This window comes from Callospermophilus lateralis, chromosome 10 (genome assembly GCF_048772815.1).
Source record: "Callospermophilus lateralis isolate mCalLat2 chromosome 10, mCalLat2.hap1, whole genome shotgun sequence".
Classification (NCBI taxonomy): Eukaryota; Metazoa; Chordata; class Mammalia; order Rodentia; family Sciuridae; genus Callospermophilus; species Callospermophilus lateralis.
The window spans coordinates 38,342,917-38,415,005 of NC_135314.1; positions in this window are offsets into that span (position 1 = coordinate 38,342,917).

Here is a 72,089-nt window from a genome sequence, read left to right on the forward strand (position 1 = left end):
CCCAAATAGCTCAGGAGAGAATTTGATTCTAGGGAGTTTTCATTCTGTCCAAGCTCATCTCAGTGTGAACAGTAACTGAGAAGATTTTTCCAATGGACTCTAGGTACAAATCACTGCTAGCAGTGAACTGAACAGTACAAAAAAGAAAGAAGGTCATGAATTACCCCCACTTGTGTTTTTTCCAAAGAGCACTCAGCCTAAGAAGACATGGAGAGAACCATTGATCAGCCTAGACTGAGAGTTCAACTCTTGCCTGCTCATGGAGGCTCCTCCGTTCAGAGAAAAACTTTAGTTTTTATTAGAACTTTTTGCTATGGCTGTTTCATTTTTTTCCTACTCTTTTAAAATGTTTACTATTTCATATTCCTTTTTTTTTCTCTTTTCTCTTCCTCCCATTTTTCATTTTTCTTCTGCTGAATTTTTCCCTTTGATTAATTTATCCTTATAGTTTTTTAAATTTTATTCTATATTATTCTTCCCCTTTCAGTTGCTGATGGTGTTGCTGCTGTTATTATGGTTTTTTTTTTTTTTTTTTTTTGGTTTTCACTTCATTCTTTATGTGTCTCCCCCCTCCCCGGTCTTTATGGTGCTAGGGATCAAGCCTGGCATGTTGAATGTGCTGGTGGGGGCTCTGCTGCTGAGATAAACTCCCAGCCTTGTTTGAAAGGAACTCTTGCTCTAGCCAGGACCTAGTCCTGCTAGAACTTTGGCAGATAGTTAAAGAATGGGGTGGAGGGATAAAATCCCAGAGCTGATGACCTATCCCCAAGCAAATAAACTAAGGGGGACTCTGAAATCCTATGCCTAGATGCTCATCCCATAGCTATAGCAGAAGGAAATAACACAGCTGTCATGGATATCACACTTATGAGGGATCTCAAGATCAGTCACTCCCATGCACATTGTTGATACAACAAAAATTTATTGGCACAGAGGAGAAGCTATGAGCTGAACCTCTAACTCTCCCCATGTAACTAGTGTTGCATCAGTGTCTATACACATGGTAAAAACTTCATGCCCATCACTGTGATTAGAACAGTTAATAGAAATATTGCTTTCAAGCTAATACCCAATGGGGGCTAAAATTTCCATGTAGAAGTAACCACAAATAATAAATCTTACATATTCTGCTGTCCATACCATACCTGCCTGAACCCCACTCTTCTGAGACTTAACATAGAAAGTGTAATCTCTCAGGCTCTGATATGGTACATTGTGTCAGAATCCAAAGAAACAATAGGTAAACTACACTACAACATTGTGTCAGAATCCAAAGAAACAATAGGTAAACTACACTACAAATTATAATTATAATTAAACTCAACATAAAAAAATATCCCATGACATATCATCAAAAGAAGGCTGCTTATTAAGAAACTGTCACATAAAAATGGAAGAAATACTCATTCCAACAGATGTCTAAATCTCAACATGGGAACAAAAGAAATATAAAAAAGGGAATATGACACTTCCCAAAGTACATAATTCTCTAGAAACAGTGAATGAAATGCCAAGAATTCAGAAGAAATGTGTTTAAAAATTCAGTGAAATCCAAGATAATACAAATGAACAGTTTAATGAATTAAGGAAGACAATGCAAATATGAATGAATAGTTTAGTAAAGATGCAGAGTTTCAAAAACAACAAACAAACAAAAACCCCCAGTAATCTTGGAAATGAAAAATCCAAAATGTCACATAAAAACTTTATTTAAAAACCTGAAGATTCGAGACCAAGTAGAAGAAAGGCTATCAGAACTTGAAGACAAATTTGCCAAAATTTGATAGCCATAAAGAAAACAATAAGAAGGAACAACAACAACAACAACAAAAAAAAAACCACATAAGATTTCTGTGACATTATTAAAATATTTCTTGTGTCTGAAAAATTAGCATTTCAGAGGGAAAGGAGCTACATGCTGAGTGCATAGAAAACCTATTAAGTGAAATAACAGAAGAAAATTCCCAAATCCTGGGAAAGACATGACCTTAGGCACAGAAGGCATTTAGAACTCCAAACAGACATTACTAGAAAAGAATTTCTTTAGGAAAAAATATAATTAAATTTCCCAAAGTACAGAATAAATAACAAATAAAAGCTGCAAAAGAGAAATGCTAAGTCACATTTAAAGGAAAACTCATTAGATTAACAGCAGATTTCTCAGTAACACTCTATAGGCCAGCAGGGCATTGAATGATATATTACAAGTCCTGAAAGAAAAAAAAAAAAAAAAAAAAACCTACTAACTCATATTACTATACCCATCAAGGCTATCCTTAAGAATTGAATTGGAAAATAAAGTTCTTTCAAGATAAGCACACATTTAAGGAAGTCATGACCACTGGACCTATGTTGCAAGAAGATGTGAAAGCAAATCCTTCACCCAACAGTGTAAAAAGAATTAGCATAATTATGAAATCATGGGAAAAAATAAATCTCAGAAGAATACATATGCAAGTGAGAAATCAGAACAAACAAACAAACAAACATTATCAATATAGTAATCCAACAAAAATATCTAAGGGAAGACACCAAAAGAAAGAATATTCTAAACAATCCAAAGAAAATCTATAAAATGATAGGATAGCTACATACCTTTCAATAATAATTCTGAATGTCAATGGTCTTAATTTCCCAATTAAAAGACTCAGACTAGTTGATTGGATTAAAAAACAAGACTTACTGTTGCCTTCAAGAAACTTACTTTGTTTACAAAGACATATGCAGATAAAGGATGGAAAATAAAAATCCAAGCAAATGGAAACTAAAATGAAGCAGGAGTAGCTACACTTATATCCAACAAAATGTACTTGAAATCAATTAGAAAAGACAAAGAAATCTACTAAACATTTATCAAATAAACAATTCACCAAGAAGATAAAATGACTATAAATTTATGTGCTCTGAACGTCAGGGAATCCAATTTTATAAAACACATACTTCTATAATGAGATTAAAGCAGTAATAAAAAGTATCACTGTAGAGAAAAGCCTAAGTCCTGATGGACTCAAGTTTAGCAGACTTTGAAAAAAACACTAATGTCCTTGCTCCTTAAAGTGCTTCATGAAACAGAAGGAGAAGGAACACTTCCAAACACATTATATGAAGCTCATATTACTCTGCTTCTGAAACCATTGAAAGGCACAAGGAGAAGTCTATAGATCAAGATCTCTGATGAACATAGATAAACCAACAAAACACTTGCAAACTAAACTCAACTGCACATTAAGATCATATACGTTGATCAATTATGTTTCATTACAGGGATGAAAGGATGGTTTAATATACAGAATCAACAAATGTAATATAGCAGAATTAAAAATAAAAATCACATGATCACCTCAACAGATTCAGAAAAAGCCTTTGATAAAATTTAACAATTTCTTCATAATAAATGTCCTGAATAATTAGTTATAAAAGGATCATAACTTAATATTAAAAAGTTTGAATATGATAACACAAAGGCAACAATATACTGAATGAAAAAAAGAAAGCATTTTATATAAAATCAGGAAAAAGACAAGGGTGTCTGTTCTAACCAATGTTACTGAATATAGTATTAGAAAGCTCGATCAGGTCAACCATGTAAGTGAAAAAAGTAAAAGCGATACAAATATAAAGGGGGGAAGTTAATTTATCCCTTTTTCCTGATGTTATGATTCTAAACCTAGAAAACACTAAAGAATTCATCAAAAGACTCTTAAGCTGATAAAAGTTCATCAAATTGGCAGGATACAAAATCAATATACAAATAATCAGTAGTTTTTCTTTATACTGAAATAAACTAATTAAGAAATCACAAAAGCAATCCCAATCACAATATTCTTAAGAAAAAAAATAAATAAATAAAACTCAAGAAATAAACCTATCTAAGATTGTGGAATATCTCCAATATGAAACTTCAAAATATGGAACTAAGAAATAGGGGGAAAAAGAATGATAGAAGAGAGAATATCTACCATGTTCTTTGATTGGAAAAATTACTAGTTAAAAATGATCATACTAACCAAAGTGATCTACAAATTCAATGTGATCCACATTAAATGTCATTTGTTAAAAATGCTGAAATTCATATGAAGCAAAATGCCTGAATAGCCAAAGCAATTCTGAGCAAAAGCAGAAATAATAGAGACATCACACTACCTCATTTCAAAAGACACCAAAAAGTCATAGAAACAAAAAAACAGTAGGGTATTGGCATGAAAATAGATACACAGACAAATGGAACAGAACACAGGATTCAGAAATAAACTTATCCATTTAGAGCCAGCTGATTCTCAACAATATTGTCAAAAAATACATTGGAGAATTGACAGCCATGTCATCAAATGGTGCTGGTAAAACTGGATATCCACATGTAAAAGACTCCTCTCACCCTGTCCAAAAATCAACTCAAACGAACCAAATATAAGCATTGAAATGCTAAAACTACTAGAAGAAAACAAAGGGAAACACTCCAAGATAATTGCAAAGTCAACAGTTTCTTGAATAGTACGTCAATAGCTAAGGAAACCAAAGCAAGAATTAACAAATGTGATTAGATCAAATTAGAAAGCTCAGTGCAGCCCAGGAAACAATCAGCAGAGTGAGACAACTTACAGAACAGAAGGAAGCTTTTGCCAGCTATTCATCTGGCAGAGGATTAATATCCAGAGTATATAAGAAAAACTCAAAGAACAACCAAAGAGCAAGTAATCCAATAAAAAATTGGCAAATGATATGAACAGACATGTCTCGAAAGAACTGCAAATGACTCAATATCTTTAGGTATCACGGAAATGCAATCACAATTACATTGGGATTCCATCTCACTCCAGTCAGAATAGCTTTTTAAATGAATGAATGAATGAATAAATAAGTAAAAAATGCTGAACAGGATGTGCATAAAATGCAACCCTTATACACTGTTAGGGAAACAAGTAGTAGAGCTACTGTGACAAACAGTATGGAGATTCTTCAAACAACTAAAAGTAGAGCAACATTTGATCCAGCTATCACATTCCTGGGTGTATACCTGAAGAAAATGAAGTCATTGTACAAAAAAAATGACACCTGAATATAAATGTTTATCACAGTAGTTAAGATATGGAACTGGTATAGGTGTCCATCAAGAAAGGAAAGGATAAGGAAAATATGGTATCTATACCCAATAAATGGAGTATTTTAAGGCTATCAAGAAGAATAAAATCATGTAATTTGCCAGAAATGGTTGGAATGGAAGGATACCATATAAAGCAAAGTAAATAAAATATAAAAAATTATCTAAGAGTAGAAGAGGGACATTTAGGGAGGTAAATGTAAGGGGGAAAGGATTAGGGAAAGGGAAAAGATAACAGAAGGGAAGGTGGATATGATGAAAGCATGACACATACATGTATGTTAATCTCACACTGAAACCCATTTATTTGTACTAGTAATTCATGTTAATAGTACAATATTAATATTGATAATTGTACTAATAAAAAGAGTAAGTCACCCAAAGGTTTGTATATGTGTATTGTTGTGTATGAATCTTTGTGTGTACACATTTATGTGTGAATGTGTGAGTGTGTGTTAGGGCGAAAGGTAGTAGGGAGATAGGAAAAGTGGATTGATTTTCTAACATAGTAACCTGTGTTAGAAGGCAACACCATATGTTTAGAAATTTACTGAATTTTGAAAAGCAAGGGTGAAAAGGTTGTGAGAAAAGTTCACCATAGGAAATCAAGCAGACAACCTTGCAGAATACTACAGATCCTATTTATACTTTTGACTTTTCCTTTATGGATTATTTGAAGGGTTGAAAATGAAAATGTAAACTTTTCAAATATACAGATTTAGAAGAGAGTTTTGAGCTGAATGTGCACATTAGAAGTCATTAGTGGATAGAAAACAAAGGAAGCCTCATGTGTTGATGAGATGCCACAGGAGTGTTAGAAGTAAAAAGAGGTGCCAATTCTAAGACTTCAGAATCTCCCAAAATAACCTTTTGCACATTTAAATGTATTGTTTACATTTGTAATAATATCTCATTACCTCTTAAAATTTAAGACTATGTGACAGAATTTAAATAATAAAAATTGCAAGGCTTTAAATCCTCACAATATTGGATTCAATGAGGAATTATCCTTTTATATGTGACCCATCAATTTGCTCAATTCCTATGCTTCTATGTGTTTTCTTCTTTGAAAGTAAGATGATAGTTCTATTGTGAGGTTCATAAGAATCAAATAAGTCTTACATAGAATAAAAAGAATAAGACCAGTTATATCATATGCACTTAATACTTTTTTTTCCTATTTTCTACTTTTTTCAAACAGAATACGTTGGTTCTTAGAAGTAAATATTTGATAATAAATATGTATTGGACAGTGTTGAGTAGGTAAGACCCATAAAGTGATTGTAGTGATTGTAACCCATAAAGTTACAAAATTAGTGCATAAATTCAGGACTTTAAATTTTAATTACCATATGCTATTTGTTATCACAACATGATTAGAAGTTAAAGTTAACTGCATTGGTCTAAGTTTATGCACAAACCTGATTCCTCAACGCCTTGATTCCTTTGTTCATTCCTGTTGAATCAGAAATTGTTAAGGGTCTGAGATATTTACAAACTCTAGGTTGGTTTGCAAACTAATAGGTAACCCTGCTATAGTTTCATATTGTATATTATATCTGTTGCCCTGGTTTGAATGTTAGTTCTTTCCCAAACTCATGTTGAAATTTATTTTCTTCAATAAACAGTATTAAGAGGTAGGACCTTTAGGAGATGATTAGGACAGGGGTATTCCACCCACAGGGGTGGGGTTGGTGCCATTTTAAAAGAGTAAATTTGGTCTTCTTTCATTATTTGTCACCCACTCCCTTCCACCATGGATTGACACAGCAAGAAAACCCTCGCCAGACACTGGCATCTGATCTGGGACTTTCCGTTGTTAGAACTACAAGCTAATTAGTTCTGTTCATTATTAACTACCCAGTCTTAAATGTTCTGTCATAGCAGCACAAAAATAGACTGAGACAGTCACTGACAAAATAACATAAAATCAGTGCCAGAGGCACAGACAATTTCTTCACAACAGAAAGTTTCCACCAGAGCAAAACATTGCATCAGTTTCTCATACCCATATCCCACAGGGCTATGCTAGCAGAGCCAGGGGGTTAGGTGCACATGTGGGAGTTTACACCGTGGGAAACTCCATAGTCAGAGTTGTTAAACTTTTATATGACTGTTAGTACTTCCACTCATCCTCTTCTCTAGAGAAATAGATTACTTCTTACCCTGAAATGCGCCAATGTTTCCAAAGTGGAGATGGGAAACTCAATATCTTAGCATGCATATCCTGGGATCTCTTTTGGGAAATACTTTTTTTTTAGCTTCCCAGGCATGTTTATTCACTACATGTGTTTGATCTGAAGGCCTAGACCAGGTAGAAACAGGAAAAATTCACACAGAAATTTTGACCAATGTTTCTTTGGCCAGAGACATACTATATACCAACATCATTCTTCTCGTGGTTTGAACATTTTAACCGCCACGAAGGTCACCTTGTTTTCCAGTATAACTATTGAATTTTCCTTTCCAAAGCAGGAGGGTGACTCTTCTTCCTCTGCTTCCAGATGGATGGGTGATAGCTTCCAGATAAATTGCCAGATATATACCAGATCTGGCTACCTTAGCAATAACAGAAATCAGAAATGTAGCACATTTCAAACCAATCAGAGAATTAAACATGAAGCAGTCAGCAGGTTATTAATTAATTAATTTATTTTAACTTTCCCCTTTATGGATGGACTTTTTCTGGAGGCAAAATTCTCAAGGAGAAATCCTTAGTGATTAAATAAACACCTGTGTTTCTCAATAAAGAAGCATTTTTCATTCTTTACCCCACTCTCCTCACTAAAACTCTAGTGAGCAGATTTGGGCTTTGTTTTCTCATCTTAACTATTTATACAATAATTTGGGCTTTGTTTTCTCAGGAACCTATCCTAGCATCCTAATAGGGTGGAGTTGTTGCTGTTTGTGTAATGTATCTACATTCTTTTACAGAAAAATGGAAATATGTACAGAAAAATAAAGGAAAAACTAAAGCAATCATTAATTTAATATACACATTATGAATCTATTCATATCAAAAACTTTTAACTAAATTAAATATCTTTGTATGCACATCTTCACTTTCATATCTTCCTGGACCAAGTGTGTGCACCCTCAAGCCTGAATGTCCAGCAGCCCCCAGGATGAACACCTATTTTTTTGTTGTTGTTATGTACTCTGTAGTTTTCTTGTCTTCATTGATCAATACCACTCCATGATATTTTTGTGCATCATGATAATTTAAACATGAGCAATAATGAATTAATGCACTGACTTTCCAAAAGAAAAATTTTTTTATTTTGAAAAAAATTCTTATTACATTACATATATTTTAGTGATAAGATTTAGAAATCAATTCAGACATAAAAATATTTTATCACACAGAAGGGATAATTACATCTCAAATCAAATAACATAGGCAACATCCTACTTTTGTCTATTTGCCTTTTGTTCTAACTTGGCCTGAAACATTCAGAAAATTAAGAAATGAGCATTGTTCCAGTTACGTGGAGGACCTAGGAAGTAGAATGGCAAGTTTGAACTCAGCCAGGGCAGCTTATTGAGAACTTGTCTCAATATGAAATGAAAAAAGCTGAGAATATGCTCAATGGTCAACTACTTGCAGATCATGTTCAAGACCCTGAGTTGAATCCTTATTACCACAAAAATAAAAAGTATTGTTATATTTTCAGTAGTCTTAATAGTGATATCTTTCTGAGCATTAAGTTAGGTGGGGACATATTTATTTTTGAAATAATTATTGGTGTATTTACCACCTGTTTTAACAATTAAATATGTATACATATATTTATGCAGATCTGATACATATATAGAATTTACTTTCATTTTAACTACATATTGCCATAATTATAATAACATCTAAATTATTTGCATATGCATTAATATCAATTGAATGTAGCAGTTAAAGTAGGCCAAAATGATCTGTTTTATTGTATGTATTGTATAGATAGTTAAGATAATCAGGAAAAAAATGGAATGTGGAAATAAATTACTATGGAAAGATTCAAAAATAAGTGGTTAATTTAAAGAATAAAATCCACTACAATAGCGCCATAGTAACCAGGAAGTAATAAATATTTCTGAGGGTAATGTGTCCAAAAAAATGGCTTGTATTCAGTAAACTTGCTTTCTAGTCCTGTATCTATTGGTCAATAAGCTACAATTTCCCATGCATAATTTCCATTATTTTGGATTATGTGACATATTTGTGGACAGTAATATTTAGCACAAGTGAAGACATGATTTTCAGCCTGGAACATAAAATGGATGGCTATATGAAGTGAATGAAGTGATCATTCACTTTTTCTCTTTTTCATCAACATAATAGTTTTTGAAAGTCTCTCAATAAAAGAGCCATAAAACAATATGAGCTTTATTTCTCATATAACCCTATAAAGAATAACTTCCCAGAGGAGCCTCCCATCTACTGCCATGAACAAGAAATAAATAAACTTTTATTTTGTTAAGTCACAGAAATGTTAAGAGTGTTTTGATGGAGCCAAATTGCTTGTCCTGGTGTAAGTAGGGACTCTGAGATTAGAGAGAAATCATTGAACTTGGATGGTGAAGACACTTCATTTGATGGAATGAATGGAAGTGAAGAAGAAGAAATCAAAGACAACTTCCACTTCTGAGATACCAGCAGAGTAACAAATTCTGTAACAGACCTGGGAATTTGTTACTGGAGATTGTTTTTAAAATATGTCAGTTTCTGTTTTCTACAGGGAATAACTTTCAAAGAGAATTAGAAATTCCCATCTCTGTTCATGAGAATAAATAGTCAATGTAGACTCTTTAAACAAAAATAACCAATTGATTTAATTCTGGCAAATATAATTTTAAATAAGTATATCTCATATGTTTGGGGAAGGGGATTATTTTATTTTTTATAAAATAAAAATGTAGTAATATGTTTACAGAATTCAATTTCTATTTTCAACTCATAAATTCTATTACCAAAATGCATATTGAAAAGGAATTTAGGGTAATTTGTAAATTAAATAGACCATGTTTTCAGACTGAATAAACCCAGTTTCATGTCAATTATTAATTTAGAGGTAAAGATTTCCATCATTTAGAAATTTGCTTAACTCTATAATCAAGCATTTATTTTCTGTTTTGTCTATGTAGAGTTAAAATATGTGCTGGAAAGATAAGTTCACAAACAGAAAGATTAGTTAGAAAATCAAATTCAACCATTGTGTGAAATTGAGAACTTTGATAACTCTGAAGTTCAATTCACTCTTCTGTAAAAGAGATAAAATCTGTATCACAGTATAAAAACAGAAATTAGCATTCCTTGCACTTAAAAAAAAAGTGCATGTGTTTCTGTAATAACAATGCAAGGGCTGGGGTTGTGGCTCAGTGGTAGAGCACTTGCCTAACATGTGTGAGGCACTGGGTTCAATCCTCAGCACTACATAAAAGTAAATAACAAAATAAATGTCTATCAACAACTAAAAAAGTTTAAAAAATAGCAATGCAAAATTAAAATACAACATGAACATTGTATTACCTTGATCAGTCTGTCTAGCAACATTAATAAAAAGAAAATAAATGTATTTTAGAATAATGTGTTCCTAGGAAATCTACTCTTTTGTTGATAAGGCTCATGTATTTTAAAAATATTATTATGTCTAAAATATCTCATTCATCATATACTTACATGTATTCATCTTTTTAATAATTGTGACACATATCTGTTTGGGGTCATAGTTCTAAATATTTAATATTTCAAGAGTTCACAAAAGAAGAAATTATGAAGAAAGTTCTCCTCAGAAAAAATGCCCAATGTTTATTTCTATTTGGGTCTTTGATTCCAAAACTGTAGGAATAAATTTTTATTTTGCCATACCACATATCTATTTCTGGGTATTCTACATGTGAATTTCATTCTAGAAAACAAATAGGTAGAGCAGTCTCAACCTGAGAGATTGAGAGGATTGTTTGAGAGGATTGTAGCAAATAAAAAGAATACATGTCAAGCCGCATGCTAAATTTAAAAGCTATTTATCAGAAGTGATACTCATATTTTATTTTGTTTTTACTCCTCAGTGCACTTAAATGCAAATATATAAATCTACTATAAGATGAATTGTTCCAGATAAGGATACTTGCATTCAGAAAAAGAGGTAACACAATCCACTACGGAAACCTAATATATTTATGAAGGAATTTAATTGAATTTTGGAAATATGATGGGGACAAGAAAAGAATAGTAAAGAAATATTAAATCCTAATTAAGTCATCTTAGCCATTTTATTTACTCTCAATGAATCTCAGTTTACTTGTCTATGAAAGATGGAATTTCAATTCTAGCTTATAATATCATAATGAAAATAAAATATTTTAGTATAATTAGAATACCTAGCACAATAAGTAGAGATTGAATGGGACTCAGTAATTGTTAGCTAATATTGTCTTTAGTTTTTACTTCACTATTTTAATGTAAGAATACCAAGACATATTTAAATTAGGGAATTTTTGCAAACATGTAAACCCCCCTTTGGTTGTATATATGTGCTATTTTTTCTTCTGCATTAATCTCTCTCTCTGTAACTGGCCTCAATTTCCCCCTGGGGAACCATTGTGCCTTATTTCAGTCTATGCCTTTGGATGGTGATGTCAATTCTCACACCACAGGCTAGTAGCTCTGAAGGTAAATATAAGATCTAGTTGGTCCTAAATGTCATCCTGCTATGTGAAATGATGGGTTTTACAATGGGCATGTGGCCCAAGAGAAGCTCTGAACATCACTCCTTGGGTTTTATTTGAAGTACTGTGAAAAAGATGCTGTCATTGATGAATTTGAAGTTAGGAAAGTAAAAATCTAGAGCTCTACTGCAGGTGATAATACATAAAGCAGTCTTTGATCAGTGAAATGTGTTTGGTAAGTTTTATTTGGGACTGCCTGGGGATCAATAATTGAAAGAGAAAAAAAGAATTAGAATAAGACAGAGGAAGAATTGAGTGGGAGTCACAAAGGCCTAGGCTAATCCTCCAAAACTCTTGAACTTGGTGAACCTATAGAAATGGCCACTTGTGGTGTGGAGATAGGGTCTATATATTTCCCTTTGAGCAGTCACGGATGCAATCTGCTCCCAGAACATTTGCGTGACCTTGAGGGGTGGATCTCCTCACTTGAACACAGTTCTACAAAGATATGCAGCTTCCACAATCACAGCTTCTCACTGAGCTGTCATAAAAACTACTTCAATAGGTTTTTAAGTTTGCCTGCCAGTCAAAGTATCATAGAGAAATATACAGTTTGAGAGATTAAAATGAGAGAGGACAGAATATTTGTGCTTCTGGATCCAGCCATAAATTTCCATGTTGTCAATTTAAAAATCTCTCACCTGCCTTTTTGGTTGTGGTTTGTTTTTAATGAGTTTTTCTGTAATCAATTTATACCATACGGTTTCATATTATCTACTCTCTCTCAAGGACTTACCTCCTTCATTACCTTATATTAACACATTATATTTTACGTAAGAGGAAGATGCTGGTGGAAACCAAATATTAAGAAGAGTATCAGAAAGCTTGTGTTCTGTAATCTTCTGAAAATGAGACGCTAATAAACTTAAAATGGTTAATGGTTTGAGCAAGGTTGTAAAACTGAAAACTATTTTTCACAGATGAGCATTGTTAGATCTGTTACTCTTGATGAGATGAAATAATGATGACAATGAACTTTTTTGAGAATCAAATGAATTTAGGATGAGGTATTGACCTGACTTTAATGGCAAAGTTTCTCTATTCATGTGCTAAACAATGCTGCTTCTTCATGTCTGAAAGAAAACTTTCACATGATTCAAAAGAAAATCCCAAAAATTACTTTAAAAATTTTTTTTCACTAAAGATAGTATATCTCAGAAAGAAGAATAGGAACTTGATACTTAGAACAGTCTCTCTACTGTGGGCCAAGTTTTGCCAATAAAAGGAATTTAGATTTTATTTTAGTTATTATAATTTTTTATGTTTCAAAACAAGAAAGAACCATGAGCAAAAAAAATATTTCTTCTAGTATTTTTTTGAAAAAAAAACTAAAGTAAAAATATCACCTTAGTATAAGAAATAAATGCAAAGGAGTAAATTTCAGTTATACATATTGCTTAGCAATGGTTGAGAAAAGCATTATGATGTCAAATTGTGACTACAGAGGTAAAATTTCAGTTTAATCTTTTATTTTTGATCCAGTTGATACTATCTTCTTTAGAAATCTATTAAAACAAAGGAATGTAGTTATATGAGACCTGAATAAAGGAGAATATTATTATCAGAAAGTATAATTATAGACATCATTTACATTTAGCCTGCTGATCAACAGTGACCTTAATTTTTAATATGTATAATATAAATGTTAATAGTTTCAAAGGAAAAAAAGAAAACAAATAAATACATAAGTACCATATAGCTGGGTTAATTTCTTAAGCTCCGAACTAAAGTATTGTCAAGGTTTTAACTAAACAGTGCACCTAATTTTATTCTTTGATTAAATAATTTGAATTATTTTCCTGGATATGACATTTTAGGGTACAGTAGGGGAAATATGTGTCATAAAAGAGAAATTCATATTTGTGTTCTTGGCCAAATAGTTTAGCTAAGAAAGTATCTGTTTTTTCTTAAAGAAAAGCATTAAAAATGGTAAATTTAAAAAAAAAATGATAATAATAGAAACTTATTAATGTGTGGCAGAAACTGAGCTTAGTTTTATGCTTAGAAGAGTTCTACAACATTGGTGCTATAATTATCTACAATTAAAAATTAGGTATCTGTGTTACAGAGAGTTTACATAACCTGGCTACAATCTCCAAGACTAACAGGAAAAAACACAATTTGAACCCAATGCAGTCTGTAATGAATCCAACAGAGTTTAGGTTTCTAATGACTATACTATAAAAGGTAACATTTGTTCTCTTACACCAAAATATGAATATTATTTGTCCTTTCATTTCCCCACCCCCAACTCTAAATAGAAATTACTTGTAATAGTCAACTTTCTATTAATATAAAAAATACCCGAGATAATCAACTTATGAGGACAAAAGGACAATGTTGACTCTTAGTTTAAGAGAATCTAGTCCATAGGAAATTAGTCCCCTTGTTTTGGGTGAAGCAGCACATTACAGTGGCGGTATGTGATAGAACTCCATTGTGGCCACAGAGCAAAAGAGAGAGAAGGAGAAAGGGACTCGAATCCCACAATGCCCCTCAAGTGCACACCCCCAGCAACCTAAAGTGCTTCTACAAGGACCCACGTCCTGGAGTTTCCACCACCTCCCAGCCATGCTACTGGGGAAACAAGCCTTTAATACATGAGCTTAAGGGGAATATTTATAGCATTACTGGAAAGAATATATTAGTTATATTTTTACTTTTAAAAAATTTCACATAAAATTACACTGAGGCTATCTCTAGTGATTTTTCTCAATTTCAAACTAAAACATTTAAAAAATTTTTTCACATCCCATGAATGAGATGTTAAAATAATTTTATAATAAGTATTTTTGTCTAATATAGGGTTCTTGACTTAGAGGGTAACATAGTGCCTATAAACTCATTTGAAAGGAAAGATAACGTTTAGTGGTCTAAGAATTAATTTTTTAGAAATATGAAATAATTTTTCCATCGTAGCCATAACTCATTTTTAAAGACTTTTTCTCCATGGGTACATGTTTCTGTGAAACAACCGAGTATTAGTCAAATGGTATATATTTAGTTGAAGAACATATATTGTTCCTGTTTAATTATATAATATTTTCAGGCTGCTTTTAGATATCCTAATTATTTGAGACAACCTAGTATGTCATTTTGTCATTTAGTACTTTTTCCTTTAATTTTTGTTCAGAAATCCTGCAAACTAAAATTACAGCTAATGCAAAGTCTCTATGACAAGCACAATTACCAGCCTGTGGTGGTCAATAGTTGATTCCTGAGGGCCTTGACGAAGCCTTTCCCTATGCAATGTTTTCCTTCTTCTGAGTTCAATAGCTCCCATTATTTGCTAATAGCAATTCAGTACACAGATGTAGTGCTTTATGTTTTTGATATTTTAAAAATATTTTCTTTATTTTCCCTTAAGTTTGAAACATAGTCATCGATTTCAAGGCAAAATAATGTGTCTATTGCATTAATTACATTTTGAAACACGTTCCCTTACTTTTAGTCATTATTTACTTTTAAAGTATAACTTTAGGAAACATACCTTAAGTCACCATACCACTCTAAACTTATTTCATTAATAAAATTATTTGATTTGTCTTGTTCTCTCGGTCTCATTTTTAATGGCACTCTTCTTTTTATTTGGCCCACCAGTTATTTTTCTTCTTTTCAATTTAATTCTCTTTGTACAACTCAGTGACAGTATACTGTCTCAATTTGGCCCCCCTTCTTTTAAACATATAAAACCACAGTGTCAGAAAAACATTACACAAACCTGCCAAAAGGTTTGGTGAAAAACAGTAATAATTAATTATTTTTGTTTGTTTCCTAGATTGCAAGGCATTCAGCCTCAGAGACAATGGTCTCATTCCTCTCCTAGTACAACTCTCACATTCTCTCTCTCTCTCTCTCTCTCTCTCTCTCTTTCTCTCTCTCTCATTATTCCCCACTCACTTAGATGTTCTCTCACATAAATAGAGAAAATGAATGCTCCCTAAATTTACCTCTGAACAAGTATCATGAACCTTTATTACAATTTCCCATTGGGATGGCTGTTGCCTAAAATGTACACAACCACAGAAACACATTTTGAAAAGAATCTAGAGATATATATTCTGAATGTCTAAACTACTTGGTAGTGTAATGTTCTGAAAGGATGTGATTCCGTAAAGCATTCAGCAGTGACCAATTTTGCAGATCTTGAGGCTTCCTCTTGCCTCTTGTTTAAAGTGTCCATATTCCTATATTTCTAAGAGTTTGCCTGAAGCAACCAGCACACTCTGAATTTAAGAAGCTATTGTAGAGGATGTTTAACTTTTAACTCAATTCCAGAGTTTAACTGTCATTTATATGATTACTTATAGTGACATTCCTGAACAGTGAGCACTCAGGATCATTAAAATTTAATTTTCTTTAGGGATAGAATACAGGAGATTATGTTCAGTTTATTAGAGCTGACCCTTTACACTTAGACAGTTTTCCGGTATAATTTAGCTAATAATTCATGTGGCCGTGGTTACTATGTACTTTTATTCTTACAGAAGCTACTTGAAATGCCTGAATTAGAGATTCTTACTTCCTTCAGTCTGGTAGAAAGCAGCATTCTGGACAGGAAGGAAAAGAGAAACAGAGAAGCAAGGCAATTTTATTTTTAGACAAAGAAAAAAAGTTCAGAGAAAAAAGTTGAAGCATAGAAACATAAAATGATAGTCATATTTTCTTTTAAATCACATACTGAATTTTTGTTTCAATTCTTACCTCTGGAAGACAGCGCAACACTTTAACAAGTCTTTTAAAACTTTAAAAAGAAGTTTATTATTGTAAAACCATCTTGCATGGAACTTTTAAGTCCTGGATGGTAGTGATAGTCACATATGACTATCTAATTAAAGCATTAATACATTAAAATTAAATAAAACTTAGAATTTAGTTTTGGGGTGCACTAGTGCATTTCAAGTACTTTAATAGCCATGGTCGTCAAACTGAACATTGCAGGTATAGTGTACTTCCATACGTATTGACTGGCAAGGGCTGACTTATAATGGAGGCACAGTACTTCCCATAAACCTGAGTTCTTCTGTTACTTGTGGTAGTGCTTCTGACTAAGCAGAGCATCTTGCTTACTACTGCCTCTACCATTTGTGAGCCTGAAAGTGATGCCTTAACCTATCTGTTCAGTTGGTCTTGTTATAACATTGCAAAATTAATCTGAATGGCAAGCTTGATGGACAAGCTGAAAGTTCCTGATCACAATTTTAGAAAATTACTAAAATGAGGGCTTGACTGAGAAGCAGACTATTGTTCAGATGGACTGAGAATCAATGATGAAGACTGGAACACATGGAAGAAAAAGAGAAAGAAGCTTTATTAGGCTTAGATATCAAAAATTACATACATAAAAGTAGATTAGGGTCTGATGGTTTAAATCTATAGAGTTGAAACAATAATCAGCACAATATTTGCAGATTATAATAGAAATAGATTTTCATACAAGCAGAGTATCCTTCATCTGATTTGTTTAATTGTATCATATGATATAGGTATTAGGATAGGCAAATTACAAGTATTTCATGATTCTTTACAGCTACTCTGATAATTTATGCTGTCTTTTGGTAGAGAAAGAAATTTAAAATCAGTAAGATAAAGTAACTTTCTCAAAACCTCTCTTAGTGTACACCAACATTTATATCTGAAACTCAGGGTTATTTGGTTCTGAAACCCATTGTTTTGACACTATATATATTAGGGTTTTCAAAGTATAGAAAGAAATTTGCTCATACCTTTACATATGGATTAATCCCCAAATTGAGAACCAGAAATGCTCCAACAATTGAAATGTTTTGAACACTAATATGACATTAGAGATGGAAAATTCTGATGTCACATAATAGATGCAGTCAACATGCTGCTGGACTAAAACTATCACACAACTTTTACCTTCAGGCTGGTGCATGAGCTACATATGAAGCACAGTAGATGCCATGTCTGGACTTGGGTACATTAATGTAAATATTTCACAATAAAAAGAAAAAGGTCAACTATGAAACACTTCTGGTCTCAAGTACTTCGGATGAGATACTCAACCTGTAATCCATACTTTACACAAATCATTCTTGTAACTTAAAATTCATAATGTATCCAAGTTCTGAATTAGATGCTAAGGTTGACTTAATTGCACCTGGTCCAAGAGGTAAGTTTCATTTATGCCCATCACTGACAAACTTCAAGCCTTTTGAAAATCTGTGATGACCGGTGTGTTTCCAGTGGACTAGATGCTTTCTAGATCTGATGCCTCAAGTGCACTTCCAAATATTTTGGACATTTCAACATTCAAAATACAGGTTTGGGGCTGTGGAAATTAAGAAAGTTAAAATTGAAAAATGCAGGGGAAATTTTATTTAGGATTTTCTTCTCCAGAGGAAAACAGAACTAGAATTAATAGGCATAATTATCAGAATATGTATAATCTCAAAAGAGTGTTCAGTTCTTTGATAGTGCTATATCTCACTATAATGAAAATGTTTGCTGGAATTAATTTTCTATTATATCTGTTTAGATATTAGGTGTCCCCAAAAAACTCATGTGTGAGAAAATGCATGGCATTTATAAGGTGAAATAATTGGGTTATGAGAGATTTATCCTAATCAGTGCATAAATCCTCTGATAAAGATTAACTGTGTGGTAATTGAAGGCGTAGGCTGTGGCTAGAAGAGGTGGGTCACTGGGAGGCATGCTCTCTCTCCCTGTGCTTCCAGGGCTCCAAGATCTCACTTCTTTCTTCTGCGGTCTTCTACTGTGATGTTCTGCCTCATCTTAAGGCCCAAAGACCTCTGAAACTGTTGGCCCCTAAAAAAAATGTTTCCTCCTCAAATTTTTCTTGTCAAGTAATTTGTTACAACAATGAAAACAATTCAATAAAATAATATCTTTTCAACATATTTTAGTGTTTTCTTAATTTTTAAATTAAATAAAATTTTTGAAAAATGATTTTTTTTCAAAACATGGAAAAATAAAAAATAAGTCTTAAGATGAAAAATTTTCCTTCTCTCTCTCTCTTTCCTGAGCTGCCGGGGCTTGCATGTACTGGGAATGTACTCTATCTCTGAGCTATGGCCCTAGCCCTAAATTTTTTTAAAGAAAATAATATGAACATCCATGTACAGTTTTTCTTTCTTTCTTTCTTTCTTTTTTTTTTTGTTTCCAAGTAGTACTTTCAAGTGAAAAATATTAAGAGTATAACAATAAGATTTCTAAGAGTCCATAGACCCAAAGATAGTAATGTTTGGTATTTATCATTCCTAAATACTTTCTTTAGCAGAGGATTTCATTGATGGCCAGGGATGACAAACAGGTGAAACCTCAAGTATTTGATGTGAACAAAACAACAACAACAACAGGAGAGTGGTGGGAGCTTCCAGGGAACCTGTTCATCACAAAAATGCACCAGAAACCAGTAACCAGAATTTCTAATTTGAAGTCTTATAAAGATTAGCTGCATGAGTTTGTATAAAATTTCTTTACATTTGGGGGTTTAATTCCCTCAGCTGTAAAATGAGCAGCTCAGAACAGATGCTTCCCATGGTTCTCTGACTAGTGCATTCTGAAAAGTGAAATGAACAAGTGGAAAATCATAGCTCCTAAAGCACACAAGACTTGCACTAAAGAATGTTGCAGCAATTCCACTTAGCAAAATAGTGGTTTATGTTGCACTGATACAGGAATGAAGCTTGGGAAACGTTCCATCAATACAGACTGATTAAAAATATTGAAGCAATGAGCATATAATGAATAGAGCTTGTCCAGGAAAAGGGAACTATTTACATCATGTGCTACAGAATTCTATCTCTGGCAGAATAATCTTTCCTGTTCCTGTTATCTAATAAAGAAAAGGAGACTGAGAATTTAAGTAAATAAAGCTGAAATTAAGTGAATGCCTGTCCAGAGGCAGAAGGAGATTAAGGGCTCTTTTTCATCAATATTTAATTTACTAAGACACTCTTTAGTTTAAGTAACTTTCCTTTACTGCTTGACAGCTTGGTTCACTCTACAATGAGCCAAGACAATTCTTAAAATAACCACACTTATGCTTCAGCATCTCATCAAGGTTTTGCCAACATGTTCTGTGTGACGTGGGAAAAGATAGAGCCCTCTGTGCAAGTCGTGAACCTAAATAAAGATAAAAACATCCTTGACTTCAAAGTTCAGGCTGTGTTCATGACTCAGCCTGTTAGTGCCACAGCTTGCCAACACTTCAACTACTTTTTTTTTTTTTTTAAATTATGTGTATTTCTTTGCATTCTCTTTTAGGAATTTATTTAATTTCAGTGAAGAAAAGTTGGAATCCCTTCTAATCATAAAACCTAGCATTGAAAATTCAAAGCCAGAATTGCTAACATATAGGACATCATTATCAGACTCTCCTATATATATGGTTGGACTCAATTGCCTCCAAGGAAAATGAAAATGGTCTAGAGAGAAAATAAAGCAGAGTAATTTGTTTATCTTTCCAAATTTTCAGGAATATCTTAATTTGTATATATTTTTCTTTTACAGGCTGTTGTAAAGCAACCTCAATCTATGATACCTGATGAGGTGATGGAGTCTGATCCTTTCTCTCCTTGATCTTGAGACTATTTCTTCTCAGGAATAACTCTTTCATTTTACACAGGAAAAGTTAAATTTAGCAAAAGGAGACTTTCAGAGCTTGGAGTTCTTGCTGATCTGGGAGCCTTTCAAGGTGGTTCTATGCCAACTTGGACCTGCCCAAATTGGAAGTCTCCAGTCTTGCCAAATGTTGTGCTTATTTTGTGACAAAGATGAAAGTCACAGTTGGACTTAAAAGGAGGCCATCCAGTTTATTTTATTCTTGTCTCAACTCTCTGAATCTGTGTCTCCGTGACTGAAGGCTTTGTAAATAAACAGGTGTCCACATGTCCCAGTATGAATTAAAATTTTATGGTGTCAAAGAGGAGCTTGATGTATTTTAAAAAGAAAACTTATTCTAATACTTTTCCTTGATATGTAGAAGTAATAGTTCTATACTTTTTTACACATGTATTACTATCTATACACTTATGAAATTTACATCATGGGATTTGGGGTAGGAGTGTAACATAAAAGGACATGGATTTGATGTTGGGAACTAGACAAGATCTAGTCATTGCAGGAAATGATTATGGACTGCTAAGTTTTTCAGCCCTATTAAAAAGAGGCCATCTCAAATAATTATGGCTTCATGTATAAGATCTGTACACTAAAATTGATATGTATATAAACAAAATAAATATTCTCAACTATTTATTATAATATCTGCTATGTTACTGCATAATACACATGCACAAATATTTATTTAAAAAATGTATTTTCTTATAATTAACTGAATTCTCTGAGCACCTAAGTATTCCCTGTTTAAACATTAGACTTGTCAAATACCCACATTTACTTGCTTCAACAAACAAAATGCCCAGTGTGCCTAATTTACAACAGCAAAATAATTTAGGTATTGAGGGATGAATTCAATGGGATTACAGTATTTTTACTCTAAATTTAGGTGTTTGCAATGATATACTATTAACTGTAAGGACAATTTTGAGAATTTTGATTATATATATGCATGTTTCAAAATATTTATATGGTACAGAAAATATCCTATCTTGAATTATTGTAGTAATTATATCCTTTAACACATTTAAGAAACTTTATTAATGTACTCATTTCATGAAGTATACATAAACTATCTATGTAGTTATTTAAGGAAACAGACCTTAGTAGACATTTTTGTCATATATACCTTTTGTTTAATATTTATATATAAATTTATATATAAATATAAAATATTTATATTTATATTCATATTCCCTGGTTGGAGATTTAGGAATTTTGCCACAGAATGAACAATTATTTAATTTAAATGTATAAATTATTGAATTAAAAATATAATCTCAGCAGGTTTTCAAAACACTTAACAAACAGAAGCCAAAAGAAAACCAGTTTCCTTATTTTTTGAAAATACCTCAATAATTTGCCTAATGCAATGTTGAATATTCAATATCTTAATTATTTAAATCTATATATGAATAATCTAGTGTCATAGTACTAAAATTTCGCCCTAAATATACAAAGCAGTTTTGTTCATGGATATTCTTGTGGCTGGGTGTCCTAAAATGGCCTTCTTCCCATGTGTGTCATTTGCAAGCTACCCTGTGGAGTAAGGATGATTGAGTCACAGATCTCTCACTCCACAGTTGTTTGTCTTGGGTATTATACATGTTGGTCATTAAATTCCAATAGCAGCAGGGTATAAGCATTTTTCAAATCCTTGTTTATATCACATTTGCTACTGAACCACACACTAAAGCTAATCTGGATTCAGAATGGGAAGCACTAGAATGGGCATCATACAAAAAGCTTTATGTCCTTCTGAAGGGACAAGCTTTCCTAGCCTCAATTTTTCTTTGTTTTGTTAAATTTCATTTTATTATGATAATTACACTTAGTAAGAGATCCACCTTTAATATTTAAGTATGTAATACATTATTTATTATAGAGACAAGAGGGAGGGGAAAATGGTCAGTTACTAGTCAATACACATAATATTTCAGTTAAGCAAGATAAATAAACTCTAGAGATCAGCTGCACCCATGTGCACGCCCACACACACACACACGCGCGCGCGCACACACACACACACACACACACATATAAGGTAACTATGTAAAGAGATGGATATGTTAATTAGCTTGTTGGAAATCATTTCAGAATGTATACATATGTCAAAGTATCACATTGTACACCTTGAATATATACTATTTTAAAAATTTTTCAATTATACCTTAATAAAGCTGGAGAGAAAGTAGAAATAAGCTCCCATGTTTTGAGGAGGGGGAAAATGAGCTTAAGTGGCAGTTTGATAGATTTAACCAAAGTGTAAATGTCAGGAAGCACAATTAGTAGATAGAAATGTCAGGGATGAGATATCACAGAAGGGCAAAGCAGCATGAGGGATCTTCAGGTGATGACTAAGTTCCATAAATTCATTCCTTGTCTTTTATATACTTTCTGTGTTAACTGCCAAAGACTAACATCTCTTTCTTTCTCATGCTATCCACTTACGACATTTTCTAATTGTGGTTCCTGAACCAACTACAATGGTACAACCTGCCACATGTATGACAAATGTAGGTTCTCAAATCCCATCCCAGAGGTTTTTGACTCAAATGGAGGATGGTACTTATCGATACAGTCTGCAACAAGCATTTTACCCAATTCTGTGAACAAAACACACAGCTAAATCTTCAAAGCACTAAATCAGCAATAAGGGTTCTAGTGTTCTAATTCTTAATAATTACAAAGGGTCAATTCATTTTTCTTGAAGAAATTCTTTTTTTTTTTTTTTTGCTATTTCTGGAAAAATTAAACACCAATAATAATTTGTATTTGTTGGTTTCTTTCTCCTAAAAATTGCAAGGTATTGCACCTTCTTCTAGATGTCCAGATGCATAATGAATTCCCTAATAAAGACAATAGAAATATTCTTTTCTATTAGTTTTCAAACTTAGAATCCATAATAGCATAAAAAAATTTAAAAACTTTGATTATCAATATTAATAAGGATTATTAAAAATTAAATCAGTGAATTATTACTGTATCCTATTTAAGTGATCTACTATTTGTAGTTTATATTTTTCAGAGTTGTTTTTCACAAAGACCCAAAGTAATGCCAGTTTTCCAAGCTCAGCTTTCCTCAAGGGAACTTTTCACAAGCTTTATTCTGCCACTGTCATCACAGAGATAAAAATACAAATACAAGTAAGTTCTGTAATCATAACATCATAGAACAAATAGCTGTGATAAAAATTGAAGTCAGTTTTTGTGACTTCCTGTAGAAGCTTCTTTAACAACACAACATTTCAAGGCACTAAACTAGGTATGGAAATGATCTGTGGAGCCGTCTTTCCTAAGGCTATCCATATGTTGGGGTAGGCTTGGATCCAGTCCTGCCTAGAATTTGGGGAACTAACTAATGAGTCCTGGTGTTTCTTCCTGCTGACAATTGTATATGCCATTATAAATCTTTCAAGTTATGCAGTCTTCTAAACAGATTTTGAACAATTAAACATTAAATTTGTTACAGAAGCAGACGGTGAGCCTTCATTATCATGATTTTCAAAATTAAAAGCTTTCCTGTCACCTTATTTACTTATTGAAATGTGAGGTTTTTGGATTTGAAGTAACTCAAATAGAAACTTAGGGGTACATGAGCTCTAATCAAAATGGGGAGACAGCAGAAACAGATTGTCTTTAACATCAGGCAAGTGTGTTATCTTGGACTGTCTGCTCAGCCTGAGGAGCTTTGACACTTCTTCCTAGCACACCCCAAATTACTCTTTCCCCCTGCTGTTGCAATGACAAATATTAAATCAATCAGGGAACATATAATCTATTTCCTGATTATATCAATGAGTAGTGTCTTCAGAGATGTAACCACACTGCCTTTATTGAAAAAGAGTGCACAATAATTCTCAGACTGAATCATTTTTATAAAATCAAATACGTGAAACATTGAAAACTGAAGCATGCATATCTTTTTACAAGAATTCATAAAATTTAAGACCATAATGTTTAGATGCATATATTAATAAAAGCAAAGAAAATGTTTTTGATTCTCAAGAAAGTCAATAATAAACACTTAGGAAACTAAGGAAAGACTTTATAGTTTGAAGACATTAATCATTTAGCATAAACAAATATCCAGTTAAGTCTGAATTTTAAGCAAGAAGACACATAAATTGTAATCCCTTTCCACTTACACTTATTTATTCAAAGTATAAGAATCGGGCACTTACTCTGTGCCAGAGAGTAAGCAAATGCTCAGTCAGTTATCTAGAGCATACTCTGTAGTGACAGAGACACAAACATATTGCATTTAAACCATGAAAGAAAAATACAGAGAGGGATGATAGTAGATACTATAGCTGTATGTGAGAGGATTCAGAAAAGAATAGAGAGACATTTGAGCTCAAATTATTTTTTAAACTTACAAGATCAAACCACAATTCTACTTTTGTCCAAGCTACTATCTGTTCTGTACTCCCATAGCAAATATAATACATGGTAGTCTTAGAAAAAAAATACATTGTTTTCTGTTGATTTGACTTCCATACTGAACATCAAGTTCATGGAGAGAATGAGTTAGCATTTTCAGTCTTTGTAACCCCAGAACATGAAATATAGAAAGCTTTCAAAAATACTTGTCAAATTAATAAAGGACTTGTATTGATACTTAAATAATATACTTGAATATTCATATTTTTGAATTTTTAAATGTATTTATAGATACATTTAAATGAGCAACAAAATTCCTAGGGAAGGAATATTATTTAAGAAATTAAGCTCTTTGATGTGGAAAATGAGATCCCGAGGATGTACTGAGAAAGCAAACAGCAAAAGAAAAAACAGTAGCTGAACTTCTATACATAACAAAACATAGTGAAGTGAAACTTGGAAAGAAGGATGAAAGTCAGGGAGTACAAAGGTCAAATGTAAGGAGACTGAACACTAGAGAGAAAAATGACCAGGCAGAAATTTTCGGTGACACAATCGCCAAAAAAATATGCTAAATCAAAGACTATCTAATACATAATATAAAATATTTGCATTTTTGAGATGTTAAATCTACTCTCCTTTGTAATATTTAGAAAATTCTATAACATGTACAAAAATGTTGTCTTATCTTTGGAAAATCCAAGTAAAATTGCCTAGGTTTCATTTGTGACTGAGTGTGGAAAAGAGAAGAGAGAATGATCATGAGAGATAAGATGTAGTTAAAATTAAAGCTTATCCATATTTTCCGTCCTGGGTATCATGGAGACATATGTACTGGACAAAAGTATCTTACAAAATCAAGCACAACACAGGGCAAACTATGTAAATCAAGTGCTTTTTCTACTCAGAGGATAGTTTTTGAGTGCTTTCTCTGTGCTAGATACTATATAAGTACTCAAAAGTGACGTAAGTCTCTGATATGTCTCAGAATAAAAGGGAGCCTACATCATGGGAACAAATTTGTACCCCTCACACTTCAGATAGAGCCCTAATATCCAGAGTATACACAGAACTCAAAAAATTAAACAATAAGAAAACAAATAACCCAATCAACAAATGGGCCAAAGACCTGAACAGACACTTCTCTGAGGACATACAATCAATCAACAAGTACATGAAAAAATGCTCACCATCTCTAGTAGTCAGAGAAATGCAAATCAAAACCACCCTAAGATACCATCTCACTCCAGTAAGATTGGCAGCCATTATGAAGTCAAATAACAACAAGTGCTGGCGAGGATGTGGGGAAAAGGGTACTCTTGTACATTGCGGTGGGACTGCAAAATGGTGCGGCCAATATGGAAAGCAGTATGGAGATTCCTGGGAAAGCTGGGAATGGAACCACCATTTGACCCAGCTATTGCCCTTCTCGGACTAGTCCCTGAAGACCTTAAAAGAGCGTACTACAGGGATATTGCCACATCGATGTTCATAGCAGCACAATTCACAATAGCTAGACTGTGGAACCAACCCCGATGCCCCTCAATAGATGAATGGATTAAAAAAATGTGGCATTTATACACAATGGAGTACTACGCAGCACTAAGAAATGACAAAATCATGGAATTTGCAGGGAAATGGATAGCATTAGAGCAGATTATGCTAAGTGAAGCTAGCCAATCCCTAAAAAAAAAATGCCAAATGTCTTCTTTGATATAATGAGAGCAACTAAGAACAGAACAGGAAGGAAGAGCAGGAGGAAAAGATTAACATTTAACAGAGTCATGAGGTGGGAGGGAAAGGGAGAGAAAAGGGAAATTCCATGGAAATGGAAGGAGACCCTCATTGTTATACAAAATTACATATAAGAGGTTGTGAGGGGAATGGGAAAAAAAAATAAGGAGAGAAATGAATTACAGTAGATGGGGTAGAGAGAGAAGATGGGAGGGGAGGGGGGATAGTAGAGGATAGGAAAGGTAGCAGAATACAACAGTTACTATTATGGTATTATGTAAAAATGTGGATTGTAACCGATGTAATTCTGCAATATTTGTAATGTTTTGAATAACCAATACAAAAAAATTCACAAAGAGGCTTCATGTCTACACTGGTCAAATCTCATTTTATTTTATTTTATTTTTTTTTTCAAATCTCATTTTAAAATGTATGGAACTGGATCCAAGAAGGGCAGATTTGTCTTGCTAAGGTGAGATTAAAATAGGGTCAGCTGATGTAACTGGCATATGTGGGGTGGTCCACATAGAAAGTAATTATGCAGGAGGCACTATGAGGATTCCTCATGCCAGCTTGAAGGACATGTGCAAAACTGACCAGCAATCAGTTGCTTCTGGGTTAAGAGTGGAATTTTTCCGAGAAGTAGAAATGGCAGGTATTGGGGATCTAGTCCAGCCTGTGTGGAGAGACCATCATTAACATCTCATTAAGGCCTCTGGCAATGGACTGTGAGACAAAATCTTGCCAATTTATGAGAAGAACCCCACTATGGGGTAAGATATCACCTAAACCTACTTTTGCAAGTCTGAAGTCAAGACCTGAAGAGATCTATATTTGGAACTCAAAAATTTAAATAGATGGAGGAAAAAGTAGAATTTGTACAGACTGACCCTCCCAATGAATAAAAACATGCCTATACAATATAAAGATGATCATCCAGTAATTACACTGTTTATTAGGAAAAAAAGACACTCTTTAGAGAAAAGATACCAGTAGTAAATAAAAATTTTAGCCCCAAATTAGAAACATTCTTCCAAAGTAAACCCTTAGTGGGAGTTTGAGCTGCAAGATAGTATTTGAAATCAACATCTCTGAAAAGGAAGAAGGAAATAAAATTGGGTAAGAATAGAAGTCAAACTGTGATGCAGGTCTTAACAAGTTCTCAGTCAAACCCTGTGCCCAGCTCTGGAGAAAACATCTCCTGTCAGAGTTGCTCACATCAAGCTGAGCCAGCAGTGCTTTGTTAGTGCATCTCTCCAAGTTACAAATGTCAGCTTCCCTGGGAAAGGTGTAACCTTGGCTGAGGTGACTCTCTGAAGTTAAGGACAAATCTGAAGGAACTACTATCTGAATGCTCTCCATTAAATGTGACCATGTATTCATTTCTTCCATGAAAGAGCAACTAGTTAGCCCATAACCACATCTACCATGTATGCACTTGACCTAGTTGGTTATTACAGAATGCCAAACTCATCTCTTACAAAAACATATTCTTTGAAGTGCACATAAGAAATATATAACAAGTTGTAAGATGATAAATTTTAAACCAATTATATAAACAAATACAAGACAGAAAATACAGTTAATTAAAATATTTTTTTAAAAGAGAGAGAGAGTGAGAGAGAGAGAATTTTAATATTTATTTTTTTAGTTTTCGGCAGACACAACATCTTTGTTTGTATGTGGTGCTGAGGATTGAACCCCCGGGCCACACGCAAGCCAAGCGAGCGTGCTACCACTTGAGCCACATCCCCAGCCCAGTTAATTAAAATATTAACTGTAATTAAAATTAATTAAAATAAATGTCAATTTATTTTACAATTAAAATCTTACCAAATACTTTCATTGTTTTTTATTGAATTAAATATAAATTGAGAACAAACATATATTAGGAAATTAAATATTAGGAAATTAAATGGAACACTTCTAAATTATTAATAGGTTAAAAACTCATATGATGGAAGTTAGTGGCTATCTAATGAATATATATCAAATTAAATGGCAATAAAACAGCATATTAAAATTGGTGGAGTTTAGCTAAAGCAGTGCATAGTGGGAAACTTATGCTTTAATTGAGGGGCACAGTTTGGTGAAAACTGATGCTAAATAAAGAGCATAAGATTGAGTTTGCCAATCTTATCCACCTCCTTCCATAGGTAGCAGGTGGCTTGGCTTTCTCTTTAAAGTCATTGGGAAAGTAGTAGGTTACCAAACAGAGGATGGAAGGAGGATTCTATTGTAGATAACCCCTAAATATAATGGCTAAACTCAATTTAACTATCTGTTCCCTTCTTTTGTTGGCCAGAGAGAGAGTGACAGACTCTAGCAATGGTTCTCAAATTTTTGATCCATTAATTATCAGAGCAATGTACTTAGATCCTTTGATTAAAATGTGTTGGAAAAATCATCTCTGGATGGGGAAGTGAAGTTACTTCATCATAATTAGAGCACTGTAAGAGGAAAATTAAAGCAGTGCACACCAGGCAGTGTTCTTCTACTCTTAAACTCCAGTGTTTACTTCACTCCTGTCAACTTTATAGTTCATCAGTGAAAAATGATGCTAAATAAAGAGCATAAGATTGAGTTTGCCAAACTTATCCACCTCCTTCCATAGGCAGCAGGTGACTTGGCTTCTCTTTAAAGCCACTCCCCAGGAGAGCAGAAGATGGCAACACAGGGGTTGTTGTGGCAGGTAGAGGGATGAGGAGATCTTCATTCAAGTTTTTCAATTTTAGATTTCCTTGAATTTTTAGCAACATTATCTTTGAATTAGTTGTATTTGAATTAGTTACAGGGTATTCAAGGTTTAAGGCTCTTACTTGGGGGCAAATGCAGAAAAATGGCAAAAATAGCTATTCTTTTTGAAGTATACTATACAGATGTGTCCTCTTCAAATTGAACCCTCTGTGGTTTGTGCACATGGATAACCTTTCCACTGACACTCAGCCACGTACAACAGTAATAAAGAAACCTTTCTTGGAAGATGGGAAGCATCAGTTCATCTTTAGTTGATCCAATGTTGAGAACATAGTTGCCTATGAAACTCATTGTCTAAACCAGCTCGAAAATGATTCCAGACTCACTTGCAATGTCAGATATCACCTGTCACAGCCATAGGCCTGGGACCTCTTGTGGAAGTTGTTGCACATCTCTCACTAGTGACATGGCAAGATTTCTGGCTTGAATTTACCTTGATGATTATAGTACCCTTCATGATGACAGAAACAATTCTTACCCCATCAGTCATTTACTACCTCCTCAAATTTGATGGGGCTATCTAAGAATTTCTTTATTTCTTCTCTCATTTCTTATATGGTCCACTCTTCATTTAAAAGAATATTGTTCAATCTCTATGTGTTCATATGATTTCTATTATTTTTCTTGCTGTTAATTTTCATTCATTTCATTATATTCTGATAGAGTACATAGGGTTCTATTCAATTTTTTTTGTACTTGCTAAGATTTACATTACGACATAGAATAAGGTCTAATTTGGAGAAGATTCCATGAGCTACTAAGAAGAAAGTAAATTCAGCTGTTTTGGGGTGAAATATTATGCAGATGTCTATAAAACTCATGTGATTCACAATATTATTTAGAATAGAAATGTCTTTATATATTTTATGTTTGGATGACTTATTTATTGCTGATAAGAGTGTGTTGAAATCACCTAGTATTATTGTATTGGGGTATTTGGAAGTTAATATTAAGAAGTATTTTTTTAATATTAGTAGGTCCACTGATAGTTGGGGCATATATATTCACTATTTCTCTGTCTTCTTTTGGGATTGTTCCTTTCACCTGTCTTTAGTGGCCTTCTGATTATTTTTTGCTTGAATTCTGCTTTGTCAGGTATGAGACTAGCTATTCCTGTTTGTTTTGGAACTTCATCTGCATGAAATATTTTTTTTCTTTCTTTCCATCATTTTGCTTTCAACTTGTTGATGTCTTTGCCTATGAGATGATTCTCTTACACACACCATATAGTTGGATATTGTTTTTATAATCCATTCTATTAATCTGTGTCTTTTAATTGGAGCATTAAGACCATTTACATTTAATATTATTATGAATATGTTTGTTGCTTCCTACTATTTCGGTTTTTATTTAATCCTGTTTTAATTTTCATTTAATTCATTGCTCTTTCCAGTGATCTTCATATATTTGAGAGCTTTAAGGTTGTTTTGGAGTTTCTTAGTATGCAATGCATCTTTGAGTATTCTTTGTACTGATGGCTTATTTGTCATAAATTCTTGTAGTTTGTCCTTGTCATTGAAAGCTCTCATTTCAATTAATTTTGAAAGATAGCTTTGCTGAATATAGCAATCTTGGCTGGCAGGTTTTTTTTTTCTTTTAGAGCTTGGCATATCTCATTGCAATTTCTCCTTGATTGTAAGGTGTGGGCTCAGAAGTCAGCCTTATTGAATTGAATCTGATTTTGACCTGACATTTTTCTCACAGGTTTTAATAGTCTTGTTTTCTTTGTTTGGATTTTCCTTGATGATGTGCCTTGGAGAGGTTCTGTTCTGATTTTGTCTTTTGGGGATCCTGTATGACTCTGTATGTGGATGTCTATCTCATTTCTACTATGGACAGTTTCTGACTATCTCATTGGAAATACTCTTAAAGCCTTTAGCCTATATCTCTATGTTCTCTTCTATCCCAATGACTCTCAAGTTTGTTCTCTTGATGCTGTGCCAAAATTCTTGTATATTATGATTAGGGCCTTTTATTTTCTTCCCTTTATTGGATACTGACTAACAAGTTTATATGCTGTGGCTTCAAGATATGAAGTTCAATCTTCAGGACCTGAAGTTCTATTTTCTATGACCTAATCTATTAGTGACGTTTTTAAGTGAATTTTTAGCTTAACGTGGTGTTTCTTTCATTTCCAGGAGGTCTGATTCATTTCTTTTTATTATATCTATTTTATATTTAAATTTTCTCTCATTTCCTGTATTTGTTCTCTTAATCTGTTCCTTTGATACTCTCTTAGTTAATTTGGCATTTTTCAAATAATTTTTTAGTTGTAGTTGGACACAACACCTTTATTTTATTTATTTATTTTATATGTGTACTGAGGATCGAAACCAATGTCTCACACGTGCCAGGCAAGCGCTCCACCACTGAGCCACAAATTCAGCCTCTAATTTAACATTGTGCTAGTTATCTTTTATAGCCTTTCTCTGGAATTTCATCTACTTCCATATCTGTGAGACATTTTGCTGAGGGATTTTGAGTTTTGGGAGAGATTTGCTTGCCCCTTTCCTCATGTTTTCAGAGGTCGTGGACTCTCACATCAGTTGAGATGGATTTCCGTTCTTCCTGTATGCAATTATTATTTTGTATGTTGTCTATCTAGATTGTTCTAGAAACTTCTGTTTTTGATGTTTGAATAGATGTCCAGGAGTGGGTTCTGAGGTTCTTCTCTAGTTGTTTTTCCCTGAGGATTTGTTGTTGGTTTGAGTTTTTTTTTTTTTTTTTTTCCACTCCCTGATTCTATGTGTTAAAGTATTGTTGAGGTTATTGTAGGGAAAGATCACATGTGGGGTTTGATTTGCTGTTACTTGGATAAGTTGTGAATATTGCTCAGCAGCAGGATCTCTACTCTATGAATTTGAAGTGTTCCAATCAATTTCCAGTCCCTTCAGAGGAAGAAGGGAGCCAGAAATAGCAATACATGTACCTAGCCTTAAGATACATGTCCAGTGTCTACTTTAACCTCTGTAACACTAATTGCCACCTACATGGGAATGATGGGTTCAGCACCTTATATAAGCACAGAAAAATAAATAAATAAAACTATGAACTAGATTTGGCATTGAAGAATAGATGTCTAATGTTGTCCACTGCATTAATAATCGCAGCAATATGAATAGGGTAGTAAGAGATATTGAAAGAGATATTGGGTAGGAAGGCAAAGAAAATTTCAAATATTTAAAAAGTGAAGAAAGGAGAGGCAAGAAATAGGGAACAGATAATTACCATAAAGAAGGAGCAATAAAAAGATAACAAAATAATGAAAAATGAAATAGAGGGATAGGTGAATAGGCAAATTTGGTTATTAGAGGGGGAAGAGAGTAATAAAGGAGCAATTTCGGAACACAAGCTGAGGTAGGAACAAATGTAAAATCTAAACGACTCAAACCCATGAAAAATTATACCTCACCTAAATCAAACCAAAGCTAACTAATAAATGGGCAAGGGAGAAAGCAATTCAAATGAAACAAAATTGTGTGTGTATATATGTATACATATATACACACACATATATGTATGTATACATATGTATGTACACATTTGTACACACATATGTATATATATACATATGTATATATATATGTGTGTGTGTGTGTGTGTGTCTGTATCTATATATATTTGAAACTATTTGAGCAGTAGAGAACATACACACACAATGTAGCAGAAAGGACAGAAGTAAAAAAATAATAATAAAATGTAATGAAATGATTTTTGAAAAAAAAATTAAAAATTAAATTATAAAAGAGCAAAAAAGGGAAGTGAGAATACAGAGAAAAGAAGATTAAAAAAGAAACAGACAAAACGATAGAAACTCCTTGTGTCCACGAAGGTGGTCAAAAGAGTTGAAAAGGATGAATTTGCTTTTTTCTTTCTTTTTTTTTTGTGTTTATTTTTAGGCTCTGCAACCCTTGGTTCATTATTTTTGAGTCCAATATCTTTGTTGTCCTAACCTAGTCACCAGCCATTTTGCCTAGGAGCCAAGGTTGACTGTTGTAGTTCTTGGTTTCCTGTCTCCCAGTATAAGGTGAGATAGGCTGGTGAATGTTGACAAATTGTACATTCTTGGAGTATGGATGGTGCAGACTTATAAACTGGAAGTTACAGTAGTTGGTATTTGGTCTTAGCTGACCCTTGGAACTCTGTGGATATTAGAAATTTGATTCACATCCTTTGTTGATGGGAAGATGACAATCTCTGCTAGAAGTTGGAGTGACAGCAGCAGATACTGCTGTCTCCCTGGTATCAGAAGACTGTAAGCCTTATATACAATTTTCTTTTTACCTATTTCAGTCACAGTTTTCCTGGCACACTCTGGGGTTCAGATCAGGCTGGCAGCTGGCAGATTCCTCTACGAGTTTCCAATCTCCTGCCTCTGCTTGTTGCTAGGTAGCAATTATAAATAGTTTCTTTGCTGGTGACACCAGCTCCCGCTGAACTATCCATTCATCAGATGAGTGATATTGATGGCTTTTCACTCAATAACTTCCATACTGATTCAGGGATCCATTAAGATCAACCCCCTTCTCTATTCTACAGGTTCCCCTCAAACCATTCTTTCTTTTGTTGTTGTTGCCCTTTTCTCTCTCTCTGCACCTCTATTTTATTATTTCTTACATAACGTTCAAAGTTTATGACAAGTCTCTATAATGATGTCTTTTATTTTACACTATTGAATTTTAGTGATTTCCCCTGGTAACCCACCTTTCTATGGAACAGACTTCCTGCTATCTGTGTCTGGTGTAAGAAACTGCTGGGAAGTAGTACATCATTCCTCTAATTCACCATCTTTCTCAGGAGCCCCTCATGGGTTCTTGAAGATTGCAATTGCTGTTAAATACAAAATGAAATCTCAAAAACAAGTCTCATTTATTTTTTTCACAGAGAAGCTTCTCTTTACTCAATTATTTAGGTATTTATATATGTACTTATTTTTATTAACAACTATTAATTATATATCTTGATGGGTTTAGTGTAACGTTTCTATACATGCACTTTTCCCAAGGTCCCAAAATACTCTTATCAGGTCCCAAACATACTCTTATCAATCTCTGCTAATTACTTCTATTTTTAGGTGGACATTTTGGGGTTTTTTTGGTTTGCTTTTGTTTTTGTTTTTCTTTGTTTACTTCTACATATAAGAAAGAATATGCGGCATTTGTCTTTATGAAACTAACCTATTTCATTTAACAAGACATGCTCCAGTTCCATCTACTTTTCTGAATATTATGTTTATGGTAGAATAATATTTATTATGTATTTATGTCACATTTTCTCTATCTAGTCATCTGTTGGTGGCCACCTATGCTGGATTCATAGCCTAGCTTTTTGTAAAAAATGTCAAAATAAATATGGGCATGCACATATCTCTTTGATATGCTCATTTCAATTCCTTTGGATTTGTATAGTGAAGTAGAATACAATACGAGGATAATTTCAAGGCACTGATTCAGACAATGATTTTCTGAGTAGGTCCTCAGAAGCACAGGAAACAAAAGAAAAAAATAGCAAACAGGATTACATTAAAGTAGAAACTTCTACATAGTAAAAAAAAAAAAAAAAAAAAAAACAGAGTGAAGAAACAACCTAAAGAATGGGAGAAATATCTATCATTTGTCTGACAGAAAGTTAATATCTGAAAACCATAAGGAACTCAGAATACTTAACAGCAACAACAACAAGAAACCAAGCAATCTAATTAAAAAATAGGCACATCAGGCTGGGACTATAGCTCAGTTGGTAGAGTGCTTGCCTTGCATGGACAAGGCCCTGGGTTCAATCACAGCACCATAATATATATATACACATGATCTAAGTAGACACTTCTCATAAGAAGAAATACAATTGGTCAACATATGTATGAAAAGTTGCTCCCTATCACTAGCCTTCAGAGAAATGCAAATCAAAACTATAACAAGATGCCATCATTCCAGTTAGAATGACCATTATCAAAAAATTAAAAAAATTAGAAAATGCTGTTGCAGATGTGAAGAAAAGAAGCTGCTGGCAGAAGTGTAAGGTAGTATAGCTGTTAAGAAGAACAATACTCAGGTTCTCAAAAAGTGAGAATCTTCCATTTTTTACTATAAGGTAGAAAACCAAACTGTGAGGTGAAATTAAGTCACATTTACAGAGTTCTGTGCTCAGAAGACCATCAAAATATAGATATAAGAATAATTTCTAAGTCATTATCTGAAGAACACCTAACCTAATTTCACACTTCAATTTGTAGTTTTCTGTCACTGGTACTACTGTATAAATGTTATATCATTTGTCAGATCCCCAGAAATGTAAGTTAGAAAACAGCTGTGGTTTATAAGAGCAAGTAAGACTATTTCAGCAGATTTTGTGGCTAAGAAGAAAATAATTACCTCTTTAGGTTTGCAAGTCTGGTGAATATTACAGGAGATACCAGTGAAGTCAAATGTCAAAAGATCATAAAAGTGCCTCAAAATGTTTTTTACAGTGTCAGATCAAATGATAATGAATTACTCTCCAGTCTGTTGGCATCACAATAGCACAGGTTTCCCATCTCTGTGATCATCCTCTAAATCCATGAAATAAATTGTAAAATCATGAGCTTAAGTTTATCATCAAAGACTAACATATTTATCATCAAATACTAACTCATATTGGAACTAGATCAAGATTATAGAGAAGCAAAGCAGCCATAGATCCTGAGTTACCTTTGGATGACTCATACAAAATGTTTCTAAATAATTAATAAATTGAGAAAACTGATTCAATTTTTTTCTTCTTTTTGGTATCAGAGATTAAACCTAGGGGTGCTTATCATTGAACCACATCTCCAGACCTTTTTCTTTTTTTATTTTGAGACAGAGTATCACTAAATTGATTTGGACCTTGCTAAGTTGCTGAGGCTGGCTTTGAACTGAAAATTCTCCTGCTTCAGCTCCTGAGCCACTAGGATTACAGGCGTGCACCATTGCTTCCAGTAGCTGATTCAATTTTTTAAAACATGGATTAATAATAAAAACCCAAAGGTAAAAGCATAAATCAGTATACACATAATTCTCTTAAGTTTACAGTGATGTTAGATCACCCAATGAGGGCTTATCAGGCAATGATCACACATACATTTAAAGGATAATAAAGCAAAAAGACCTTGTTGGCCAAACTTCTCCACTAAACTACTTTGGCACATATTCTTGGAATGATGTCAGGATAATCATGTAAGATGGTGGCTCTCCAGAGGAAGTTTCTCATGCAAATATATCAAAGAATCTGAATGCATAATTTCTGTGATTTAAAGGGGAAAAAAAACAAGCATTGAGGATTTACTGTATTTTATTGAAGACCTAAAGTAAGTCTTTCTCAATATTACTATTTTATATCTAAAAAAAGAACATTGGGATGTCAGTGAATAACTGAGATGGCAAAACTTTATCCAAGAATATTCAATAAGATACAACACTTTGACTTATAATACATAATGAGAGATACACAAATCTATTAATTAATTAATCATAATCTCAGTGGAACAGGGTGTCATGGCACATCTTTTCCCTGTCCCTTTTCTCTAAAACAATACACTTATTAAGAAAATATAAACTTGCACAACTTAAGGGATATGACATGCAATTAGAAGCAATGCTTGGGGCTCTTATTTGCAAAACTTATGCATCCCTGTAAAAAGAAAGAAATCCGAAAGCAGCACATGTTTTCTCATTTATTCCCTTACTTCATTTGGGGTTAAGGATCAGGTCTCAAGCTTATTTATGTGGCCCTTGAAAAGACTATCCAGAGGAGACCATACAGGATGCTTTATTTTAAAAAGTCAAGCAGGCCATGTATCTAAGACTTGTCACTGAAATGAAATGCTGGAAGTTAGTTTTGCCTCCCCTCAAGTATGTGAGCAGTTTATCAAGCATATTGATTATATTGTTTTCTATCTTATTCTCTGGGTTTTCTGCAGTAGCAAAGCACCTACAGAATCTATAAGTTAAGATTTTAATGTTGAAGTTGATGGTTGCAGTAAGAGTTATTTTTTCTGCTAATACAAAGCAATTTTCTTTTGCATTCACATTGCCAGAATCTTAATGCTACTCTGCATTTACACAAGTATGATAAGCTTTACAAAATATCGTTACATATGGATTTTTAGTCATTTTAAATTTGGATTTGTTCATCTTTTGATTTTCAGCAATTTGAAGGCAGAGAGAATGCTTTTTTATTATTTTATAATTACATTATAAAATTTCTCATACTTTATTGAAAAAATTGACAAAAAGAAGTACTAATCATTTTTTATATCATAGACCACACACATACTTCTTAAGTAGTAAACATTTTTTTAGGGAAAAGCAAGAAAAATCTATTAAACCAGATATTACAATAAAAATTTGGTTTTTGTTTTCTTTCTGAAAATATAGAAATTTCATGTAACTGTGGAAATCAATAATTTATAAAGCAAGTAAAAAAGAATGTAGATATTAATTCCATAAACTATATCTCTAAAGGAAGAAAAAATTTAAAGAGCAAGTATAAATTTAAAAAAACATAAAAATCTATGAGATTTTTCAAAACAGTGTTCCACATGGAAAGGAAAAAGAATTTATTTTTCTTCATCTTAGGGAGTTAACAGTAATTAATATTTCTACGCTATCCCAACTAAATTCAGAAAATATGTTTTGTGTAACTTCATACCTGTTCTCAGATACTTCATTAGGTAGATCTAGAACAAATAAAAGACCAAGCCTGTCCTTTGGGTGCTCACAATCTAATTCAAAATCATATTTGATTACTATGGCAATAGGCCTTGACATGAAGTTATCATGTTTTACTCGTTTGTGCCTATTTTTATTTCAAACTTCTACTTAAATAAATTTCAGAAATTCATATTCGTGGATAAAAATTATTTGTCAGTTTTCCATTTTCTGAATCAATAATACTTGGATGTTGGAATTTTCTTTTTGAGACAATAAATTAGGAAACAATGAAACAGCACCATCAATTCTGTCTCTTCCTGTGTTCATGACAGCAGGAGGCTACTAATTAAATGAATCAAAAAGACATCAAGGGGAGGGATAGACTGAAGTGTCACACTAGGTTTAGTCATTAACTACAGATAGTTGGATCTGTCCATGATGCACTCATTAGCTCAAAAGTTAACTTCTGTTTCATGTTTTTAGTGTTTGGCTGGAAGAATAGGGGAATGATAAGGTAGACAAAAAATATATATTTTTAATTGATCAACAGTAAGTTTAGATTTATCAGAGTAAGTAGTACAATCTCTATTCTTTTTTTTAAATAACAATTAAAATAATATCTTTAAAGTAACTGAAAGAAAAGGAATTTTTAATACGAATACATTTTATTTCTATCTCATTGACTGATATTAAGCCCTACAAAAATTTTAGAAAGCATATTCTACTGAAGTTTTAGAAATGTGAGCATTTGTTGAATAAAATATAACATTTATTTCCCAGGAAATTTGTACTACAAATTCTTTACAAATACTCAGATGGAAAAGCAAAGGGAAATGTTTGCTTTTCTTGCCATCTCGTATGGATGAAATTCTAAAGTACTAAATTGGAGCAATATACATGTGTTTTTTAAGTTTCAGACCAAAATGGTCTCACACTCATGGTGATACACTGGAGTCAAAACCATGCGTAGAATGGAATACAGCAAATATGTTTGGCTTCAGAGGAAAGTGAGTGAGACACTATTTCCAGGACAAGTCCCATACTAGAATTTAATAATAATGGTTGCAAGTAGCTGCAGAGTGCACTTTCTATGCTATCATTAATTCATGTGGTTAAAATGCTGCCGAGTCTGCAGATAAGTGCAGCCCAAAGCCTGACTTTCATAACTCTGGTAATGATCAGTGGGGTGCACAAGTATCTTCAAGTCACATAATTGTGGTGATCTCAGTGTGCTCAGTTCTGGTGGACTGTTGCCCATACCACTAAATCAGCATTCACAGCACTTTGCACATATGGCACAGTTGGAGTTCAGTGGGGCCTAGGACTTTGTTAGCTTGGGGCCAAGTCACTCTTAACCTCCATAAAAGGCATCGCTTTAAAGAACAGGGTAAAGGTCACTGCAGCTCATGCCAAGTGTAAAAATGAGAACTACAGACAGGAAACACTGTTCAGATGTTGTAGGGCTATAGGCCTGTTTTATGTCTGCTCTGAGCCCACTGCCGCTACAGGAGACCAAAGACACACTCACCATACCCATTTATACCAGGTCAGCAGCCAAATGGACCCAGACATTAAACACAGGAGAAATCCAGGGGCTAATCAGGAATTGCCTGTCTCAAAGGTATGACATGAAATACTGCGTGTGTGATTGGAATTGTGACAATGATGTGTTGCTACGGGTTGTGTATTGAGTGTTCAACATTATGAATGTGTGACATCGAAGCAGGCTGGAGAAAGACTGTGTAACTACTTACCCCCAAGTCACTCATAAAATTGAGATGTGCCTCTCCTGAGAATGCCAGGGAGCAAAAATTGTAAATAAAATAAATGTTCAGTGTGTCTGAATTAATGAGTATATATTAGGATCATATATAACTTGAGGAAATAAGAAAACAGCACAACTGAGATTTCCCTGACTAATAGGGAGAAATACGGGAAGTTATTTTTATTATCTAATTGGTAAAAAGTCCCCAATTTTTCTGTCAAAGTTTATAAAAGAAAAATATGCACAGGTTCCAAGAGTAGGGGGTAGGCTTGTGTGGCAAATGTGGGAAATCACTCAACAGGGAAATATGTTTCATGCATGAAAAGATGTTTTTAAATAAAAATGGAAATAAAAACCATATTTACATGGCAGGAGTTTTTCAGATAATTTCTCTTCATTAGACACGAAATTATAACCAGTTTCGTGAGTAAATCAGCATCATGTTTTCTGTGGTTTCTTCAGAACCAATCTTGACCCAGTCTATCCACATCCATGCCAGTACTATCCATCCTTCTTCTCCAAGCAATACTATATTTCCAGTGCCTGACCTTTTTCTTTTCTTCCTTCTTTTCCTGTCTTTCTCTTTCTAAGCCTGTCTCTCATGTTCTCTCTCATCCTCAAAACTGGAAAAATAGATTTTTGAGACTTTCAAAATTAAAAAAAAACCCTTTTTTTTTCTTTTTTTTTTTTGCCATTCAAAGATAAGAGACAAGAATTTGGGTGAAGGAGTGAAATAATTTCATAGTTTAAAATTAAAATGATATATTATTTTTAAAAACTGTGAGGATTACCCTACAGATTGATATAAATGAAGAAAATTCACTTTTAGCCATCAATAGATCCCAAAATGGAGAAGTGGTTGGGTGAATCATATACCAATTTAGCAAGCATTGTGAGTCCATAATGCTGCAGCCACACCCTGAAGTTGTGAAGGACAGATACATATTTATTAAAAATTATTTTCTAGCTCACAGACTTATGAAATATGTATGTATTTTTATGAGAAAAAGATAGCTGTACAGTCTTATAATAAGAGATCTCAAGTCAAGTTAAAAAATAAAGAATATTCAATCTAGAGTGAGATGATAATAAACAGTCATTTTCGCAAATTTTGATACTATAAGTATCCTCATGCCCATCTCTCTATAAGTCTAGCATCCTCAACATGTCCATTACAGTGTGCATGAAGGCTTATTTAATTTCCTTATTTGAATTTATGCCATATGCTAACCATATAAATTCTTGATTCTTGAATCTGTCAAGAAACAGACTTCATATCATTATCACATGAAGTTTGTATCTCTTTCTTACTGTTTATTTTTATACTTTTACTTTAACAGGAGTAAACAAAACATTTTGTATCATACCATATACATAAAAAATATACTATACATTTCTGTGTTTATGTTTCTGGGTGCATACAATTTAGCATTTTATTTTTATTTTAACCTTTTGAATTATAAATAGTTTGAAATTATAAGAATATTAAAAATAATCTTATTCAGACACTATTTCATAAATAAGGATATTGAAATAAGTAAAAATATTTGATGCAAGATCACCTTCTTACGAGTGGCAAAGGAAAGTAGCAGGATTCACATACCCTGTCTCCTTGATGATGACTCATTTAACTTTATGATAATATTTGAGTTTTCATTTAAATAGGAACATCTTTGCAAGAGTTTTATTCATTGAACCCCTGTATTTATCTTAGTATTTTGTTCTTTCTTTGATAGAATCATCAAGTTTTCTGAAAAGTAAAGAAATCTTTTATAATAATACTGAACAAATCAGATAAATTTCACTTAGCTCATTTATAAGTTGTATCTACTATTTCTTCGATTTCTTTAAAGATTATCAAAACATATTTTCAACTACAATTGAAAATATTAAATTTGTCTATTACTAGCTATTTTTGGCAATTGTAAAATTAATGTCTTGAAGAACATCGGCACATTTGGCAATATCTAAAAACACAGGTCTAATGAACTCAGGTCTGATTACATTTGTTTTATGTTATGATAACTTTGTGTTATATAATAAGCAGATGTATGTGTGTCCATATGGTATAGTCAAGTGTCCTCTGAGAGTCACAATGATGAGACCTCTACTGTCAGAAATACAACCTTTTAGAGTTGATTCCATGATGCTTCCAACATCAACAACACAAGAAAATACTTAGCATTTTCATCAGTGACCTAAGTTACATCTTAGAACTAGATGATTGTGTTTGCTATAGACAGAAGCAGAAGATGTTTTAGAAAGAAGGTGCTGGTCTCTCCCTTAGAAAAGGCTTCCAGACTTCAAAATGAACTTCAGTTGGGCAGAAATATATTTCACATACAAAAGAATATGCATAAGAAACTTTAAAGAGCAGTATATACCAAGCAACTACAAAGAAAAATAGGTAGGCTCTCTTGGATATAAATTACATGGATTTTAGTATTAAAAATGACATGCCATCATAGCTTCTGCAATAGGAGAAGGAAATAAAAGAATAATTCAAGCATAGGAAAATAAGGATTAAATACATTAAAGCTTCAAAATTTGAAAGAGGTATATTCATCTTTCTGTATGCCTTTTCAGCTTGTTTTCATCTCTAAGTTTAAGCTCTTATTTAACTAAATTAAAGGAATGTAAGTATTAGTATGAAAACATTGCATGCCTTCAAAAAGTTGACTCATAAAAAACAAACCAGAAAGAGCTGAAAATGAAACCTAATAAAGTTCAATACATTGAAGTTCTTTTAGAGGTATAATTTCCCATTTTTATTAGACACACTCTGAGTATCTTTAAGTAAAAGTATTTATTTTTTAAAAGTCATGTATTTATTTTCATGACTAGACTAAAAAGGTGATAGGAATTGCAATAGTATTTATTATACAAAGGGGAAAGAATGGAACAGCAAAATATCACCAACAAGAACCAGTTACCATTTAAACAATTTTGAGTTATCAGAATCATTTTGCTCTTATGTCACTTTGACACTTGTTAAACAATAGATTGTCCAACCACATGCAGGTGCTTTGCCCTTTTAAGAGTTCTCACTTGGGTAACTTTCTCTGCTTTCAGAATCTTTCACAATTGACTAGAAAAATTTGTCATGCTCTATATTCCTGGTGCCTTTGACCCCTCTCAGCAACTTCTTACAGTACCTACAACCTGTAATACTCTTCCTTTCATCTAAAAATTTCACAACAAAAGATTAACTTGCTAATGCCTTGACACTTACTTGTGACTATTCTGCACCAGACTGCTCAATATGTGAACAGTGGGATATAGGGGAAATTATCAGCCTTTGTGTTGGAAAAAAAAAAAAAAACAAGTTTAAGCTCCACCTGTCTCGTTTACACCATTGAGTATTTTCAGTTCCATTATCTGAACTTCATCATTACTATATGTGAAGTGGGGGTAGTACCATCTTCTTTGATCTGATAATTTGAGGAGGTTAAAAGAGATACAATATTTTAAAGTATTTCATACAGTGCCTAACATATGCTTCATGTTAAAATTAAAAAAAAAAAACCTAGATTTTGCCCAACTTGGAATTAAGTTCTGGAATTATTGAGAGACATAAAGCATGTTCTTCAATGAATTTATAGTCTTCTAGAGAAAAAAAGCTCTAACTTCAATTCAATAAATACAATCTTACCATAGATCCGTAGATTAAAACATCTGATAATAATAGTAAAACAGAGGCAATGATATGCAAAAGGAAGTGCCTTTGAGAAATGTTCAAATTACTTCTTTCTTCCACCATGAGTTTAAGATGTCATTGAGCCAATTATTATCCTCTCCACTTTGAACAAACAAGCAGTAGAATTTTGATCCTTCCAAAAAATTCAACAAATTATACAAGATCATTTTAGAATTAGATGAATTCTCAATTATTCATAATATCTATTAGATGGGATACTACATAAGAAGAAAAATATTTAAAAGTTATACTACTTGACTCCACAATAAGTACTATTTAAAATAGTCAAATGATAGAAAATTTTTTGATTTTTAGACACTATTATCAAACAACATTTCATGAAAGCCTTATTTCTAATAAAACATAATTTTCTTTATCTTGCAAAGGAAAAATTAAGAGAATAGAAGACAAGTTCCAAATAGAAGGGATGAGAAAGAGAGCTAAAAAAAAGAATGACAGGGCATAACAGCTCCATCTTACATTATTGAAAGATTCTGTCTGTTTTTTTTTTTTTTTTTGATGGCACAGGAAACTAAATTCTAAATGTATTGTTTGAAGTTGTAAAGATAGGACCAAATATTCAGCTTTTAGTGTATCAGAAAGATATCAGGGGGGAACTTAGGGTGACATGAATTAGCAGTTCTCCATCTGTCCAAGGAAATCCCAATATGTCATATCTCAAATTGATAAATGTAGAATGGAAATAGAACAATTTTTTAAGATATTTAAGTAAAGGCAATATGAGGAAACTGTCTCCTTGGGAAGAATAAGGTTCGGAAATAATTTTATCAGTTGTTGGTACACAGTACATAAGGAATAAAGTTAATGGCATATTAATTATATTCAAAATTTTGGTGTTTCTAAGCCCATTTGTGTCATTATAAAGTGAAAAGTGATTTTGTGAAACTTTGAAAAAAAAGTAATTTTTAGGATTAATATAAGAATGCATTTTTGTATCTTGCATATCTGACCTAAAATTTACATTTTCAATAAATGCATGTTAAAGGATACCTAATTATATGGTATTTAAATCATTCAATTTAAAAAATCATTCACTTCTTAATTTCAAAAATCTTTTGAGGATTATTTGGTCAACTTTCTTTTCTTAATTGTCCTGTTACACTAGAGATCATTTAAATTGTGTGTCTGAATATGAAAGTCAGTTATAGTGTCTCCCATTAATTACCACATGACCCATTTGTTCTTCCTCGCTCTTTTGAAATTCATGTGTAGTTAGATGACTAACATAGGTTACTAATATGTGAGCAGAAGTTACGGGTCCCATTCTGTAAAAATCCAAAAACTCTATTAATGATTTGTCATGTCTCTGCTATTGATATACTGGTTATAAAACAAAATTTGAGATGAAGAATCCATTAGGTTGGAACACACAGCCATAACATGGAATCCAGCCTCCAAACAACCTACAAGGGCATAAAATGTGAGCAAATAATAGCCCATCATAGTTTTAAGCCATTGAGATATGGGGACCATGGATAGCTAAACATATTGATCTCAATAAGATAATCTCAAAGTTTGTTGTACCTTAGGATCATCATTTATTATGTTGTTCTAACATAAAGACAGACTATTGTTGTGGTAGCTGTATAGAAAACTATGTGTAAGCACCATAATGTAATCTGCAAAAAATATTTATAAGACATAATGCAATTTGTGTGATAAGTTTCATGTCTTTTTCACAAAAGTAGGTAACAGGAAAAATTAAAGAGGATATTCTATTAGTTGAATTTCAACAAACATATTTTACTATAATCTTATTTAGTAAATTATGAATTATTAGAGATAAAGCTGATTGCTTTGGAGAAGACTTGGAGATTTTTCTACCACTGATAAACTGTGTATTGCATTTTGAAATCAGGCACACCTTTAAGAATTGCTTCTGGGAATTGCTTCATTTATAGATAAAGAAGATAAAGAGGAACAATGTGATTCTTCAAAAATCACCTAGAAAATGTGTGACAAATTGAGGTTAGAAACCAGATCCCCTGACTTTTGGTTCAATTTCTTTCCATTACTGTTTCTAACATATGTTAGCCATTTTGCAGTCAAAGATTATATGTTTCAGTGTAATATAAATTCACAACTTATTTTTCTGATTTAGGGAGTTTGATTAAGTCACTTCTAGTACATCAGTTATTCTATTTTTCTGATTTTATTAGAAGATGAAGATAGTTTGACTTAAAAATTTTCATCAAATAAAAATACATGCTCAGAGGCATTTTCTAAAAAGCACCAGAAGTGTTTTACCATCTAATGCAGGCAAAAATAGACTTCCTTTTACAGAGGAAAATGTCTTGCAATGAAAAAGCCTTCCTGGAAATCAAATAACTCTTGCACAACAAGTTTGATGAGCTAAGTGTACATTAATCAGAAACATCTGAATTAAATTTCCCTTGTAATATACATAAAATGAAGAGGAACCGTGGTTTGTAGATTGTGTTTCAGGTTTTACTCCACTCAAACATTTTTCCAGCCTCAAATAGCTTCAGTTTTTTCATTCCTTCTTGGGAGTTCATAAAAAAATGCTTAGTACATCACAGAATAAAACTGGATCCATCAGAAATCCAGTATAAATACAAGACAGATAATAATAACATGACCTGACCTAACTCTTCCTATTCATATAAAATATTAGGAATAAGATTTTTAAAAGGAAGTTATTATGTCAAATAGGCTGACACTTAACTATTTGAGGGCTAAGAAATGAACATCTTGAGTAAACTATCAGCAGTTATTTTCATCATCTCGTTTGCTAACTTTTATTATATGAAACTCAAAAGTTGAATGCTATGCAGCATATCTCAGATTTGAAATATGTAGAACATTTTAGTGCTAAAGCTCTGATAAATTTCCTTTATCACTAGTGACATATAGTAAAACTAAATTTATATTTTTAAAAAATCATTTGAAACTAATGTTATTATTTAAATTGACAATAGTTCCCCAGCAGTGGAAATTTGAAGTATTTCTATAAAATAGCATGAGGTTTTAAACAAACAGTGAAAACATATTTAGGGTTTCAGGAAAAATGCATTTAAATTGAAAAATATTACCTATCATCCATAAAGCCTTTCAATTTAGGGAAAAAATGTTCTTTGCATATTTATCTTATTCTTTCATTATTTTAATACACCACCAGATATATTCCATGTGTAATTTCCATTAATCTGAAATTAGGCTTTTGCTGGAAAAAAAACTATCAATGTTAAAGAATTTTAGCATATGCCCTAGTTCATTCTAAGAACTTTAGTGGCAGTTGAATTATATTGCCAATGAATTTGGATGCATAAATCTGCCTGTACAAGATTTTGTTAAATTTTATGGAAGCAGAATTTTGTTTTTGAATAACTAAGTGTGCTAGTTGCTGGGAATTGTGATTCTGTTTTCATATTTTCTAGTGATAGAGTGAAAATGTATTCAAAAAGTTTCCTAAACTTAAAACTTAAATATTCAAATTTAAAAAAAAATTAGAACCAAGAATGAATGTCTGATTATTGCAATGAGAAGAAAAAATCCCTAATCTTAATGCATAAATAAATTAAGTTGTCTTAGTGAATATTAGAAACTGAACTAGTGGTAAATTTCATTGAGTTTCCTAGGGTGAAAAAAAAAAAATCTCATAAGAAAAATCCGAACAATTTATGGGGTTTCCCTAATTGATTATCAAAGGCACTAAGAATATTGTGCTAGAGTTTATGCAAAACAGACATGCCATTCTGGGTTTTGAGTAGGATCTGAGGGTACAAATGCATATTTAGGAGTCTACTGTTATAAAACATTAAAATTTATTTTATCTCTGTCCATTTGCATTTGCTTGAATTAAATCTGCCAGGTTTTTAAAAATAATTTTCCTCAACATAATATTACTTTGCTTTCAGAAAACATACATTTCAGCTCTAAGTGATATTTGTTAAAGAAGATATTTTTAAGAAGAGGATGACCCAATTAGCTTAAGACAGAAATCTGATCTAATCTTGTTTTCTTTAAAACCCCAAATTTGTACTTGAAAAATGATACAGTCAAATTTGTCAAATAATGTTTGTCAACAGCACTCTTTCTCTTTTTTGTGCTTATTAGTTCAAGATAGATAAGCTTCTATGGGAAGCTAAACTTTTTTTTCTTGCATTTGACCTTGGTAAGAAGAAAGATCTTTATTAGAGAAGACTTGGTGATTCCCAGTTTTTCCAGAACACAATGCCTGACATTCCAACTACATATTATTCACTTAGAATAATGTTTGGCCCTTGTTAAAATAGAAGTCAGCAGAGTTCTAAATGTGGGAAGGATAATACATTACATTCCTCCACAAACTTATCTGAAAGCAGAGCTCGAAAAAAGCTGAATATAACTTTTCTTGCTCAACAAAATACTCAATCATCAATATTTAGCATGCTTGACACAGGGTAAAAAATGAAAGCAATATCACAGATAAAATTAAAAGTGAAGAAAAGTTTCAATATTTTTAATGGTCATTTTTCTGTTACAGGTATAATTTTGCTTGAAGCTATAGCACGGTGCTAGGTTAGAGCAGGAGTGCAGTTCTGGAAGGAACCTCCATATGGCATCTGTGCATATTCCTCCCTGTCTTTCACATGAAATCACTAGATTCTGGTTTCTACAATTTAAGTTTTGATTTCTGACAGAACACAAGTTGTCCTGGATAGGTTATTTTAAGACCTTATCAATCATATTCTTTAATTTGATCTCATCTAGTTCTAAACACTATCTTTCTCATTTACTTGACATTTCTGCAACGTGCATTCATATTCTTCCATCCCCTGCCCAATTCACCACACTTTCTCACCACCTACAGTCAGTTTTGAGATAATGATTGTTTTGAAAATCTGGAACATTTTCCAAAACAAGGTATTAAGAAACAATTTGAACAAAATGCAGATTTTGTGTTTTACTTCTTCATGATTTTCTACATAATAAACAGCTAGTAAATGCATAAAATAGTACTAAACTGATCTTAGTCACAAAACAATACACAAAACACAAGCATATCCCCCAAATCTATAAGTGCCTCAGTCCATCCTGTGCATTAAAAGCACACCTGTCAACATGTCCATTTTCAGACCATGCTTGTTTCACTGATTTGCTGCTATCACCCTTTGAAGCCCACTTCCACAAATTTCAGGTCTTTTTCTCAGTTAAGTGACTTATCTATTGTAGGGTTATCAATTTCTTAAATATTTATACATTGTTTGTTTGCATATTTATGCATTATATATTTTGAATATTTAAGTAGTATAAAAATGTGATGGTTTTTATTGCATTGTCATGTTTTATTGTATTTCAGTGTGACATTGGCAAGTTTTGTGAGTGTTATGCCTCTAGCTCCGATTTGTTTATAAATGCTGTGGAAATTATTGTGATTTTTTTGTAGTCTAATGATTTTTAGGAGTGCATAAGTCTAATTATAAAATAATGAAATTCTTTTTGTTTTAGCTCTTCTGATCTGATAGAGGTATCCAGCATTTTATTTAAATCCATATCCCCATATTACCAATGGCTGTGCTAGCTAATTACAATGGTTTTGTCTGTTTAGTATCCATAGTTTTAGACATTATTTGACACTGCTGGGAATGCCCTTCAGAATTGTTTTAACTAGTATAATACTGGGAATCCTTTATGTGTATGATTCTTTTCTAACATTCACAGGTCATGGAAAGGAAAATAAGCATATTCCTTGCCCAATAGGAATAAGGCAAGGGCTTGACCAGTTCTTCTGCAGCCAGAAGCTATTTTATAAAGGAATATCTATGCTAGGAGCATCATGTCTATATATGAATAACATGATGTCATAGAAGATATGTGTTTTGAGATAATATATCAGTTGACATAAAAATGCAATGCATTCATTATTTTTTCCCATTCACTTCCTTGAAAATAGAACTCTTTCATCATTATCTTCACTTTTTGAGAACACATTAGATTGTAAGGCCTCAGCACAGTTTAATTCTTTGAAACACATTATGCCCTGGCCCAGCACAGTGACGGCCACAGCAACCTGTGCTTACTTAGTGAGGGAAGAATATGTAGCTTGAAGAAGGGTTGGTACTAAAGGACAAAGAAACTGTTTCAATGGAAAAGATTAAAACCACAATGGGTTAGAGATGGTCAATCTTCAGATATCCCTGTGAAATATTGCTTAGAGTTAAAGGAGGCAGGCAGATTGTAAAGATGTAAAATATCAACTTAAAGAGGGCATACCTATCAAGGGTCTCTTCTCTATTGGATTTTGACACAAATTTTTAACTCTTTACCAACCTGGTCTTTCCTTTTTGTCTTTCAATCAGTTGTTTTAGCCTTATTTCCATGTTCTTGAAAATATAAAATGTTTTTTCTTCATACCTATTTATCTAATTTCCACATGAATTCCAAAGACCATTCAAATGCTGCCCTTTCAATAAAATATTGGTTGACCCACTCACCTGGAACTCATCTCTCTAAATAAAAGTTTTTCTATAGCTTGATAAAATCTTAAATCCGCTTTTTTTTTTTGCCATTAAAACAGATTCAGATAAATATAAATTGTTTGACCATTAAGCAAATCTTAGTTCTTAAGCACAAGACATAATTTTATTTACTGGTTACAAATTTACTTATTAAAAGTACACACATAATTTTACTTTTATGGCATGTAGTCATCAGAGAGGTTTCAACTGTTTCATAAAAATGTTAGCCATTATATAAAGACAAATATATCAAATAATTTGTAACATTATTTGTTCATGTTACAAATGAAAAGTCAAAACAATCTGGCAGGCTTTTTATTGTTGCAATTTTTTTTTTCAGAAATTTACATCCGAATCTCAAAGTGCTTAAATGCTTAATTGATCAAGTTTAAATTTAAACTTTGAGTTTGATTAATATTTATACTAAGATAGGGAAGGGTAATGCTCATAGTAAGAGACAAATTTGTTATAGGAAGTTTAAAAAAATCATATATTTTATTTCCTAGTTCAGGGTTGAGAATACTCAGAAACACTTTATATGTTCATACATCTGGAATATATTCTATAGACAGGCAAAATAAATATTTTAAGATAGTCAATGATCATATTTTTGTTTTAAAAATATTCTGACCATGATGTGGAGAAACTCTCATCAAGGTTATCTATGAAATTATTTCTATACTTCACTCAATGATGGTGAATGGAAATGGAAAAAAATAGATGACTTTTATAGAATTAATAAACATTAAAAACTGATATTATATAGATATAAAAGTAAATAATAAAACTCAGCCCTACTACATGGGAACCTGGGTGTCAACTGGTACTTTTTATGGACTTAGAAATGATAAAAGGGAAAATAAATCTTGAGGGAAGATGATGAATGTTTGCAGTTCCATTGTCTGTGACATCCAACTGAATACATTTTAAATGTTATGAAGAATAAAGGACTGAAATTCAAGCCTGCCTGGAGATAAAGCACTGAAAAGCACCTAGACAAGTGGAAAATGGGAGTTTTGTAGTGACTATACACCTATCATGGGTTTCAGAGAAATAGGTAGAAGAAGCAGGGAAGAATTCAGCCTTTTCCTGTAGGAGCTTGATAATGTACTAATTATATAATAATGAAATTACAAACTTAGAGAGTGAAAAGTTCTACAATTATAATTATCTTTAATATATTTGAAGGAGGCAAGAAAACTTCAGCCAAGACACAGAACAACATCTAAGAGGCATTGTACTCAGGGAAGTGCTAAAGAGGGAATATTGAATTTTGTTCATTTATCCTGTATTAGAACAAGAAAAATATATGTCCAAATAGATGAAAAGGAATAAGAACACAACCTAACCTAAAGTTTGACAAGTGAAAGTGGATAGATACACACGTCATTTTTTTTTCTTCCTTGGTGAAGATGAGATAGGTACAAGCACGCAAACAAACATACACACACATCTATACATATATAATGCATACATTCCTTTAGCCAGTTGTACAAATAGTACATGCAGGAATCTTTCTCCCCCATTGGTCATCTTTCTAAATTATTGTTCAGCAGAAACTTCCATCTTCCAAGGCAATTACTCTGATTCACTACTCACTCAATGTATTTGTGGTAATATTAAATAAATATGATAGTTATTATAAAGTAGCTTTTATGCAACTAGTTATGCAACCATCTTTAAATAATATTTAAAAATTTAAAACATAATTATCACATTAAACATTCTACTCCTGAGTATTCAGATCAATAAATACCTGATTTTTTAAAACTTATTTCATTTGCAATTTTCTAGTGATTCTACAAGTTCCAGCATATTAAAAAATGTGTATCAGCATGTTTAGTATATAAAAAAAAATTTGTTCCCTAAGATATAGTATTTTTTATTTAGAATGTCTAAAATCATGTAGATTTCACTCTTGATTCAAACATTTCAAAATGATAGTAACATCAGAAGATTTAGGTGTTGTGTATTCCATTGTTTTACTATTAAGTCACTTTATAAGTAAAAAGCTTTGTTTTCCATTTTTGTAAAGTTAGGCAATTTATGTCTTTAAATATTTACTTACTTTACTTATACATCTTAAGATTTACGTAGAAGTATTTCTAATCAAATTAGAAACTCTCAATTATGTAATGACAGACACACTTACTTATGAAGCAAACCATCACATTGAGTATGTGATTGTTGCTTTTTCTTTGACCTACATAGATTATGCAGTTTCAACTCTGATAGTAAGTTTTAAAGTTTAACACAACATTCAATGTAAAATTATGAAAGCTCTCATTATCAAAAGATTGATGGTTATGATTTATGAGTCACTGGCAAAACTACAAAACCGCAACAACCCCATACTATGTCTGGCAGTCTCTCATTAACTGTAAAAAAAGAATTGAATTGATAGAAAATGAAAAGTACAATGTGGAGAAACACATTCAGTTATTCTGTATAATTCATAGTCAAGATTCTCAAACACAACTTTTTGTATTTATGCTACTGCAATCCATTAACTTTCCAAGGTTGCTCTTCTGCTAACCAAATTCTACCTTAACACAATACAACAATATTTACTGAGTGTTGCATAATTTTAAAAAAAATCATAGCATGTAAATTTTATACCTTTAATTATAGTATTTGTACTTTTTGGCAAATTGACCTTGGAACAAAAAGCAAAGCATGCATACACACACACACACACACACACACACATACTAAAAGAGAGGAAACCTGCTTTTTTATTTATAAGCATGCTCAATTGAATACTTACATAACCCTCAGAAATAGTACAACCTGTTTCTCATTATTAAGAATTTCATCCATTGCTCCCATAGGTTTGGACAGTATGCTTGGTTTGGTCGTAAAAATCGTTCTCCTTTTTTCCTACCAGCGATCTTCAAATGATTAACTAATAATAGTCTCACAATGATTTCCAGATGTTGCTCACAATATGAGGAGTGGCCACTTATCTTCCACACAGGATGATGTGGGAATTGAGACTCTCTTGTAACTATAAAATAGAGATCACAGTAGAAAATATTTCCCACCCAGAAACTGAAATTCTAAATGAGGGGGAATATTCTTCCTAACACAAGTCTATTGATAGATTCAAGATTTGGAGTTAACTGTTTTAAGCTTAAGTTCTTCATATGCTAAGAGGGATGGAGTTATTTAACAAACACCTCAGAGAAACAGCACAGAAGTATTTAAAAACTATTTTGTATTTGCCTTTTAAGAGTGGGCTTTATTTGTAATTTAAAGGCAGGGAGAGTTATCAAAAATTCAGGTTCAACTTTTGGCAACTGAATATAATCTTTACATTCCCTTCTAACAGCTATAAAACAGGGACACCCTCTTTGCTTACATACTATTAATTCATATTTTAAGTTAATATGAGATCATTCCAAAGGAATTTTGAAATTTTTATGGTTTGAATTTCTCAAGAGTGTGGAGCTAGATGACCTCTGAGTAGGATCCTCTGGGTATCCCTCCCCATAGACACACCAAAGTTATTAGCAATTCAAGCACCAAACTACAAGCACTGAGATAAGGAAATCATTTGAAAGACCATAGGACCTGCTTTTAGTACAACACAATGAAAAGATGCATTAAAGAAATCAGGAAGGAAAGACTAGTAGGTATCACCCCTTCCCCAACCCCAAGAAGTCCACATTGAGAGAGATGTCTCTCACTTGGGAGAGAGAGAGAAAATGAAGTCCAGTTCTTGAACCTGAAATCTAGTTCCAGGTCCACTATGGTGAAACCCAGAGCTGATCAAAGCCCCACTACCTCTACCACCAGTTCAATATCTGCAGACTGAGCCACTGAAACTGAATTAGGTCAGGAGGCAAAAGACTGCCTCTACTATCTCCTCTCTAATCTCAGGTGGCAGAGTAGGAGCCAGACTCCACTGCTGGGAAGCTGGATACAAAAGCTAGCCCTAGATTTTACCTCAGGATCCAGTGCCAAGTCTATCAAAATCAGACCAATCACCCAATAGAAAATGAAAGCCATGAACACAGATCAGAGGTCAAAGAAAATCCATAGCCCACGTCTAAAAACTTAATATGCCTATTGGATAGACTTGAATTTTGGCTTCATCAGTTCTATCCCTGGGTGAGTCTGGGGACTACATATCCTCCTCCTGAGATTCCACAGATCCCTGTGGCTGTAAGAATATAGTGCAACCTATATGTGGTCTAAATCTCTTGGTCTTCTATTTTAGACGGTATCATCAGTAATTAATTGCAGAAGTCTTGAGCCATGAGGCCACCTCAGAAATAGGCCACCCATAGAAGTATGACCCCTGGTTCTGATTCAGTGTTGTGTTGGTCTTTCTGGGCTATGGACACAGAGTGTGACTCAGTATTGTGGCTTTCATTGTCATAGATGTAACATAAGAATCTGTGGCTTGTCAATACAAATTGACTAACTAGAGGCAGGCAAAATCCTTCAGTGTCTAACCACAAACCAGTAATTGTAGATGAGGCATTCATGCCTATCTTGGCCCCAAGAAAACACTGTGAGGGCAGAAGACCACTCTCTATAGGCTCTCTTTTATTTCTTTTTGAAAAATATACCATCAAGGTATTTGAGAAAAATCTGGGTTTGGATTGCCCTTAGTATTGAAACAGTGACAACACGTTACCAGCAGATTCCTAATAAATCCAGATCTCAGTGCCATCTAGTGCTGAAATAATGAAAAGTAGTATAGGCTCATTTCTTGGAACTTCTGGAAATTCAGGTAAAAGCAGAGCTTTATCAGGAAGACTAGAATACTGACCAAAGTCCAGATGACAACATGCTAACAAGGGTCAAAAGTTTTCAGGGAAACATAACCACTACCTATTACTACTAAAAGTAAAGTTCCAGAAGCTGGAACTTTATGGTGACCAAGCCATAATCAGTACAAGAGAACTCTTAGAGAAATCAAAACACCTATTTTAACAAAACTCAATGAATCTAAATAAAACAGAAAGAAACACCCAATATTATAACAGAGATACTTCACAGTTAAATGGGAGGAATTATAAAATCAAATAAAAAATCTTAAGCTGAAAATACACCCTGTGGAATTAAAAGTGTGATGGAAGGCATCAGTAGCAAGATTGATAAAACACACAAAAAAAATCAGTGAGTTTGAAGATAGGCTTCGGAAGATACACAGTTTCATAGGGGAAAAAGGGGGAAAATGAAGAAAATTTACAGGAACTTTGAGACACTATAAACAGAGGAAATATTTGGGTTATTTGGATTCAAGAAGGAACTGAGAATTCCAAAGGGCTAGAAGACTTATTTAAATAAATAATAATAGAAAGCCTACCAAATCTAGAAGAGGATGCTGTTATGGTTTGAATGTGAGGCGTCACCCAAAAACTCATATGTGAGACAATGCAATAAGGTTTGGAGGAAAATGATTGGTTATAGCCTTAGTCCATTTAGTGATTTAATGCCCTGATAAAGATTAACTGAGTGGTAACTGAAATGGTAGGGTGTGGCTGGAGGAGTTTGGAATTGGGGTGTGGCTTTGGGTATATGCTTGCATCTGGTGAGTCGACTCTCTTTCTGCTTTGTGACAACAATGTTAGCTTTTTCCCTCTGTTACACTCTTTCACCATGATGTTCTGCCTCACCTCCAGCCTTGAGGAATGGAGCCAGCCTTCTGTGGATGAAGACCTCTGAAACCACGAGCCTTCAATTAAACTTTTCCTCTTCTATAATTGTTCTGGTTGGGTCTCTTAGTCACAGAGGTGAAATGGACATGACAGGAAAAGAAGAACTCAAAGTATTAGTATTTGTTGACAATATGATTCTACACCTAGAAGACCCCAAAAATTCCACCAGCAATCTTCTAGAACTAATAAATGAATTCAGCAAAGTAGCAGGATATAAAATCAACACCCATAAATCAAAGACATTTCTGTATATCAGTGATAAATTCTCTAAAAGGGAAATGAGGAAAACTACTCCATTTACAATAGCCTCAAAAACAAAAACAAAACAAAAAAAAAAAAAACACTTGGGAATGAACTTAACAAAAGAGGTGAAAGATCTATACAATGAAAACTACAAAACACTAAAGAAAGAAATTAAACAAGACTTTAGAAGGTAGAAAGACCTTATTCTTGTATAGGCAGAATTAATATTCTCAAATGACCATACTACCAAAAGCACCATACAGATTTAATGCAATTTTGATCAAAATCTCAATGACATTTCTCATAGAAATAGAAAAAGCAATCATCTGGAAAAAAAAAAAAGAGGCCCAGAATAGTCAAAGCAATCTTTATCAAGAAGAGTGAAGCTGGTGGCATTACTATTCCAGTCCTTAAATTGTAATATAGAGCAATAGTAACAAAAACAGCATGGTATTGACACCAAAGTAGGCCTGTAGACCAATGGTACAGAATAGAGGACACAGAGATAAGCCCACATAATTACAGTTATCTCATATTAGACAAAGGCACAAAAAACATTTATTGGAGAAAAAAATAACCTCTTCAACAAATGCTGCTGGGAAAACTGGAAATCCACGTGTATCAAAATGGAATTACACTTCTGTCTCTCACCATGCACAAAATACAATGCAAAGTGGATGAAGGACCTAGGCATTAAACCAGAGACTTTGTGCCTGATTGAAGAAAAAATAGGCCCAAATCTCCATCATGTTGGATTAGGCCCCAACTTCCTTAATAAGTCTCCTATAGAGCAGGAATTAAAACCAAGAATCAATAAATGGGATGGATTCAAACTAAAAAAAAAACAAAAAAAAACTTCTTCTCAGCAAAAGAAACAACCATGGAGGTGAATAGAGAGCCTACAGAATGTGAGCAAATCTTTACTATAAGCACATCAGATAGAGGACTAATCTCTAGGATATATAAAGCACTCAAAAATCTTAACACCAAAAAAGCGAATAACCTAATTAGTAAATAGGCCAAGGAACTGAACAGATACTTCTCAGAAGAGAATATAAAATCAATCAGCAAATATATGAAAAAAAATGTTCAACATTTCTAGCAACTAGAGAAATGCAAATCAAAACTACTCTAAGATTTCATCTCACTCTAATCAGAATGGCAGCTATCAAGAATAAATAACAAAAGTGTTGGTGAGGATGTGAAGGAAATAGGCACTCTCAAACACTGCAGGTGGAACTGAAAATTGGTGCAGCCAATGTAGAAAGCAGTAATGAAATTCCTTGTGAAATTTGAGATGGAACCAACATTTGACTCATCTATCCCACTCCTCAGTTTATACCCAAAGAACTTAAAAACAGCATTCTACAGGGACATAGCCACATAAATGTTTATAGCAGCACAATTCACAAATTACCCAGATACCCTTCAGTAGATGAATGGATAAGGAAATTTTGGTATATATAAACAATGGAACATTACTCAGCATTAAAAAAGAATAAAATTATGGCATTTGCAGGTAAATGCATGGAGTTGGAGAATATAATGCTAAGTAAGCCAATCCCAAAAATCAAAGCCCGAGTGTTTGCCGCAGTCTCTGGCTGGGCACAAATCACGAGTCTCCACACAGCTTGTAGATTCAAACAGCAATTCTTTATTCCCGAACTCACACCGGCCGTCTACAAACACGTTCTGGGGGAATCCACGTTCTCTGCCCAAATCCACTCCGTTCTCTGCCCAAATCCTCTCCTGCCTAAATCCACACCGCATGGGCTTCTGTCTCTCAAAAAATACTGTCTGACCCTAAGCACTCAAGAGGAGCTCAGCAGCAGGATACGCCCTATTCTAAAGGGGGAACACCCTACTCTCCTATTATGCTAAACTTCCCTATTCTAAAGGGGGAACACCCTAATCTCCTATTATGCTAAACCGCCCTATTCTAAAGGGGGAACACCCTAAACACGGATCCTGCCCTGGTCCTTGAGCAAGGTCACCTTTCAGAAGTCCTTCCACAGACAGCATGGAAGTAAGCTGGCAAGGAGATTGTCATACCTACTTGGCTGATGGCTCCCAGCATCTCCCCCCTTCTGATTAATTAAACAACAAGTAATGTGGCTTAAGGACCGTGCCTGGTAGGTTGTCCAGTTCAACATATGGCTCTTACCCGTCATTGGAAAACTGACCTTTAGGCGTCAGCCTCCTGTCTTAGGTTGATACCAATGCAACTGGATCATACCCGTCACTGACTACCGGTCCAGCATACAGCCATACTTGTGGATAGGTCTATGCACCAGTGGGGGGGTGAGGTTCTTTGCCTCACCTCTGTTGGCCCCCAAATTTGGCCTTGGTGCCAGTGGGGGAGTGAGGTTAATGTGGCTTAAGGACCGCGCCTGGTAGGTTGTCCAATTCAACATATGGTTCTTACCCGTCATGGGAAAACTGACCTTTAGGCAACTGACCTTTAGGCGTCAGCCTCCTGTCTTAGGTTGATACCATTGCAATTGGATCATACCCGTCACTGACTGCCGGTCCAGCATATAGCCATTGGCCCCCAAATTTAGACCATCACTAGCAGAAGGGAGGAGGATACAGAAATGCCACGACACCAAGCCAATTGACAGTTCCTTTGGAAAAATTGCATCATTGGTGACACCATCAGCAAAGATCACTGGTGACACCATCAGCAAAGATATGCCAGCATTACCACAATTTGCTGCACTAAACGTAGTTACATAGTGCAGGCAAGTTCTGTAAGCAGTTCAAAGGGGAGGAATCTATCAATCTGTCCGTCTCCTCCCAAAGTCCGTTTCCTCCCAAAGTAAGTTGACTCCTTGATTGAGCATACTTGTTGAGTTATATTCATTGGGATGAAGATAGGAATTCTGGCAATGATGCTAAAAAGACATTAACCTGAAAAGAATTATTAAATATAATGAAAAGGAAAGGTGAAAGTAAACAAACAGATCTGTTAACCTACTTAAAAAACAATCCTTAACAGCTGTTTACCTGATTTAAATTAGTAAACAAGCAGATCTGTTAACCACCTTTAAAAAGAATCCTTAACAGCTATTTACTTAATTTAAATTAAGCCATTTAAATCACGTGAATAAAAAATAAATAATTCGGATCCATTTTCTCATGAGCGCTCCTCATATATGAAATATGGACATACACACACACAGACATATAACACAAAACACAAATGTGCAAACAAACGTACAACAGATAAGATAATAATAAAGGCCTTGTAGCTTTACCTAGGTGAAATCTCCATTGCAATGTTTAAAAACTCTATAGTCAAAAAAATAAAACTGATCAGAAAAACATTAACCTAGGTTTGTGTGAGCTCAAAAAATAAAAATAGAACCTTATGATGTGGGAAAAATGCAATAATAAAATAGATATTGAAAAAAGCATCCTTGTTAATCACTGTTGCAGATGTAAGAATGGCCAAGCTGGAGTTCTGGATATCAGCTGTTATGGATTTGAGTCAAATCATCTTCTTTTCGATTCGTAGAAATTGCTTTAGTTAGTCTTTCTGGAATCCAAATTGGCTGCTGTTCTCCCTGTGGAAACACACAAACAGAGCCCCGACTCCAGACAATCACTGGGTCTGGACCTTTCCATTGTCCTGTTAGAATATCTTTCCAAAGAACTTTAGGCTTATGCACATTTTTTGGATACATATGCCTTTCTGCAGCACTAAGTCCTGATGAATCCAAATTTAAAAAGTTTAGAGTAAAAAGTGTTATTTTAAGTTTATCTTTGGGGGATATATACCCCTTTCCAATTCCCTCTTTTTGCTTTAATAAGTACGTTTTAATAGTTTGATGAGCTCTTTCAACTATGCCTTGTCCCTGTGGATTGTATGGAATTCCTGTTATATGAGTAATACCAAATGATGAGCAAAATTGTTTAAAAGAGGTAGAGGTATAGCCAGGACCGTTATCGGTTTTTAACTGTTTAGGAACACCCACAGTGGCAAAATTTTGTAAGCAATGAGCTATAACATCTTTAGTTTTTTCTCCGGCATGAAGGGAGCCCATCAAAAATCCGGAAGAAGTATCAATTGTAACATGTAAATATTTTAATTTTCCAAATTCTGGCAAGTGTGTGACGTCCATCTGCCAAATATGGTTAGGTATCAGTCCTCTAGGATTGACTCCAAGATTAACTTGTGGTAAAAAGGTCACACAATTTTGACATTGTTTTATTATATGTCTGGCTTGTTCCTTAGTTATTTTAAAACGCTTTTGTAAAGTATTAGCATTAACATGGAATTTTTTATGAAAATTCGTAGCTTCTTCTAGTGTAGAGAAAATATGTATGTCATGTGTAGTTTTATCTGCTAAATCATTGCCCAAACTAAGGGCTCCAGGCAATCCTGTATGTGCTCTAATATGTCCTATAAAGAATGGATCTTTTCTGTCCCAGATTAGACTTTGTATAGTGGAAAACAAAGAGAAAACAGTAGAAGAAGGGGAAATCCTACCAGCATCTTCAAGAGATACTATAGCATTAACTACATACTGACTATCAGAAAATAAATTAAATACAGAATCTTTAAACATTAAAAAGGCTTGTAATACTGCATTAAGCTCTACCTTTTGAGCTGATTGTTTGGGTACTAAAAATGTAAAAGTTTGATCAGGGGTAACTACTGCTGCTGTACCATTATTTGACCCATCAGTGAATATATTTGGAGCATTCATGATAGGGGTTTTTCTTGTCATTTTTGGAAAAACTACAGGATGCTTAGACCAAAAAGACAACAAAGGATTAGATGGTAAGTGGTTATCAAATGAAACATTAGATTTACACATGATTATTGCCCAAGTATTTAACTCATTAGCTAACTCATCAATTTGATCCATAGTATATGGAGTAATAATTTTATTGGGAGAAATTCCAAACACTCCCTTCGCTGCTTTTATTCCTTTGAGTATTAATTGTCCTACAGCCTCAGGATACCTAGTAAGAATAGTGTTAGGAGAATAAGATAAATGTATCCACAATAATGGACCTTCTTGCCAAAATACTCCTGTAGGAATATTTTTTGTTGGTAGTACAATAAATAATAAAGGCAAACTTATATCAATTCTATCCAAATGTATATTTTCCATATATGTTTCAATAATTTTCAATGCCTTTCTTGCTTCAGGAGTTAACATGCGAGGTGAGTTTGGATCTGATGGACCTTTTAGAATATCAAATAAAGGTCCCAACTCTCCTGTTGGTATGCCTAGATAAGGCCTTATCCAATTTATGTCTCCCAATAACTTTTGAAAGTCGTTAAGTGACTTGAGTTGATCTACTCGTATTTGAATTTTTGGTGGACGGACCATGGTTGAGGATAATAGAACTCCTAAATAATTAATTGGAAAATTTAATTGTACTTTATCTATTGCTATCTCTAGATTATAATTTTTTAATAAGTTTGTAAGTATGGCATAACATTCCAGCAATATGTTTTTATCTTTATGTGCCAATAATACATCATCCATATAGTGAAATATTTGTAGTTCAGGATTTTGATTTCTAAGTGGCTGGATTGCTTTATTAACATATATTTGACACATAGTTGGACTGTTAGCCATCCCTTGAGGGAGTACTTTCCATTCATATCTCTGATCAGGACCTTCATGATTTAATGCAGGGATAGTAAATGCAAAACGTGGACTATCCTCGGGATGAATTGGAATTGAAAAAAAACAATCTTTAATATCTATGGCTAAAACATGCCAGGTTTTTGGCAAAGCAGACAATTGAGGAATCCCTGATTGAGCAGGTCCCATAATAACCATTTCATTATTAATGGCTCTTAAATCTTGCAATAATCTCCATTTACCAGATTTCTTTTTAATGACAAAAATGGGAGTATTATGGGGAGATATGGAAGGTTGTATATGTCCTTCCGCTAATTGTTGTTTGACCAGATCATGGGCTACTTGTATCTTTTCTTTAGTCAGGGGCCACTGAGGAACCCACACTGGTCTTTCTGATTTCCAAGTAATTTTGATTGTCTCAGTGGCCCTTTCTGAAAATCCAACCCATGTCTGTCTGTTCCTTGATCTATTTGAATTGGTGCTGCTATACCTTGTCCTTGTTTTCCTAATCTTTTTTCTTTCCTAAAACCTTGTCTAGCCCTAGTAGTGGGCGCATTAGGATTGATGTTATTTGTTAATGTCAAACCTAATTGATCTAGGACATCTCGTCCCCATAAATTTATAGGAAGATGATCCAATACATAGGGCTGTATAGTTCCCTCACAACCTTCAGGATCCTTCCAATCTAATATCATTGCACTTCTATGGGGATTAGTAGCCACTCCTAGGCCTCGAAGCGTTTGAGTGGCTTGTTGTAATGGCCAATGTTTTGGCCATTCCTTACTAGATATGATGCTAAGGTCTGCACCTGTGTCCAGTAGCCCATTAAAGTCGTGTCCTTGAATATTTAGTTTTAACATTGGGCGAGAATCTAAATTTAAAGACAACATAGCCCAATCTACACCTGTGGAGCCTAATCCCCTGGAACCTCTTTTTACACTATGACTAGGAAATTTATTATGTAGGCTGGGTATTATTAACAACTGTGCTATTCTGTCTCCAGGTGAAATTACTGATATACCTCTTGGAGAACTAGCTATAATTTTTATTTCACCTACATAATCGGGATCAATTACCCCGGGACTTATCATAAGTCCTTTTAATGTAGATGAACTACGTCCCAATAATAAGCCTACTGTCCCTTGGGGAAGAGGTCCTTTTATTCCTGTGGGAATGATTTGAATTCCCATCTCTGGAGTTAGTACTGCTCTGGCAGAGGCGCAGATGTCCAACCCTGCGCTCCCTCGGGTTTGTCTGATGAGGGATTTAATGGACAATGTGTCCTGGGCACTACTCTGATGGTGTTGCTGGGTTCCTCCACTGCCCCGTATATTTGTGGTTGTGGGCCCCGGAGCATTGGGCCCGGCTGTCCGTTTTTTGGCAACGGAGCCTGATGCCTTTCTCCACGGTATCGTGGGTAAATACCTGGTCCTTTTCCGTTTTTTGGTAAGGGAGTACCCTCTATGGTAGTTTGAGAACGGCATTCATTAGCCCAATGTCTCCCTCTACGGCATCGTGGGCAAATACCCGGTATTCTATTTCTTTGATACCTAGTTTTGTTAAATCCTCCTCCTATGGGGCAACTCCTTTTAAAATGTCCTGTTTGTTTACAATCATAGCATGTTTTTGGCCTGGCATCTAAAGCCTGTTGTACTGCAGCTGCCAAGACTTGCCCTTGTTCATTAATATCTCTACATAATTTAATATATGTGTTTAAATCTTCATGTCTCCATGGTCTAATAACCTCTCTGCAGCAACGATTTGCTTGGTCATAAGCCAGTTGTTTTATTAATGGCATTGCTTGTTCCGTATCCCCAAAAATTTTGGCAGCCGTTTGAATTAGCCTATCTACAAAGTCAGCGTAAGGTTCATTAGCTCTCTGTATTACCTTAGATAGCTGACCTTGTAAATCTCCATGTCCTTGTAAAGTCTTCCATGCCCTAACTGCGTCTGCAGCAATTTGTGCATATATAGCAGGATCATATTCAATTTGTTGCCGCTGACCCTCATAAGGTCCTTTTCCTAGCAACATTTCTAAATTTCTTTGAGGGTAACCGGCTGCTGCATTTCTCCTAGCTGTCTCTGCACAAAATTCCTCATTGGCAACCTTCCATAACAAATATTGTCCTCCATTTAGCACAGATTTACACATGCTAGCCCAATCTGCTGGCGTCATGTCCAAGTTAGTAATGGACTCGACCATGCTCACCGTGAAGGGAGCTTGGGGACCATAGGTTGTTACAGCCTCCTTTAACTGCTTCACTGTTTTAAAATCTAAAGCATGGTGAATTCGCTGCCCTCCTGCCTGCTCAAGTACAGGGCATGCTAATCTTCGAGGTCCTGTCTCAGGATCCCAATTATCAACTACGGGGTTTGAGGGCCACTCAGCTGTCTCTATCGGTGGGGCTGTTGGTTGAATTAAACCCTCTTGTGATAAAACGGAGTTAGTAACAGCCTCCTGTTGTGGCCTTTTTCCTAACAACCCCTTTTCCTTTAAATTTTCTTCTTCTGTCTGACTAGCTGGAGAGACCTTCTCTTTTGCTTGATCTAAAATGTCTTTCACCATATTCTGAACCTCTAACAATTTACTTAACATCTTTTCAGTTTGTTTTAATCTACTATAAAGATAACGCAACCCAATAAGATAACACAAAACAAAACCGAAACTGAATGAAGCAAAAACAGAATAAAAAATCGTTGTATCAATTTTCTCTTCCTCAGGGCCGACAAACTTCAAACCTTTAGTCAACCATTTTTTCCAGTTTGCCTGAGAAATTTCTAGGGATAGGCAGCTTGAAAGAAAAACAAAATAAATCAAAAGAAGAACACATTGTTTTCTGAAATGGTCACCCATTCTCTCGCCTTCCCTCAGGGGCGAGCAATTTCACTTACCTTCAAGTTTCAGACGTTCCGCGTACGGGCCACCAAATGCCGCAGTCTCTCGGCTGGACACAAATCACGAGTCTCCACCAGCTTGTAGATTCAAACAGCAATTCTTTATTCCCGAACTCACACTGGCCGTCTACAAACACGTTCTGGGGGAATCCAGGTTCTCTGCCCAAATCCAATCCGCCCAAATCCACTCCTGCCTAAATCCACTCCGCATGGGCTTCTGCTTCTCAAAAAATACTGTCTGACCCTAAGCACTCAAGAGGAGCTCAGCAGCAGGATACGCCCTATTCTAAAGGGGGAACACCCTACTCTCCTATTATGCTAAACTTCCCTATTCTAAAGGGGGAACACCCTAATCTCCTATTATGCTAAACCGCCCTATTCTAAAGGGGGAACACCCTAAACACGGATCCTGCCCTGGTCCTTGAGCAAGGTCACCTTTCAGAAGTCCTTCCACAGACAGCATGGAAGTAAGCTGGCAAGGAGATTGTCATACCTACTTGGCTGATGGCTCCCAGCAAGTGTTTTCTTTGATAATGAGGATGCTGCCTCATAATGGTGATGGGGGAGGAGTATGGGAGGAAAGGAGGAACGTTAGATAGGGCAAAGGCGAGAGAGGGGAAAGGAGGGGCATGGGGCTAGGAAAGAGGGTAGAATGAGTTAGACATCATTACCCTAAGTACATGTATGAAGACACAAATTGTGTGAAAATACTTTGTGTAGAGCTAGAGACTTGAAAAATTGTGCTCTATATTTATAATATTAAATGAATTTCATTCTGACATCACATAAACAAATTAGAATAAGTAAATAGTTTAATAAAAAATCAAAAATAAATATCTATATATATGGTCAAAGTTCCACAGATGTCTGTCAACCCACAATTCTATACTCAGGAAAACTATCTTTTAGAAGTGAAGGAGGGATAAAGACTCTCCCAGATAAACAAAAATTATGAAACTGTATCTCCACTGGACATGTTGCACAAAGAATAATAAAGAAAGGTCTTCAGTGAAACAGAGATGTTAATGAGCTGAAAATATAGAAAGGTACAAATTTACTGGTAAGGGTAATTCTATAAATAAATTCAGAATGTTTTAATTTTAGGAGCATGGTTTGAAAACAATTCATATCCTTAGATGGAGGCAAAAAAACAAAAAATAACTACATTAATATGTTAAATTATAGTCAATATTGAGAACCATACAAATGGGTTATCAAAAATCAAAACGTGACAAGTTATAAAATGAACCTGGAGAGTTTTCTTACATGTATATTTTCTCTTTTTTCCTATTCTTTTTTAAATTAGTTGCTCAAGACAATACAATGATCATGACATATCATACATTTGATTCAAATGGGGTATGAATTTTCATTTTTCCACGTGTACAGATTGCCTCGTAACTTTGCTAACTTGCCATCATTTTTAAATAGCTCATTATAATCAAAAGATGATTTCTGTAGTCTCATGATAATCACATTGTAAAAATTTATACTAGACAAACTAAAGATAATAAGGAAATCAAAACATACTACTTGGGTAACTCACATAATGACCAAAGAAAGTTGTAAGAAAGGAAGAAAGAATGAAAGAAATTATAACAAAACTAGAAAATAAGTTACATAGTGGCTGTAATAAATCTTTACTTATTGATAACTATCTCAGATGTAAAATGGTTGAACTCTCTGATGAAAAGACAGAGAGTAGGGCTGGGGATGTGGCTCAAGCAGTAGTGCACTCGTCTGGCATGCGTGGGGCCCGGGTTCGATCCTCAGCACCACATACAAACAAAGATGTTGTGTCTGCTGAAAAACCAAAAAAAAAATTTAAAAAAATATTAAAATTCTCTCTCTCTCTCTAAAAAAAGAGAGAGAGAATGAGCAATAATAATTAAAAGACTCAACTATATATTGCTTACAAAAAACTCATTTTAACTCTAAGTTCTACACTGAAAGTCAAGTGATAGAATTGACTATTTTGTACAAATGGAAGCCAAAGGAAAGCAGAGTAGTCATACTAACATGAGACAAAATAGACTTTATATCAAAAGCAAGAAAAATACAAGAAGGTGTCAAGTCAGAAAGAGGAAATAACAATTCTAAACATATGGTTGTCCAAAATTTATGTACTCAAATATATAAAGCATGTATTAATGGATCAAAAGGGAAGCATAGACTCCAGTACAACAGTAGATTTATAGGACTTAACATCCCACTTTCATCAATGAACAGATTATCTAGACAAAAAAATCAACAAAGAAGCACCAGAGATAAATTGTACCTTATACCAAATGGACCAAATAGACATCTACAGAACATTCAATCTAAGAGTTGTTGGACATAAATTTTTCTCATCAACACATGGAATATTTTCCAAGATAGATCATATTATAGGCCATAAACATTTGCACAAATTTTAAAAACTGAAATCATATCGAGTGTCTTTTCTGACCATAGCACAATAAAGCTAGAAAACAATAACAACAACAACAAATTTGGAAACTATGCTAATTTGGAAACTATAGTAATTCATGAAAATTAAACATTTTGCTTTTCCTTTATGCTTTTATTAGCTCATTGTATTTAGACATGATCTTGGGTTCTTTGACATATTCATGATATGTTCATGAAATATAATTCGCTCTATTTTAATCCCCAATATTTCTACTGTCCCTCTTTCCTCTCTCCGTGTTCCTTTTCTTTTAATTTTTGGTCTTGATTCTGTTTATTTCTTGTTTTTTAATTCGTGATTTTTTGATGTACATAAAGGTGGAATTCACTGTGGTGTATTCATACACATACATTACATAATTTGGTATATTTTATTCCATAGTTCCTCTCTTATATCACCCCTCCCCTCTTACCCTCTATGGCTTTTTTCTAATCTCCTGATCTCCCTTTTAGTTTCTTTTTTTTTTTTAAAGAGAGAGTGAGAGAGGGAGAGAGAGTGAGAGAAAGAATTTTAATATCCATTTTTTAGTTATCGGTGGACACAACATCTTTGTTTGTATGTGGTGCTGAGGATCGAACCCGGGCTGCACGCATGCCAGGCAAGCGCGCCACAGTTTGAGCCACATCCCCAGCCCCCTTTTAGTTTCTTGATGTATTTTTGGATGCCTACAGCTGTGTACTTATAACTGGAGATCAGGTGTTATGATGCCTCCAATATGGTCCTTCTTGTTTAATATTGCTTTAGCTGTTCTGGGAGTTTTAGTCTTTCACATGAATTTTAGGACTTATTAATTGTTGTTGTTGTTTTTCTGTGAAGAGTATCTTTGGTATTTTATGGAGACTAAATTGAACCTGTATATTGCTTTTGGTAATATGGCCAATTTGATAATGTTAATTTTACTTTTCCAAGAATATGGGAGGTCTTTTCATCTTCTAATGTCCTCTTTAATTTCTTTCTTCAATGTTCTACAGTTTTTTTTTTTTTGAGAGATCTTTCACCTCATTGGTTAGATTTATTTGCAAGTATTTGATTTGTTTATTTTTGAGGTTGTTATAAATGGAATATTTTTCAACAGATTGGAGTATAGAAAAGTTATCAATTTTACTATGCTAATCTTGTATTCTGCTACTGTAATGTATTTATTAACTCTAGAAGTTTTCTGTTTGCATTTTTGGGGTCTTTCAAATAAGGGATCATGCCATCAATGAATTTAATTTAACTTCTTTTTCTATGTGTATCCCTTTAATTTCCTTCCCTTGCCTAATTGCTCTGGCTAGAGTTTCAAGAACTGTGCTGAATAGGAATGGTAAGAGTTTAGAAGCATGAATTTCAGTTTTTCTATGTTCAATATGATGTTGACTTTAGGTTCTATCCTTATGGTTCTTTGTTTTAATTTTTTAATATTTGTTTAGTTGTAGTTGGCCACAATATATTCATTTCACTTATTAATTTTTATGTGGTGCTGAGGATCGAACCCAGTGCCTCACACATGCTAGGTGAGCGTCTACCATTGAGCCCTAGCCCCACCCCACATGTATTTTTTAGCATTTGTAATATGAGTGGATGTTGAATTTTGTCAGTCTTTTTTTTTGTCTGCACCTATTGAAATAATTATGTGATTCTACTCCTTAATTCTATTTATATGGTGAATTATATTTATTGATTTGTGTATGTTCAAACAATCTTGCATTCCTGAGATGAAACCAACTTGATCATAATATACAATCTCCTTAATGTGTTTTTGGATATGATTTTCTAATATTTATTAGGGACTTTGGCATTTATGTTTATAATAAATGGGATATTGGTCTGTACTTTTCTCTCCTTAATGTATCTTTGTCTGGTTTTGATGCCAGCATACTATTGTCTTCATAGAGTGGTCTGAGAGTGTTCCTTTCCTTTCTATTCCATGGAATAATTTGAGGAAGTTTGCTATTAGTCTTTCTTTAAAGTCCTGGTAGAACTTGGCTGAGAATTCACCTGATCCTGGACTTTTCTTTATCGAAAGCTTTTAATCACTGCTTCAGTTTCATTGCTTGATGTTGGTGTGCTTAGGTTTTGTATATACTTTTGGTTAAATTTGGGTAGGTCATATGTATTTAGTTTGTCAATATCCTCCAGATTTTCGAGTTTATTGAAGTATAAATTTTCAGCATAGTTCCTAATGATCATCAGGATTTCAGAATGTCTTTAGGATATTTCCTATTTCATCTCTAATTTTGTTTGTTTAGGTGGTTTTCTTCTTCTTCTTCCTTCTTCCTTCTTCTTCTTCTTCTTTTGTTTTTTGTTTTTGGTGGTGCTGGGGATCAAACCCAGGGCTTTGTGTATGCTAGGCAAGCACTCTACCAACTGAGATATTTTGCCAACCCCCTCGATCTTCTTTGTATTTCTTTTGGTTAGTTCTGCTAAGGGTTTACCAATCTTGCTTATCTTTTCAAAGAACAATCTCTTTGCTTCATTGATCTTTTATATTATTTTTTATTCTCAACTTTATCAATTTTAGTTCTGATCAGTTATTTCTTGTCCTCTACTAATTTTGATATTAGTTTGTTCTTCTTTTTCTAGGGCCTTGAGATGTAACAATGTATTATATTATTTGGTATCTTTGTACTTTTAAATGGATGAATTCAGTGTGATAAATTTTCCTTTTAGAACTAATTTTATACTGCTCTAGAGATTTTCATATGTTGTATAGTGGCTTTGTCATTTATTTTTTAAGAAGTTATTTCATTTCTCCCTTGATTTCTTCTGTGATCCATTCCTCATTTTAAAGGGAATTATTTATTCTTCAGGTTTATGTGGTATCTGTTTTTTATCTTGTGATTGACTTAAAATTTTATTCTACTATGTTCTGACAAGATGCAAGAAATTATCTCTCTGTTTTATATTTGCTAAGACTTGATTTGCATCCTGAAATAGACCTAATTTAGTTTCATGTGCAACTAAGAAAAATTGAATTTGGTTTTTGATGGATAAAATATTCTGTAAATGTATGTTAGATTCATCCCATTAATAGTCCTTTTTTGGGGGGGGGATCTGAAGAGTCTTTACTTAGTTAATGTTTGGATAACTTAGCTATTATTGAGAGAGGTGTGTTGAAATCACCTAATATTATTGTGTTGGAGTCTATTTAAGGTTTCATATTGAATGGGGTTCAGTTTTGTATGTAAGTGTACTAACATTTGGAGTATAAATATTCACAATCATTACATCTTGTTTTTTGGATGATTTACTTAATGTGTATGAAGTTACCTTCTTTGTATCTTCCGATTAATTTTTACTTGAAGTCTGCCTTTTCTGATGTGAGGCTACTCCTGCTTGCTTTCAGTCTCCATTTGCATGGTATATTATTTTTTCATCATTTTACTTTCAACCTCTGGATGGTTTGCCAGTATAGTGAGTAAACTACTAATTATCATATGATTAATCTGCTCTGCCAATTTCTTTCTTTTGATTAGAAAGTTAAGGCCATTTATATACAGTGTTATTATAGAGAGATGATATCTATTTCCTGTGATTGTGATTTACTTATACTGTGTAAATCAGATTTGACTCTCCTTTAGTCAACTATTCTTCTAGTAATATTCATCCATATAGTGGCTCTGATATTTATTTTTTTATTTCTTCTGTGTGAACTATTTTATACTAAAGTATGTTTTGTTATGTTGGTTTAGAGGTTATGAATTCTTTTAATTTCTACTTATCGTGGAAATCTTTATTTCATTTTACTTTCTGAAGGCTAGATTTCCTGGAGATAGTGATTTAGGTTAGCAATCATTATCTTTCAGTGCTTGGTATATATCATTTCCAGCCCTCTTGGCTTTTAGAGTCTGGGATGAGTGATACTTGACATTTTTGTTGTTTTACCTTAAATGTGACATACCATTTTTCTCTGTGTATTTTAAAATTGTATCCTTCTTCTGTATATTAGAAACATTAATTATAATGTGTTTTGGAAAGAAAACTTTTACTACATCTATTTTGGGTCCTAAATTATTCTTTTATTTGAATTTTTACCTTATATCCAAGGCTTGGACATTTTTTTAAGATTATTTTATTTGAAAGTATATATATTCCTTTAGTTTGTATCTTTGTGCCTTCTTCCATGCCAAGGATTCTTAAAATAGTTCTCTTAATCACATCCTAGATTTCTTAAATATTCTGACCAATATCTCTTAGCATCTTTTTCTATTGTTGGCTTAACTTTTTTTCAAGATTGTATACTTTGTCTTTGAGATATGATAAACAATTGACTTTTGAGTATACAATGTATCAAAGAAGAAATAATTAATAAAATTTAAACAAATTCTTAAAACAAATGAAAATTGAAAAACAACATATTGAAAGGTATGTGATACAGAAAAGGAGTACTAAGAGGAAATGTATAGAAATCAGTGCCCACATAAAAAATGTAGAAAGGTCCCACATAAGCAGTTTATCAGTACAGCCCAAGGGAACTAGAAAAAATATAATAAACTAAATCAAAAATTCATAAAAGATAAGAAACAATAAAAAACGGAACAGAACTAAATAAAAACGAAACAAAAATACAAAATATGAATGAAACAAAGAACTGATTCTTTGAGAAATTTGCAGGAAAAAAGAACTGTTAGGTAGGCTAAAAGCAAGAGAGACTGAAATTCATGATCAAAAAGGAAACATTAACACACATCATAGAAGTAAAAAATGCCATTAGAAATTATTATGAACAACTATATTCCAGTAAATTTAATAATAAAACTGAAATAGACTAAATAATGAATAGATAGAAAAGATTAACTGACCATCACAAGTAATGAGATCAAGTCAACATTAAAAATTCTCCCATTAAAGAAAATTTCAGGACCAGATAGCATCAATGCTGAATTCAAATAAACATTTAAATAAAATATACTGATTTTCTTAAGTTATTCCAAAAGGTAGGAGAGGAAGGATAAGGCCCTATTATCCTGGACCCCAAGCCATATGAGAACACATATGTTCATGCATGTGTGTGCACGCGCGTGCGCACACACACATACACACACACAACTATAGCCCAATATTCTTGATAAACATGCACACAAAAGTCTGCAACAAAATATCATTAAATAGAATGTAACAACACATTAAAAATTATTCACCATGATCAAGTGTGATTCATCACACTGATGCAAGGATGGTTCAACATATAGAAATCAGTAAACTTGATTAGCAATAAACTACATTAGCAGGATGAAGGGCAAACCACATGACCACCTCAATAGATAAGAGAAGAGGCATTTGATAAAATTTAACATCACTTCACACACACACAAAAAATTCTGAAGAAATTA